The sequence below is a fragment of the Halichondria panicea genome, chromosome 13 (assembly GCF_963675165.1).
Source record: "Halichondria panicea chromosome 13, odHalPani1.1, whole genome shotgun sequence".
NCBI classification, from domain to species: Eukaryota; Metazoa; Porifera; class Demospongiae; order Suberitida; family Halichondriidae; genus Halichondria; species Halichondria panicea.
The window spans coordinates 5,506,101-5,569,920 of NC_087389.1; the positions used below are offsets into that span (position 1 = coordinate 5,506,101).

General features: G+C 42.1%; 4 protein-coding genes and 1 long non-coding RNA gene across 7 annotated transcripts in view; all 5 read right to left on the bottom strand.

Annotated features, from left to right (window-relative positions):
• Positions 1-314: 314 nt before the first annotated feature.
• Positions 315-34,568, bottom strand: LOC135347007 (dynein axonemal heavy chain 12-like). 3 transcript variants are annotated; one of them, XM_064544817.1, is made up of 14 exons: positions 34,550-34,568; positions 34,358-34,466; positions 34,035-34,145; positions 15,824-15,958; positions 15,343-15,512; positions 14,712-14,924; positions 5,112-5,181; positions 4,405-4,489; positions 4,103-4,237; positions 3,685-3,854; positions 3,049-3,261; positions 2,181-2,385; positions 1,470-1,560; positions 315-1,309 (listed from the first exon to the last, which is right to left on the bottom strand). In XM_064544817.1, the coding sequence occupies exons 3-9, from the start codon at positions 34,134-34,136 to the stop codon at positions 4,224-4,226; spliced, it is 789 nt and encodes a 262-aa protein (XP_064400887.1). In that variant the 5' UTR covers positions 34,137-34,145; positions 34,358-34,466; positions 34,550-34,568; the 3' UTR covers positions 315-1,309; positions 1,470-1,560; positions 2,181-2,385; positions 3,049-3,261; positions 3,685-3,854; positions 4,103-4,223. The 3 variants fall into 3 exon arrangements, with proteins under 3 accessions (XP_064400887.1, XP_064400888.1, XP_064400889.1); XM_064544819.1 differs by lacking the exons at positions 315-1,309; positions 1,470-1,560; positions 2,181-2,385; ... (6 more) ...; positions 34,358-34,466; positions 34,550-34,568 and adding exons at positions 26,816-26,950; positions 27,250-27,425; positions 27,787-27,902; positions 27,958-28,123; positions 28,172-28,303 and having other exon boundaries at positions 15,375-15,512; positions 34,035-34,350; XM_064544818.1 differs by lacking the exons at positions 315-1,309; positions 1,470-1,560; positions 2,181-2,385; ... (5 more) ...; positions 34,358-34,466; positions 34,550-34,568 and adding an exon at positions 13,868-14,071 and having other exon boundaries at positions 34,035-34,350.
• LOC135347037 (uncharacterized) lies at positions 16,475-18,805 on the bottom strand. The gene is made up of 4 exons (XR_010398220.1): positions 17,935-18,805; positions 17,176-17,851; positions 16,956-17,119; positions 16,475-16,900 (listed from the first exon to the last, which is right to left on the bottom strand). It is a non-coding gene; the product is annotated as an uncharacterized LOC135347037 (long non-coding RNA).
• LOC135347018 (uncharacterized) lies at positions 23,253-24,578 on the bottom strand. The gene is made up of 3 exons (XM_064544837.1): positions 24,455-24,578; positions 24,068-24,114; positions 23,253-23,898 (listed from the first exon to the last, which is right to left on the bottom strand). Exons 1-3 carry the CDS (start codon positions 24,575-24,577, stop codon positions 23,697-23,699), a joined length of 372 nt encoding a protein of 123 aa, XP_064400907.1. The 5' UTR covers position 24,578; the 3' UTR covers positions 23,253-23,696.
• Positions 34,569-39,932: 5,364 nt separating the features above from the next.
• Positions 39,933-63,820, bottom strand: part of LOC135346990 (uncharacterized) — a 128,195-nt gene continuing 104,307 nt past the window's right edge. Inside the window, exons 21-25 of the mRNA XM_064544766.1 lie at positions 41,465-41,533; positions 41,352-41,414; positions 40,934-41,052; positions 40,382-40,643; positions 39,933-40,263 (exon numbers count right to left, since the gene is read on the bottom strand). Coding sequence (XP_064400836.1) covers positions 40,013-40,263; positions 40,382-40,643; positions 40,934-41,052; positions 41,352-41,414; positions 41,465-41,533 — 764 coding nt within the window. The 3' untranslated portion in view covers positions 39,933-40,012. The remainder of the gene's footprint in view (positions 40,264-40,381; positions 40,644-40,933; positions 41,053-41,351; positions 41,415-41,464; positions 41,534-63,820) is intronic.
• LOC135347023 (dynein axonemal heavy chain 12-like) lies at positions 50,693-59,271 on the bottom strand (the record flags this gene model as incomplete). The annotated part of the gene is given in 4 exon segments (XM_064544841.1): positions 50,693-52,419; positions 57,664-57,856; positions 58,156-58,348; positions 58,685-59,271. Coding segments are annotated over 3 exon segments (342 nt in total). The 3' UTR covers positions 50,693-52,395.

A 63,820-nucleotide genomic window follows, 5' to 3' on the forward strand; every position in this document is an offset into this window, starting at 1 on the left:
CCACCTCGCTATTCCGGCCAAGCTGCATGAGTGACCGAGAGTCTACTGTACACTGTTATAGGAATGCTATGAACTTTACTTCCAACTTTAGGTATTGAAGAGTCTCACACTAGGCCCTCATAACATTATTTTTACCATTATTCTATTAATTCTCGGATCGAAAAATGTACTTATTATTAAAAATCCAAAAATTAATGCGACATAATAATTATAACATAAACACAGCACACATGCAAAGCTAACTGACACATGTACACAACATTTTTAATATAATCATGATTCTCATAATAATTATTGGTGATAATCCTTCAAGCCATGAAAAAATTGTTATGCAAAACTTAATGTAATGATCTTTACCAAAAATGGACATTGACGCTATTAATTTATCTACACCTATAATGCTAAAAATTATTCCGAGCATAATTTATCAGGGCCTACATACATTACACACTGTGCATATGGCAAATGATACTATCATTAGTAACATACAAATCTTGAGTATAAGCAATAAAAATAATGAACAGTTTGTATGCTAATAATAATTTTTTTTTCTGATGTGTTCCGAGCTTTCACCTTTGACCCTCAGCGAGTCCCCATCCAACTTGCCATGGTGACTATGGGACGGACTTTGACCTGGGCTTGATACTGATTTGATCTCTGTCGGGTTGTCATAGCGACTGTAGTCTGGAAACTCGGTAATAGTTTTAGAGAACTTGACTTTCGGAGCCGATCTCCTAGCGTCTCTACAGTGTGTGGGCGTGTGTGGGTGGGGGGTAATTTATAAAGAACAGAAATAATGCTGCAACTAAAGTGACTGCTATAGTGTACACACACGATTGGTAATACACAGTGACACTAGCAAGTGTATGCAATGGCCGAGTGGTCTCCCAGTAAAGTGTAGGATAACTCACTCTGTGTGTCTCTGGCTCCTGGAGGACCTCTCACTCTTGCTATCAGCCTGGGCACAGAAATCAAACAATGTAGGTAGCTACTAAAGTCTATACTGTTGGCTACATTGAAACCTGTCTATACCCTACAAGTAGCGTCTATAATACAGCCAGGTTAATGGACCTCCAAACCTCTGCCCGGTGCATGGCCACTACCAAACAGGTATGATACAGTGCGTACGTAACTCTACTGTATTGCACACAAGCTACACACATGTACAGTGTCTCTCACCTCATGTGACTTGCTGTAGAGGCGCTGTATGATAGGAGTGAGGGGGGAGAAGGTTCAGGTCATACCACCACCACGTTTACGAGCCTCTCCATTAGCATTCATACGCTGAGCTACTGACGTCATATGCTTCCTGTGTGTGGTGGGAGGGTGTGTATGTGTGTGGGGGGGTGTATGCGTGTGTGGTGGGAGGGTGTGTGTGTGTGTGAGTGTGTGTTGGTGTGTGGATGGGGGGGTATGCGTGTGAGTGTGTGGTGGGGGGGGGGGTGCAGTCATAGTGTGTGTATAGGTACCTAGTTATATTTCAAGCACAGACATGTTGCAGAAGTTGAACATCTTTCAGCAGCCATAACTTTAGTACTGTGACCCCAATTTGATGATTTTCTGAAAGCTTAGAAAGAGACCTTTCAAATGATGTATTTCAATCCAATATTTAGATGTTGCCATAATTCAACTTTGAACCATGGGCTATTATTACATGCAGGGTTTCATATAGTGGGGGGGGGGGGGCGGGAAGCTTCCCCCCCAAAAGAAAGGGGAGAGTTTGAGTACTAGACCCAACACACGTCTTTTGCTAGAGGATGATTGTCTGTCTTACCACAAATCTATTCATTGCTTTTGGTACATGTGGTTTCTAGTGTTGTATACTGTGCACAATCACAACCAGCATACCAAGTTACATGGAGTTGCTAATAGGCACCAACAACAGGGGTGTGGTAACCAGAAGTTGGCGTGGCCTCCAAACTTTCACGCTGGCGTGCGCGGTTTTCCCCCCCAAACTTAAAATCCTAGATGAAACTCTGACATGGTATCGTGCTAAATCTGACATCTCCCAAATATCTGGTACTATTTGAAAGGTCTTTTTCTAAGCTTTCAGAAAATCATAAAATTGGATCCACGGAATTCAAGTTATGGCGACTGAACGAGTCCACTAACCAATTGATTAAACGGGGGACATGTACATGTAGTACATACCTGCACATTAATTTATACTATTCACTCACTCTAACACTTCTTGGGGGGTGGCTGTTCGATAGTCAATGGTATTATGGTCCTCCCCTTTATCTGCCACCTCATGACCTCTGTCCTTTGACCCTCGTGACCTCTTCTTAGCAGCAGGATCCGGGGGTACAGGGGGACGATTGGAGGATCGTTTAGGGCCGGGTAGTGGGTGGTTCAGGGGGCGTCTTCCGCACAGGTACTTGACCCCTGCTGGGGGGAGGGGTTGATAATTCACTTTTGGCATCATTTGATACGATATAAAGAGAGCTACAGAAAACTCTATTTATGACAATTACCGTATATGCTTGATCAGGAGCCGCGGCTACTAAATGTTTCATTTTGCTGGAAGAGGAGGCTACAATTCAAGAGAGGACACGTACTGTTCAAGAGAGGACACGTACTGTTCAAGAGCGGCGTTTATTAGCTCCAAAATATTTAGTTCGCCATTAAATTGTTGTTTATAAACTTGAACTCTGTCATGAGAAAGTCTTTGTGAAGCACTAACAAGCTGCTACTTGTAGCTACGTACATGTAGCTAGCTGCTAGTAATAATTGTTTTGGCTGCCACGTGCAGAAATGCTAGAGTCAAAGTTCACTGAGGCTACTATTTGAGAGCGGCTACTAAATGTTTCATTTTGCTAGCAAGGGAGGCTACTATTTGAGTGCGGTCTTTATACAAGAGCGGCCTCTGATCGAGCATATACGGTAATACAAGAGTGCTCTTGTTTGATAAAATTGGGTCAAATGGACCACGGATAATTACTAACTTTGGGCACAAAATAATTTCTGAGATACACCCACGGTTATATATACGAACACAAGGAAATAATTACGTGTGTAGAATAATCATTACAGAGTGATTGCACTTACTTCTTATTGGCTGATGGTGCAGTAGCCCCTCCCCCTCCAGTGGGCGGAGTGTCCTGGTTCATGTGCAGTATTAATGCCATGAGGTCGACGTGATGTTCCCTCATCTTAGTCAGTCTCTCCTCGTGACTAGTCAGCAGTTTAGTAATGGCAGATTCATGCTCTTTCTCTAGACTGGAGAATGCATCTCGTAACTGTCCATTCTCCTTCTGTACACTGAGGGGGTGGGGTGGGTGTGGCAAGGGGGAGGGGCTTATTACAGTAACAGTGCAGACAATTGAGTGGTGTAGTTAGGTTATCAACAATTAAATATCGAATACTATATAGCGGGTAATTTTCGTGGGGGCAAAATATTCGTGGTTTTCGTGATTGAACACTAGCTGGACCACGAATATTTTACCGACAAATGAAGCGACCTTGACCATCTTTACCTGCAGTGAAAGCAGCAACTACGAACATACTATCCACAAAGTGACTAAATATTGCTCAACCACGAATATTTTGCTCCCCGAAAATTACCGGCTATACGGTAGACACTAGCAGTAGCAATTCTCCCAGTGACACACTCTCATACAGACTTGCACACACACCACCATACACACACACTACACAATCCCTAATTAAAGGCCCTCCACTTACATAGCGAGCTGCTCGGCCATGTGTGTCAGTTCTCCGGAGAGTGCTCAACAAGTCTCGTACATCATAAGATAGCGGACACAGATATTCTGATCCATAGCATCGGCCCAATCCACCGGCTTCTTGTTCTCCCTGTCCGTGTGGACCATGCTGTAGCCAAAGTCCATGAGCAGCTGTGTGTGGGTGGTGTGTGTGTGTGTGTGTGTGTGGTGTGTGTGTGTGTGGTGTGTGTGGGGTAGGGGAGTGATACAGCTAGACTTAGAACCTAAATATCTACGTTTAAAAACCAAAAATATGATAACATTTTTTTCAGTTATCGTTGCTACAGTAGCTATGTGATACACACGTTTCAGACTTGAGCAAGCACTTATTACACTAACAGCACACATCCACCCACCCACTCACACATCCGCCCACTCACCTGTAGATAGTCGAGGTGTCCTCCCTGTGCTGCTAAGTGGGCGGGGGTCACACCAGACTCATCCAGTATATCCGTCACTTCCGACTGTTCGTTCCTCTTCTTGACCGTCTTGAGAAGCCACTCAAGGCACTTGGCCTGTCATGTGACGAGTACGTATACCATATGAATATCATGTGACAACTATTAAATGCCGTCAGTACCGTATACAAGAACAGTGGATTTTACTTAATATTAATTTTTGCGTTCTATTAGAGAAACATGGTCGAATAAGCACACGCCCACACACTCACACGCCCACTCACCCACGCAGATGTTCTCCTCCATCCTGTAGCCACTCTTACACTCATCACAGCCCTCGCTCCAGAGCAGCTCAGCTGACAAGAGACGCTGGGGTGTGTGTGTGTGTGTGTGTGTGGGTGTCCTAAAATCCTTATCATTACCACAAAATCACCATAGAATGTTGCTATTCTAACAACATCCTGAGCAATGATGGCTTCCAGAACTTGTATGGTACTTTTTGAGGGCTGATATTTTCTCGCTAATCTGCGAGATAAAATTAGACCCTCGACAATTCCCCGCTATAAGGTGGTATCAATGGTAGATGCTCTTATCTACTCTTGGTGGTATGGAAACTCACATACAAATTATGGTAAGGATTTGAAGTAGAGAATGGGCTGGGACTAGCTTGCATATACAAGCAGGTATACCTGTATAGCTACTAATCTGTCCACTGCATGTATGGAAAGCAGTGTGAAGGCTGAACAGCATGCAAGTCTCAGCATAAAGCGTTAATTGGTAGATCCCCAGTGTTCTATGAGTTCCCATAGTCTAGTTCTAGAAGCCATCATTGCTCTTCTTATTTATAACTATACTACATGCATGTACATGTATTTATACTATTTGCATAGCAACATTGTATGGTGGTTTGTGGTAATGCAGTGAATGATTTAGTATTTAGCAAGGTCTGTGCAAACAGCTGATAGTGAACATCTAGTAGCACTCACTGTACCTGTAGTCCTGCCTGCAGCTGTTGGGTCTGTCCTGCCAGACAAGAGCTCTCTCCGGTCGTCCTCACTATCCTGTGGGGTGTGTGTGAGGTGTGTGGAGTGTGTGTGTGGGGGTGTGAAGGTTACCAATTATGTGACAGATTTTCATCAACGATTCATGGACTAATACCGTATAGTTGGTTATTTTCGAAGCACAGAAACAGGCAGGCTGGTAAAAAATTAAATGAAAAGGGACATCGAGTTTTTAGATAGTTTCTGCACATAGAGAATTTGTTAGGCTTCCCCGAACTATGTTGTGGTAACTAACAAGCCTTATAAGGGAGTAATAGTAGTTGTTGGGTCACAAAAGGGACCCATGAAACGTGTAGCTTCCATCAATACCATATAGCTATTTCAAAGGGATACAAAATGAATCTTTTAATCGTGAAAATGCATAATTCAAGTTACGAGCACTCAAAGTTAGCTATCAAAACAGACCCAGTTTGGATAATCACCAAGGTTGGATAACAACTCTTTGAGGGACAATAACTTGCGTACCATTCGTCTAATCTTTGTATTCTTGTTGTCATCCAGTACAGTGTTCATGGACTCCATCCACAGAGTGTCTATAGGACCATCAAACACCACCCACTTACGGTCATCATTTTGTGCAAGTGCAAACTCCCTACACACACAGATATAAGCACTGATCAACCACGCAATGATACGTACGTAGCTATCAAAATGGCTGTAAAAAGCGCAAGGCTATTATATACTTTGCTTTTGCTAAAATTGCCAGATTTCTACTAATCACAAAACTTACATCTACATGTAAGCACACCATTGGAAAGGTTGTTCTCAGAGCTAGCAATTAGATTTGAAATTAGAGAATTTAAACAAAAATTACAGGCTACCAAAAACAGCTGAATTGTTGAAAAGCTATAGCCTTGTGCTTTTGTTACAATAGAGCGCAACTATATATGCACAGGCTTAGGCTCACCTGAATGTGTTGGCTACCACGCCATCAGTCCACTCGTGTGACACAGGGTCAAACTGACCAAACAGTTGACCACTAGTGACAGCCTTGGGGTTGATGACTCTATAACCTGTCTTGTTCTCTTCCATCTGTCCCCTCTCATTGAGTAGTGTGAGTGTGTCCGCTAGTACATGTACCTCTAGGACATTGGTCTTGCCTGGTGTGTGTGTGTGTGTGTGTGTGTGTGTGTGTGTGGGGGGGGGGGTTACTACGGTAGATGAATAGCAATGGTATTGTATATAGGAGGGAGGTTGTTAAACACTTTAAATTCCACTACAACATGACCTTAGAAAGTACAAGTGGTACTGGGGATCTTTAAACGGCCATAACTTTAGGTGCAATTTCAAATTTTGGGGGATTTGCTTAATCCAAAATTTGGTAGGGGAATAGTTAGATCGCAAAGATTTTTACCGGCAAAATATTCTAGTAATACGGTAGGCCTCTCCTAGCTTATAGTACCATACCTTGGGTAGGTTGACGTCCATGATGGATCTGAGCAGTAACACGTCTTCATGTTTGTTAGGGTACTTTAGTTTCAGATGACCGGCTGCCACCAACACTGACTGGACTGCACGCATGCCTACAGCGTACAATAGTGAGTAGGTCGAGTATACAGTACAGTGGGTTGTACCTACCATAGTCAGAATGGAGTTGGCTGGAGAGTTGCTCTGAACACAGTCGATAGGTCATGACAATCTTGATGGCCAGATTACGAGCATCCACAAAACCATAAGAGTAGAGAGAGATCTCTCCAATCATGGCATAGTCTGGCACCATCACGGCCACTGTACGAAACAACACCTACAGAGAGAAATATTGAAATGCATAGAGGCTAAATAGAAAGTACCGATAGTTACCTTTAGATTGTCTGGTGTTCAGAGCAGCCAGCATAACCTGGGTTCATGGTTCATGGTGATGCAGACAAAGCACGATGGCCGCAGGTTCAGAGTAGTGCCCTCAAATACAAATGTCTTTAGATGAGTTTTTTCACTGCTCTCAAGATGGACAAAATGTATAGAGTAATTATAGGGATTGTTGAACGGCCATAATAATTATAATTTTTTTTTTATATAGATAATAAAATTATACTACCGTAAGACCTTGATTTAAGGCGACCCTCCAAATATGCGACGCCCAGGAGCTTCAGTAATTTTCTGACCTCTAAAAGTAGCGACAGCTACGTTGATAATTATTTTATAATGTCGCGTTCTAAATAGAGGTATAAATGTAGCCACTCCCTAGGCTCGATTGTAGCCTACTGGAAAATCAGTTTTTTTAAGCGGCCTGAAATCGAGGCAAGTAGACTCTGTAAAGTTACCTCCAATTAGATGCGACCCTCTAAATATGCGACACCAGGGCTTCAATATAATTTTGCAACCTCCAAAAGATGCGACCTCTGGCTTCGTAATTATTAAAAAGTGTCGCTTTAAATCGAGATCTTACGGTATGAACCTACAGCATTCTCTAGGATGCTCCTCTCCTGGTCCTCCACTGACTTGTGATAGAGCTACTCACCACACAGCATCATCTGACAACACACCTGAAACAAGGGACAACAATTTGTTATAATTATGTTGGTGCTGCTCACAAGCATCACTTACAGGAAGAGATAGACTCTTTAAGCCTGCACTCAGTCATTCTTGCTTTTCTGTGGCACCAGCAAAACTCAAAAGTCAAAAGTAGTGAGGGAGGGGGCGGGGCTGGTGTTTAATTCATTTCTTTTTAGCCTAAAAAGGGAAATGAATAAAACACCAGCCCCGCCCCCTCCCACTAATTAATTGTCTCTCTGATAAATGACAATAGAGTTGCAACATAGATATGGTGAGCCTTTTGTTTCAAAATGGCGATACAAAATACCATGTGTTGGGTGTCCCAAAAATCAACTCGATTTGTTTTATCAACTCGATTTTATCGACTTTATCTGGTAGGGATCGACTCAATGTGTTTTATCAACTCGATTTTATCCAGGTAAGGATCGACTCGATGTGTTTTATCAAGGATCGACTCGATGTCAACTCGATTTTATCTAGTCTCGCGGACCCAATAATTTATATTGGCTGGTCCACGAGACTAATTTATCCAGGTAAGGATCGACTCGATGTGTTTTATCAACTCGATTTCGAGAGGATCGACTCGATTCAAGGCCGCTGGGGGAAAAGGCGAGTTTCGAGGGCGGATTGATATCGAGGCTATACTCTTGCAACAAAGGCGCTAGGCTCAGACAAAGCACTGAGACTCTTGAGTCCACAGGCAGGCCTACAGCAGGTCAGAGTAGCTGACCTTCCAGGTACGCTTGCAGAAGGTCACAGCAGCTTACTTGTGCTAGATCACAGTAAATTAAATCACTAAATGCTTGTCTACTTGACTCTTGAGTTCATGAAACATAGCAAGTAGCTGCTGTGTGATCTCAGGCTCAGAAGGTCCCCATCTGAGCTACTCTGAGCTGCTGTGTAGGCGTGCATGTGGCCTCAAGAGTCTCAGTGCCCCTTGTCTGAGCCTAGCGCCGCGCCTTTGTGAGTACAGCCATAGATAGCCTAGATATCAAGCCGCCCTCGAAACTCGAGTTGATCCTTACCTGAAAAAAATTGAGTTGATAAAACACATCGAGTCGATCCTTACCTGGATAAAATCGAGTTGATTAAACACATCGAGTCGATCCTTACCTGGATAAAATCAAGTTGATATAACACATCGAGTCGATCCCTACCAGATAAAGTCGATAAAATTGAGTTGATAAAACAAATTGAGTTGATTTTTGGGACACCAACATATTTTGTATCGCCATTTTGAAACAAAAGGCTCACCATACATAGATACTATAAATTACTGTGGTTGCAAGGTAGCCTCGATTCCAGGCCGCTCTCAATTGAGAAAGACTGCCTGGTATACATTGTCTGCGCATGTGTCAGTTGCCCCAAGATTCTTAGGGATCGAGATATCTTAGTAAATTAGTCAGTATAATTATTGTATATTTTACAATGATATCATTGCACAAATCACAGCAGTTTTAATAAAATAACACAGCTACTTACAACATTTACGACCTAGACTAGTGACTAGTTTTGTTGTGATGGCTTCTACTTCTGTTCTACTCTTGCTCAAGCTCTCTCCAGTGTTGAAAAGTCAGATTTTGTCTTCTTTTGTACTGTGGTAGAGTGGTAGGCGTTTTTCTGTCAGTACCGACCGGCTCTGGCAAATCTACTTGCTTCCAGACACTTGTTTGATGCCATCTCAGTAAGATCAGTGCTCCTCGTATGAGCCTAGAGTTGTGATGGCGATTTCTCTCTCTTGACACTAAATAGTTTTATCAACCACGGGTGACCATAGTACAAAAGGTTACCGTATATGCTCGATCAGAGGCCGCTCTTGTATAAAGGCCGCACTCAAATAGTAGCCTCCCTTGCTAGCAAAATGAAACATTTAGTAGCCGCTCTCAAATAGTAGCCTCAGTGAACTTTGACTCTAGCATTTCTGCACGTGGCAGCCAAAAAAATTATTAGCAGCTAGCTACATGTACGTAGCTACAAGTAGCAGCTTGTTAGTGCTTCACAAAGACTTTCTCATGGCAGAGTTCAAGTTTATGCAGGTGAAAACAACTTTTGATGACAAACTAAATTATCTGGAGCTAATAAACGCCGCTCTTGAACAGTGGCCTCTCTTGAATTGTAGCCTCCTCTTCCAGCAAAATGAAACATTTAGTAGCCGCGGCTCCTGATCAAGCATATACGGTAATTGTTAATTACAAAGAGTTTTACTAACAAATTTACTATTGAATCCACCCACGCGCAAACAGTGGTTACCAGGCCCTCTGGTGAGAGGGGCTGGGAATGAGGCTAGTTGCAAGGCTCTGCTTAGTTGGGCGGAGTCCAACCAAAGCTGCGCTCCCTCATGAGCGAAGCGTTGGTTGGACTCCGCCCAACTAGGCTCTGCTAATGCAGACTTGAAACAACAATGATGGTCATTCATTACCCACTCCCTGAGTTTTTGCATGCAGCAAAATTAACATGTGTATAAAACTTTATGTTATGTAGCTTTGACATATCAACCGAGGCATCAGCACCTTTTCATTTTTAATAACTTGTATTTGGGCTTTGTTCAACAAAGAAAGGCGTTGTTTGTTTTCTAAAGTAAGGGAATTCCCCAAACTGTACGGATAGGTGGGGCTCATCCATAATTATGCACACCGTATTTCTTGTGGCTGTGCACCTCTTAATCACCCACACCATCCTTTCTCCTTTCAACAACATTTGTAGGTCACTGTCACCAGGTAAAAGCAAAGAACTGATCAGCTCTAAATGTATGCAGTCTAAGTCCAGACATTAGCAATGTCAGTGAGTGCATATAATCACAGGCTACTGCATAGATCTAATTATAATTATACAAAGCTATAACTGAAGTGGATGTGTATGAGCATGACCTCCTATAAACTACTGCATAATTATAGTCTTCTTAAGTTACAGCTCTCCCTCCCCATGTAGGGCAAGCGTCCGATAGCTCAGAGCAAGGTTGTCTTTATCTCACTCCTAGTGGTGGACATGCTCAACACCATCCTGCAAGAGACCATCACACTCTCCAAGGGTGATCGAGTAGCAAGTGCCCGAGCTGCCATCGTTGTCTTTGTTCTCTGTATGATTATATTATTTGGCCCGTTAACGATTGGCCATTATGTCTATCTCTGCATAGCAAGAAAAATCCAGTCAATTTTATTACATCTCTCCTTGAAATTATGGGAGTGCTTTTCTTTTTCTATGGCAACAATATCACAAGTATTATCAACAGCTGGAGAATTGAGTTAGGTTGTGACTCTCAATGCGTCCTCGATAATCAAATAGCAGCTGCTTTCTCTTTGGGGATGTCTCTAATCATTGTTCAGATAGTTCCGTCAGTTCTGAAAAAGTTGTTAAAGTTGCTGAAGAGAAAACAACAACATGTGAAGAAAACAAGATCGCCTGATTGGTACACTGCACTTGATTGGTACACTGCGCTTTATTTGATCACGATGTTTATCAAGAATCAACACCATCTACTCGGCTACTATTGTTGGGATGACACAATCCACTGATTTCTGCAGCAGCTGAAGTTGCTGCAAGTTCAGTTTTCCTGTCCGTTTGTGTTCTACTGGGAATTGCTAGCGATTTAATCGATTATTTCTATGCTTTGGACACAAATTTAAAGAGCAACAAAGAATACATCGACAAGTCATTCAATCAATTGGTAACTATCGGCATGATTCTTATTGTCACTATTTGCCTTCCCTTTTATTTACTGGCCGATAATTTCCAGCCTCTCGATTGTGCGTTCAGTTGTGACACTATTGTTGCTAATGCGACCATCAGCACAACCACATGCAACCGGACGGCCAACAGTGGAGTTAGACTGGGGTTTACCCTAACCACGCTTATTATCATCCTCATCTTCTCCAGTGTTTATTTCTATCATGTTCGATTAGCTGAAATAAATCGAAAGAAGCTGAAGAGTAACATTGTTATAGCTAATTACTGGGAAAGAAACAGTGGTGTAGAATTTTAAATTTTCCACAAGTTGTATTGTCATAATTATATGCTTTTTCTCAGAATTAACTATAATCAGGAGTAGCTATACATAAAGCTAATCAAAATTAATGATTCAATAATTATGTATAGGTCTGCAGTGCGAGTGATATAGGTCTGAAGTGGTGGGGTCCATATTAATTGTGCCCATTATATATCACTCCTAAAAGGGGTGGGGCTGGTCTTGCAGGTACACCGTTATAGGAATGCTATGAACTTTATACTTCCAACTTTAAATTATTAGGTATATATTGAAGAGTCTCACACTAGGCCCTGATAACATTATTTTTACCCATTAATTCTCAGATCGAAAAATGTGCCTATTATTAAAAATCCAAAAATGCGACATAATAATTATAGACAAAATTAAAACGTATACATAAACACAGCACACATGCAAAGCTAATTTTATAACTGACACATGTACACGACATAATTAATATAATCATGATTCTCATAATATTGGTGATAATCCACCTTCAAGCTATGAAAATGTCGTTATGCAAAACTTAATGTAATGATCTTTACCAAAAATGGACATTGATGCTATTTATCTTTAGACACCTATTATGCTAAAATTATTCCGAGCATAATTTATCAGGGCCTACATTACACACTGTGCATATGGCAAATGACACTATCATTAGTAACATACAAATCTTGAGTATAAGCAATAAAAATAATGAACAGTTTGTGCTATGCTAATAATTATTTATTTATTTCTGATGTGTTCCGAGTTTCACCTTTGACCCTCAGCGAGTCCCCATCCAACTTGCCATGGTGACTATGGGACGGACTTTGACCTGGGCTTGATACTGATTTGATCTCTGTCGGGTTGTCATAACGACTGTATTCTGGAAACTCGGTAATAGTTTTAGAGAACTTGACTTTCGGAGCCGATCTCCTAGCGTCTCTACAGTGTGTGGGCGTGTGTGGGTGGGGGGTAATTTATAAAGAACAGAAATAATGCTGCAACTAAAGTGACTGCTATAGTGTACACACACGATTGGTAATACACAGTGACACTAGCAAGTGTATGCAATGGCCGAGTGGTCTCCCAGTAAAGTGTAGGGATAACTCACTCTGTGTGTCTCTGGCTCCTGGAGGACGTCTCACTCTTGCTATCAGCCTGGGCACAGAAATCAAACAATGTAGGTGGCTACTAAATAAGTGTATGCTGTTTGTTACATTGAAACCTGTCTATACCCTACAACTAGCCTCTATAATACAGCCAGGTTAATGGCTCCATAGCATGTGTTTGGACCTGTGTTAGCAGGCCACCCTCTATAATACAGCCAGGTTAATGGGCCCCAAAGTTTCCATAGCATGTGTTTGGACCTGTGTTAGCAGGCCACCCTCTATAATACAGCCAGGTTAATGGGCCCCAAAGTTTCCATAGCATGTGTTTGGATCTGTGTTAGCAGGCCACCCTCTATAATACAGCCGGGCCCCAAACCTCTGCCTGGTGCATGGCCACTACCAAACAGGTATGCTACAGTGCGTACGTAACTCTACTGTATTGCACACAAGCTACACACATGTACAGTGTCTCTCACCTCATCTGACTTGCTGTAGAGGCGCTGTATGATAGGAGTGAGGGGGGAGAAGGTTCGGGTCATACTACCACCACGTTTACGAGCCTCTCCATTAGCATTCATACGCTGAGCTACTGACGTCATCTGCTTCCTGTGTGTGGTGGGAGAGGTGTGTGTGTGTGTGTGGTGTGGTGTGTGTGTGTGTGTGTGTGTGTGTGTGTGTGTGGGGGGGGGGGGGTGCAGTCATAGTGTGTGTATAGGAACACTAGTTATAATTCAAGCATGGACATGTTGCTGTATTTGAACATCTTTCAGCAGCCATAACTTTAGTACCGTGACCCCAATTTCAAAAATTTGATGATTTTCTGAAAGCTAAGAAAGAGACCTTTCAAATGATGTATTTCAATCCAATATTTAGATGTGGTCATAATTCAACTTTGAACTATGGGCTATTATTACATGGTATCGTGCTAAAATTGTCATCTCCCAAAATATCTGGTACCATTTGAAAGGCCTTTTTCTAAGCTTTCGGAAAATCATAAAATTGGATCCACGGAATTCAAGTTATGACGACTGAACGAGTCCACTAACCAATTGATTAAACGGGGGACATGTACATGTAGTACATACCTGCACATTAATTTATACTATTCACTCACTCTAACACTTCTTGGGGGGTGGCTGTTCGATAGTCAATGGTATTATGGTCCTCCCCTTTATCTGCCGCCTCATGACCTCTGTCCTTTGACCCTCACGACCTCTTCTTAGCAGCAGGATCCGGGGGTACAGGGGGACGATTGGAGGATCGTTTAGGGGTAGTGGGTGGTCCAGGGGGCGCCTTCCACACAGGTACTTGACCCATGCTGGGGGGAGGGGGTTGATAATTCACTTTTGGCATCATTTGATAGGTTATAAAGAGAGCTACAGAAAACTCTATTTATGACAATTACCGTATACGCTTGATCAGGAGCAGCGGCTACTAAATGTTTCATTTTGCTGGAAGAGGAGGCTACAATTCAAGAGAGGCCACGTACTGTTCAAGAGCGGCGTTTATTAGCTCCAAAATATTTAGTTTGTCATTAAATTGTTGTTTATAAACTTAAACTCTGTCATGAGAAAGACTTTGTGAAGCACTAACAAGCTGCTACTTGTAGCTACGTACACGTAGCTAGCTGCTGGTAATAATTGTTTTTGGCTGCCACGTGCAGAAATGCTAGAGTCAAAGTTCACTGAGGCTAGTATTTGAGAGCGGCTACTAAATGTTCATTTTGCTAGCAAGGGAGGCTACTATTTGGGTGCGGTCTTTATACAAGAGTGGCTTCTGATCGAGCATATACGGTAATACAAGAGTGCTCTTGTTTGATAAAATTGGGTCAAATGGACCACGGATAATTACTAACTTTGGGCACAAAGTAATTTCTGAGATATACCCACGGTTATATATACGAACACAAGGAAATAATTACGTGTGTAGAATAATCATTACAGAGTGATTGCACTTACTTCTTATTGGCTGATGGTGCAGTAGCCCCTCCCCCTCCAGTGGGCGGAGTGTCCTGGTTCATGTGCAGTATTGATGCCATGAGGTCGACGTGATGTTCCCTCATCTTAGTCAGTCTCTCCTCGTGACTAGTCAGCAGTTTAGTAATGGCAGACTCATGCTCTTTCTCTAGACTGGAGAATGCATCTCGTAACTGTCCATTCTCCTTCTGTACACTGAGGGGGTGGGGTGGGTGTGGTAAGGGGGAGGGGCTTATTACAGTAACAGTGCAGACAATTGAGTGGTGTAGTTAGGTTATCAACAATTAAATATCTAATACCGTATAGCGGGTAATTTTTGTGGGGCAAAATATTCGTGGTTTTCATGGTTGAACACTAGCTGAACCACCAATATTTTACCCACGAATGAAGCGACCTTGACCACCTTTACCTGCAGTGAAAGCAGCAACTACGAACATACTATCCACAAAGTGACTAAATATTGCTCAACCACGAATATTTTGCCCCTACTGAAAATTACGGGCTATACGGTAGACACTAGCAATTCTCCCAGTGACACACTCTCATACAGACTTGCACACACACCACCATACACACACACTACACAATCCCTAATTAAAGGCCCTCCACTTACATAGCGAGCTGCTCGGCATTGTGTGTCAGTTCTCCGGAGAGTGCCCAACAAGTCTCGTACATCATGAGATAGCGGACACAGATATTCTGACCCATAGCATCGGCCCAGTCCACTGGCTTCTGGTTCTCCCTGTCCGTGTGGACCATGCTGTAGCCAAAGTCCATAAGCAGCTGTGTGTGGGTGTGTGTGTGTGTGGTGTGTGTGTGGTGTGTGTGTGTGGTGTGTGTGTGAGCGGTGTGGGTGTGTGTGTGTGTCTGTGTGTGTACGTGTGTGGTGTGTGTGTGGTGTGTGTGAGCGGTGTGTACGTGTGTGTGTGGGGTAGGGGAGAGATACAGCTAGACTTAGAACTCTAAAACCAAAAACATGATTGGAGTTATCGTTGCTACAGTAGCTATGTGATACACACGTTTCAGACTTGAGCAAGCACTTATTACACTAACAGCACACATCCACCCACCCACTCATACATCCGCCCACTCACCTGTAGATAGTCGAGGTGTCCTCCCTGTGCTGCAAAGTGGGCGGGGGTCACACCGGACTCATCCAGTATCTCCGTCACTTCCGACTGTTCGTTCCTCTTCTTCACCGTCTTGAGAAGCCACTCAAGGCACTTGGCCTGTCATGTGACGAGCACGTACACCATATAAATGTCATGTGACAAATAGAATAAGTTATGGATAGTCTAAGTTAGCAAATAATTATTTCGAAAGTATAGTGGCTATTTTTATTTCTAAATCTCCCCTAAAATGTAGAGGCCGGTGGTTAGTACCAACGACCACCACCGACCAGTGTGGGCACATCAATAGCAACCTATAACTAGGTATACACACACGCATGAACAGCTAGTCGGACAATACGCACAATTAGCGTGTGCTACAACAATACACAAACAAACAAACTAACAACAACACATTGCTACCAATCAGCACACACTCATCAATACCATAATATTTATAGCTATTTCAAAGAGATACAAAATGAATCTTTTGATCGTGAAAATGCATAATTCAAGTTATGAGCACTCAAAGTTAACTATCAAACAGAACCAGTTTGGATAATGACCAAGGTTGGATAACAACTCTTTGAACGACAATAACTTGCGTACCTAGGACCTTGGTCTTGCCTGGTGTGTGTGTGTGTGTGTGTGTGTGGGTGTGTGTGTGTGTGTGTGTGTGTGTGTGTGGGGGGGGGTTACTACGGTAGATGAATAGCAATGGTATTGTATATAGGAGGGAGGTTGTTAAACACTTTAAATTCCACTACAACATGACCTTAGAAAGTACAAGTGGTACTGGGGCTCTTTAAACGGCCATAACTTTAGTTGCAATTTCAAATTTTGGGGGATTTTCTGAAAGCTAGGAATCAAATGATATGTTTAAATTCAAAATTTGGTAGGGGAATAGAACGGAATAGTTAGATCGCAAAGATTTTTTACCGACAAAATATTCTAGTAATACGGTAGGCCTGGATCTGAGCAGTAACACATCTTCATGTTTGTTAGGGTACTTCAGTTTCAGATGACCGGCTGCCACCAACACTGACTCGACTGCACGCATGCCTACAGTGTACAATAGTGAGTAGGTCGAGTATACAGTACAGTGGGTTGTACCCACCATAGTCAGAATGGAGTTGGCTGGAGAGTTGCTCTGAACACAGTCCATAGGTCATGACAATCTTGATGGCCAGATTACGAGCATCCACAAAACCATAAGAGTAGAGAGATCTCTCCAATCATGGCATAGTCTGGCACCATCATGGCCACTGTACGAAACAACACCTACAGAGAGAAATATTGAAATGCATAGAGGCTAAATAGAAAGTACCGATAGTTACCTTTAGATTGTCTGGTAGTTCAGAGCAGCCAGCATAACCTGGGTTCATAGTTCATGGTGATGCAGACAAAGCACGATGGCCGCAGGTTTAGAGTAGTGCCCTCAAATACAAATGTCTTTAGACGAGTTTTCACTGCTCTCAAGATGGACAAAATGTATAGAGTAATTATAGGGATTGTTGAACGGCCATAATAATTATAATTATATAGATAATAAAATTATACTACCGTAAGACCTCGATTTAAGGCGACCCTCCAAATATGCGACACCCAGGAGCTTCAGCAATTTTCTGACCTCTAAAAGTAGCGACAGCTACGTTGATAATTATTTTTTAATGTCGCGTTCTAAATAGAGGTAGATGTAGCCACTCCCTAGCCTCGATTGTAGCCCACTGGAAAATCAGTGTTTTTAAGCGGCCTGAAATCGAGGCAAGTAGACTCTGTAAAGTTACCTCCAATTAGATGCAACCCTCTAAACATGCGACACCAGGGCTTCAATATAATTTTTTAACCTCCAAAAGATGCGACCTCTGGCTTCGTAATTATTTTTTAAAAAGTGTCGCTTTAAATCGAGATCTTACGGTATGAACCTACAGCATTCTCTAGGATGCTCCTCTCCTGGTTCTCCACTGACTTGTGATACAGCTACTCACCACACAGCCTCATCTGACAACACACCTGAAACAAGGGACAACAATTTGTTATAATTATGTTGGAGAACAATAAATACTGTAATAGTGCTGCTCACAAGCATCACTTACAGGAAGATAGACTCTTTAAGCCTGCAATCAGTATCCTGTAGTCTCTTCATTCTTGCTTTATTTTCGTTTCTGATCCACGTGGCATGATGTTAGCCTCTACACAGGCTCTCCTTTTTCTGTTCTTTATCACAATCGTTCAATAAGATAAAATACTGTATTAATCGTTCAATGAGATAAAATACGATATTAATTGGAGGAATAAAGAAAGAAATAGACGTAGAGTTAGGAAAAAGGAGAGCCTGTATCGGGAAGTCGCGTGAGGGTAGAAGGGTGGTAGAAGGGTGAAAATGAGCGTGGGCATACTGAGCTAGAGATGTTGGACTGCCCACGCAGAGATCTATGACTAACTAAAACTTTGCCTGCAGCAAGCTGGACATGGACTTGGAACTGGAAGTTTGCAAGCACTATAGCTAGCTATACCTTAGGCTTAGCTAGATGATCTACTAGTAATATGTGTTCAGATTCTATCAGACTATCACCTTTTCTTGTGTCTTTCTACATGCTATTATATAGTCTACTGATAGTATAGATCAAGAATAGCTTAGTCATCATTATCATATAGCAGGTAGCTACTGCCACCAGAGCTGGCCACGCTGGTTCTCTGATCTGACTTGCAGCACAGCTAGCTTGGTGGTTGTCTCATGCTCAGTACAGTCTTATTAACTCTGAATGCGTGGGAGAATATCTTACGTCATGATTGTGGGCTACATATCGCCCACGTTCATAAAAATCCTTGTGGATCACGCGATTTCCCAAACCAGGCCTTACTTTTTCTTAACTGTACGCCCATTTCTTTCTTTGCTGCCTCACTATGTCTTTTATGCATGGATGAACAGTGACAACAGCAAGAAAAAGTAAGGCCTGGGATCGAGGCTAGCATGATGTCTAGCTAGCTAGTACGAGGGGGAGTGGGAGAGGGAGGGGCTGGTGGTTCATTTCCAAATAAACACCAGCCCCTCCCCCTCCCACTAGAAAAGGGGCGGGTGGACAGGGTCAAAAGGTCACTAATGAATTATCACGTGAGCTTATGTTTTGTGCAGTAAATTTGCAAGTTTGACTGCACATCGCGCCCTGATTCTTGTGATAAAGTAGCCCCTTCATGTTACTGCTGCTGCAAATTAGTTAACTTTTAGCTACTGCGCCCCTCCAGAGAAATCGTGCAGTGCCTAAAAGGGGTGACCTCTCACAAAGGTCGTAGTTCTGTATGTCAAACTGACCTCTGACCTTTATAAAGTAGAAGCTATCGTGCTGTAGAGCAGAGGAGTAGGAAGATGTTTTTGTAAGGGGGTGCTTTACAAATCTGGGGGTTCGGGGGCTTGCCCCAGGAAAATTTTAGCACTCTACATTCCCGGAGATTAATTCTGAGCAAATTTGGTATAAAATTATCAGTATCAAAATTTTTATGCTATATACTTTAAATCTATTAAGTGGGTATGAATAAAGATTGCATTGCATGTGTCATTGTACTTCGGAGGAACGTTTCAATCTTCGCAGTGAATGTTTTAACTACAGCATGTCTATTTTAGGATCCAATTACACTTGATCTATAGTCTAGCTACCCTCTCTTTAGTAGCTGTTCATGGCTAGCTGGGCGGAGCCCGGCACCCGTTCCCAACGGGCTCCGCCCAACTAGTTCATGGCTACCATTGATGTCAAAAATGAGAGGAGACTTGCTTGTTGCAGATTCGCAATGCGCTTGCTCGAGATATCTACGATGCAATGTGGTTCATCTAGCTGACCTTTGTACTGTGTACGTAACTATGCTAGTATAGCTAGCTTAGTAACTAATATATAGCTAGCTAGCTAGCTACTAGCTAGCTAGCTACTAGCTGGACTTCTAGCTAGCTGCTTCATGGAGCAAGTAGGTAAGGTAGCTTGAGATAAGGGGGTGCTCCAGCACCCTGAGCACCCGTGCTTCCTACGCCACTGTAGAGTGAATGTATAGCTCAGCTATATCATCATCTAAGTATACTCTTGTTTCCAGAATGAAAAGGTGGCCTGCTGGCTAGAAAAGAGCTTGTTAAAGTAGGTTCAAGGTTCAAGTATTTTAATAAAGATTACGTCATTATTAACTTTTTGGCTGTGTCCAACCTCCCTCGCGAAGGGGACTGGGCGTTTAATCCCGAACGGCTAGTTTTCATTAGAATCTCTCCCGGCCTCAAATCGAGGTATACACTTTGCTCTATAATTATGATCATAGTATGAACATTTCATTGATAACAATGTTATAAACTAATGCATGAGTATGATTAAAGCATGACAAGAGAATGAACAAGAAGAAGTGGACTCTTGACTGTATTCGTTGCTTGTCACTTGTGTCGATGTCAAATGTAGCAGAAACTTCCCAAGGATGGTAGGTCATACTCCTACAGAGCAGCTATCAGGTACTTTGTTTCAGAAAACCAAGGCAAGATAACCTGCAAAATTGGCCTGTGTGATAACTTTCTTGGACTTTGTGTTTTCTTTTCTCTGCATATAGGACTACTTGTTCCCTGCATATACATCTTCAAGGGCAAACAGATCCATACAGAGAAAGTTATATGTCTGATCTTGGTCCAGCAAGGAGTATAGTCGTACTAGCTACTACCTAAAACTTCCTTTCTTCACTAGTCAACATTAAGGCATTAAGCTACTGCGCATGCTCAAACTCTTCATTCTGGCTGGGCTATAATCAAGTGAAAATACCCTTGTGCAAGAACTTTGAAGCAAAGAGGGGATGGGCATTTATTCAAGATGGGCTTATTTTCGCGAGGGTACGGTATAGTCTCTGGATCTATTTAGGCCTTTCTGTGATCTACAATTGCTCAACATTTTTAAATTGTCTCTCAAAAGTAATAGCTGCACTGTCGCCTTTATGCAACTTACTGCCTTTATGCAACCTGTTGCCTTATTTGCAACCTACTGCCTTTATGCAACCTACTGCCTTTATGCAACCTACTGCCTTTATGCAGTCTGTTTTATGCAGCCGGGCAGACTAGCCATCCACTTTGTTTTTACTTAATACGTATAATCATCTCTTTTCTTTTTTTTTAAAGGCGCCAGACATGAATATAGAAGCTAATTATATTCATATAAATTTTATTTTAAGCAACCTGCCGCCTTGATGCAGTCTGTTGCCTTTATGTTTTTTACTTACGAATAGGATCTCTTTTTTTTTAGCAGAATAGAAGCTAATACAAATCTGTTCCCTGTATAATTAACTCAATAACTTACAAAACAGAAAATGTACTACACTTAATTAACCTTCAGTATATAGCTGACTTTTAGTGATACACCATTAGACTCTATATCAGGAGCACATTCTGTAATGTGCTCCTGTTTATATCTATGTAAAAACTTAATTGTTTCAAGTTTCTGGAACACTTGAAAGTGTTTGACATCGAAAACAAGACCTAAAACTGAGTAGTTTTCAGGTGTCTTAACTGATAATGCTGATCTCTGTGAGTGTGTGTATACTTGCAAGCATTTAATCAGCGGATTCGTCAACTAATAATGCACTGTAAAAAATGATGTGAGGTTTTCACGCTATAATTATACACATTTATCACAATAGTCACGCTTATTTTTTTATAAACAAATTAATTTTATGCAATGCAAAGGTCTAAGAAAGTAGCTATTATATGGAGCTGTTAATAATTATTAATCTGAGACCTGTAACAATACACAAATAATTACCATGCACTTAAACTACATTAATTTGTTGAAGAAACTGTGTCACAGAGTTCAAAGCGTTCGTATCGAATTTTAGTGAGTTCCATTCTCTAATTGTTCTTGGGAAAAATTAAAGTAATAGTAGGTCTTAATAATTCATATCTGTGATGGTATTGGGCTCTCTGTATATAATTATAAAACCAGTTTGTCTTCTTGCTTTCTTCGCAATTTCCCTTATGTGCAGTGACCAAGATAGATCTCAGTGCCCAAAAATTGATACCATGCAATTGCAAGGTACCTACTAACCAGTGCAGTAGCTATATTCGGTTGTTATATATTATCGTGGAGTGGAATAGCTGATTGCAAAACATTCAAAAAAACCATGCCATGCACTTAACAGCATTATTTAGCATTTTCAATCGCATAAAGATAATAATACAGTAGATCTATTATAGCACACAATTTTGGAGGAAATGTTCTTAACAATAATCATGGTCATGCAATCATTACCCATGCACACTTTGATGCCTGGCATGGCATGCAGCAATGCAATTATGATATATAATGTGTAAAACTATACCAGCTATAGTATAGCTTTATTTTATGTATCTATTTTGCTTTGACATATCCACCGAGGCATCAGCAACCACGGTGTTTTCATTATAAGTGATTGTATCCTATTATATATACAACATTTCAATATTAAACAAACAGCTGCTTCCTCTTTGGGGATGTCTCTAATCATTGTTCAGATAGTTCCGTCAGTTCTGAAAAAGTTGTTAAAGTTGCTGAAGATAAAACAACAACATGTGAAGAAAACAAGATCGCCTGATTGGTACACTGCACTGCGCTTGATTTGATCACGATGTTTATCAAGATCAACACTATCTACTCGGCTATTGTTGGGATGACACAATCCACTGATTTCTGCAGCAGCACTAAAGTTGCTGCAAGCTCAGTTTTCCTGTCCTTCTGTGTTCTACTGGGAATTGCTAGCGAGTTAATCAATTGCTTTGGACACGAATTTAAATAGCAACAAAGAATACATCGACAAGTCATTCAATCAATTGGTAACTATCGGCATGATTCTTATTGTCACTATTTGCCTTCCCTTTTATTTACTGGCCGATAATTTCCAGCCTCTCGATTGTGCGTTCAGTTGTGACACTATTGTTGCTAGTGCGACCATCAGCACAACCACATGCAACCGGACGGCCAACAGTGGAGTTAGACTGGGGTTTACCCTAACCACGCTTATTATCGTCCTCATCTTCTCCAGTGTTTATTTCTATCATGTTCAATTAGCTGAAATAAATCGAAAGAAGCTGAAGAGTAACATTGTTATAATTACTGGGAAAGAAACAGTGGTGGAGAATTTTAAATTTTCCATTATGTTGCATGTCATAATAATTATGCTTTTTCTCAGAATTAACTATAATCAGGAGTTGCTATACATAAAGCTTAATGATTCAATAATTATGTATAGGTCTGCAGTGCGAGTGATATAGGTCTGAAGTGGTGTGGTCCATATTAATTGTGCCCATTATATATCACTCCTAAAAGGGGTGGGGCTGGTCTTGCAGGTACACTGTTATAGGAATGCTATGAACTTTACTTCCAACTTTAAATTATTAGGTATTGAAGAGTCTCACACTAGGCCCTGATAACATTATTTTTACCCATTAGTCTATTAATTCTCGGATCGAAAAATGTGCTTATTATTAAAAATCCAAAAATGCGACATAATAATTATAGACAAAATTAAGACGTATACATAAACACAGCACACATGCATGCAAAGCTAATTATAACTGACACATGTACACGACATAATTAATATAATCATGATTCTCATAATATTGGTGATAATCCTTCAAGCCATGAAAATGTCGTTATGCAAAACTTAATGTAATGATCTTTACCAAAAATGGACATTGATGCTATTTATCTTTAGACACCTAATTATGCTAAAAATTATTCCTAGCATAATTTATCAGGGCCTACATACATTACACACTGTGCATATGGCAAATGACACTATCATTAGTAACATACAAATCTTGAGTATAAGCAATAAAAATAATGAACAGTTTGTGCTATGCTAATAATAATTAATTTTTTCTGATGTGTTTCGAGCTTTCACCTTTGACCCTCAGCGAGTCCCCATCCAACTTGCCATGGTGACTATGGGACGGACTTTGACCTGGGCTTGATACTGATTTCATCTCTGTCGGGTTGTCATAGCGACTGTAGTATGGAAACTCGGTAATAGTTTTAGAGAACTTGACTTTCGGAGCCGATCTCCTAGCATCTCTACAGTGTGTGGGCGTGTGTGGGTGGGGGGTAATTTATAAAGAACAGAAATAATGCTGCAACTAAAGTGACTGCTATAGTGTACACACACGATTGGTAATACACAGTGACACTAGCAAGTGTATGCAATGGCCGAGTGGTCTCCCAGTAAAGTGTAGGGATAACTCACTCTGTGTGTCTCTGGCTCCTGGAGGACCTCTCACTCTTGCTATCAGCCTGGGCACAGAAATCAAACAATGTAGGTGGCTACTAAAGTCTATACTGTTGGCTACATTGAAACCTGTCTATACCCTACAAGTACATGCAGCCTCTATAATACAGCCAGGTTAATGGGCCCCAAAGTCTCCCAAGTGTTAGCAGGCCACCCTCTATAATACAGCCAGGTTAATGAGCCCCAAAACATCTTTTATAGCATGTGTCCCTCTATACTACAGCCAGGTTAATGGGCCCCCAAACCTCTGCCTGGTGCATGGCCACTACCAAACAGGTATGATACAGTGCGTACGTAACTCTACTGTATTGCACACAAGCTACACACATGTACAGTGTCTCTCACCTCATCTGACTTGCTGTAGAGGCGCTGTATGATAGGAGTGAGGGGGGAGAAGGTTCGGGTCATACCACCACCACATTTACGAGCCTCTCGATTAGCATTCATACGCTGAGCTACTGACGTCATCTGCTTCCTGTGTGTGATGGGAGGGTGTGTGTGTGTGTGAGTGAGGGGGAGGGTATGTGTGTGTGTGTGGGGGGGGGGCGCAGTCATAGTGTGTGTGTGTGGTGTGTGTGTGGGAGGTGCAGTCATAGTGTGTGTGTGTGTGGTGTGTGTGTGGTGGGAGGGTGTGTGTGGGGGGGGCGCAGTCATAGTGTGTGTGTGTGTGCGTGTGTGTGTGGGGGAACACAGTCATAGTGTGTGTGTGTGTGTGGGGGGGGGTGCAGTCATAGTGTGTGTGTGTGTGTGTGTGTGTGTGTGTGTGTGTGTGTGGGGGGGGGGGGGGTGCAGTCGTAGTGTGTGTGTGTGTGTGTGTGTATAGGTACCTAGTTATAATTCAAGCACGGACATGTTGCAGTAGTTGAACATCTTTCAGCAGCCATAACTTTAGTACCGTGACCCCATTTACCATGGCATGACCCCAATTTCAAAAATTTGATGAAGCTTAGAAAGATACCATTCAAATGATGTATTTCAATCGATGTGGCCTAATTAATAATTCAACTTTGAACCCTGGGCTATTATTACATGGTATTGTGCTAAAATTGTCATCACCCAAATATCTGGTACCATTTGAAAGGTCTTTTTCTAAGCTTTCGGAAAATCATAAAATTGGATCCACGAAATTCAAGTTATGGTGACTGAACGAGTCCACTAACCAATTGATTAAACGAGGGACATGTACATGTAGTACATACCTGCACATTAATTTATACTATTCACTCACTCTAACACTTCTTGGGGGGTGGCTGTTCGATAGTCAATGATATTATGGTCCTCCCCTTTATCTGCCGCCTCATGACCTCTGTCCTTTGACCCTCGCGATCTCTTCAGCAGGATCTGGGGGTACAGGGGGACGATTGGAGGATCGTTTAGGGGTAGTGGGTGGTTCAGGGGGCGCCTTCCACACAGGTACTTGACCCCTGCTGGGGGGAAGGGGTTGATAATTAGCACAAGAATAATAAGAAGCACTAACAAGCTGCTACTTGTAGCTACGTACATGTAGCTAGCTGCTGGTAATAATTGTTTTTGGCTGACACGTGCAGAAATGCTAGAGTCAAAGTTCACTGAGGCCACTATTTGAGACTGAATATTGCTCAACCACGAATATTTAACCCCCCGAAAATTACCGGCTATACGGTAGACACTAGCAGTAGCAATTTTCCCAGTGACACACTCTCATACAGACTTGCACACACACCACCATACACACACACTACACAATCCCTAATTAAAGGCCCTCCACTTACATAGCGAGCTGCTCGGCCATGTGTGTCAGTTCTCCGGAGAGTGCCCAAAAAGTCTTGTACATCATGAGATAGCGGACACAGATATTCTGACCCATAGCATCGGCCCAATCCACCGGCTTCTGGTTCTCCCTGTCCGTGTGGGTGTGTGTGTGTGTGTGTGTGGTGTGAGCGGTGTGGGTGTGTGTGGGTAGGGGAGTGATACAGCTAGACTTAGAACCTAAAACACGATTGCAGTTATCGTTGCTACAGTAGCTATGCGATACACACGTTTCAGACTTGAGCAAGCACTTATTACACTAACAGCACACATCCACCCTCCCACTCATACATCCGCTCACTCACCTGTAGACAGTCGAGGTGTCCTCCCTGTGCGGAAAAGTGGGCGGGGGTAAGCAGCAGTATCTATGTCACTTCCGACTGTTCGTTCCTCTTCTTCACCGTCTTGAGAAGCCACTCAAGGCACTTGGCCTGTCATGTGACGAGCACGTATACCATATGAATATCATGTGACAAATAGAATAAGTTATGGATAGTCTAAGTTAGCAAATAATTATTTCGAAAAGTATAATGGCTATTTTTATTTCTAAATCTCCCCTAAAATGTAGAGGCCAGTGGTTAGTACCAACCACCACCACCGACCAGTGTGGGCACATTAATAGCAACCTATAACTAGGTATACACACACGCATGAACAGCTAGTCGGACAATACGCACAATTAGCGTGTGCTACAACAATACACAAACAAACAAACTAACAACAACACATTGCTACCAATCAGCACACACTCATCAATACCATATAGCTATTTCAAAGGGATACAAAATGAATCTTTTAATCGTGAAAATGCATAATTCAAGTTATGAGCACTCAAAGTTAGCTATCAAACAGAACCATGCAGTTTGGATAATGACCAAGGTTGGATAACAACTATTTGAGCGACAATAACTTGCGTACCATTCGTCCAATCTCATAATTTTTGTATTCTTGTTGTTATCCAGTACAGTGTTCATGGACTCCATCCACAGAGTGTCTATAGGACCATCAAACACCACCCACTTACGGTCATCATTTTGTGCAGGTGCAAACTCCCTACACACACAGATATAAGCACTGATCAACCACGCAATGATACGTACGTAGCTATCAAAATGACTGTAAAAAGCGCAAGGCTATTATATACTTTGCTTTTGCTAAAATTGTCGGATTTCTACTAATCACAAAACTTACATCTACATGTAAGCACACCATTGGAAAGGTTGTTCTCAGAGCTAGCAATTAGATTTGAAAGTAGAACAAAAATTACAGGCTACCTAAGACAGCTGAAAAGCTATAGCCTTGTGCTTTTGTTACAATGGAGCGCAACTATATATGCACAGGCTTAGGCTCACTTGAATGTGTTGGCTACCACACCATCAGTCAACTCGTGTGACACAGGGTCAAACTGACCAAACAGTTGACCCTTAGTGACAGCCTTGGGGTTGATGACTCTATAGCCTGTCTTGTTCTCTTCCATCTGTCCCCTCTCATTGATTAGTGTGAGTGTGTCAGCTAGTACATGTCTTGCCTGGTGTGTGTGTGTGTGTATGTGTGTGTGTGTGTGTGTGTGTGTGTGTGTGTGTGTGTGTGTGTGTGTGTGTGTAGGGGGGGTTACTACGGTAGATGAATAGCAATGGTATTGTATATAGGAGGGAGGTTGTTAAAACACTTTAAATTCCACTACAACATGACCTTAGAAAGTACAAGTGATACTGGGGCTCTTTAAACGGTCATAACTTTAGTTGCAATTTCAAATTTTGGGGGATTTTCTGAAAGCTATGATTTGTTTAAATCCAAAATTTGGTGGGGGAATAGTTAGATCGCAAAGATTTTTACCGGCAAAATATTCTAGTAATACGGTAGGCCTCTCCTAGCTTATAGTACCATACCTTGGGTAGGGTGACGTCCATGATGGATCTGAGCAGTAACACGTCTTCATGTTCGTTAGGGTACTTCAGTTTCAGATGACCGGCTGCCACCAACACTGACTGGACTGCACGCATGCCTACAGTGTACAATAGTGAGTAGGTCGAGTATACAGTACAGTGGGTTGTACCCACCATAGTCAGAATGGAGTTGGCTGGAGAGTTGCTCTGAACACAGTCCATAGGTCATGACAATCTTGACGGCCAGATTACGAGCATCCACAAAACCATAAGAGTAGAGAGAGATCTCTCCAATCATGGCATAGTCTGGCACCATCATGGCCACTGTACGAAACAACACCTACAGAGAAAAAAATTTAAATGCTAAATAGAAAGTACCGATAGTTACCTTTAGATTGTCTGGTAGTTCAGAGCAGCCAGCATAACCTGGGTTCATGGTTCATGGTGATGCAGACAAAGCACGATGGCCGCAGGTTCAGAGTAGTGCCCTCAAATACAAATGTCTTTAGATGAGTTTTCACTGCTCTCAAGATGGACAAAATGTACAGAGTAATTATAGGGAATTGTTGAACGGCCATAATAATTATAATTTTTTTTATATAGATAATAAAATTATACTACCGTAAGACCTTGATTTAAGGTGACCCTCCAAATATGCGACACCCAGGAGCTTCAGCAATTTTCTGACCTCTAAAAGTAGCGACAGCTACATTGATAATTATTTTTTAATGTCGCATTCTAAATGTAGCCACTCCCTAGCCTCGATTGTAGCCCACTGGAAAATCAGTGTTTTTAAGCGGCCTGAAATCGAGGCAAATAGACTCTGTAAAGTTACCTCCAATTAGATGCGACCCTCTAAATATGCGACACCAGGGCTTCAATATAATTTTTCAACCTCCAAAAGATGCGACCTCTGGCTTCGTAATTATTAAAAAGTGTCGCTTTAAATCGAGATCTTATGGTATGAGCCTACAGCATTCTCTAGGATGCTCCTCTCCTGGTCCTCCACTGACTTGTGATAGAGCTACTCACCACACAGCCTCATCTGACAACACACCTGAAACAAGGGACAACAATTTGTTATAATTATGTTGGAGAACAATAAATACTGTAATAGTGCTGCTCACAAGCATCACTTACAGGAAGATAGGCTCCTTAAGCCTGCACTCAGTCATTCTTGCTTTTCTCTTTTGTTTCTGATCCTCGTGGCACCATCAAAGCAGAACTCAAAGGCTCTGCTAATGCACACTTGAAACAACAATGATGGACATTTATTACCCACTCCTTGAGTTTTTGCATGCAGCAAAATTAAATTGTTTATCATGTGTATAAAACTTTATGTTATGTAGCTTGGACATCTCAACCGAGGCATCAGCACCTTTTAATTTTTAATAACTTGTACTTGGGCTTTGTTCAACAAAGAAAGGCGTTGTTTGTTTTCTAAAGTAAGGGAATTCCCCAAACTGCATTATGCATTCCGTATTTCTTGCGGCTGTGCACCCACACCATCCTTTCTCCTTTCAACAACATAGACTGGCGGTGACAGCCGCCCGAGCGTGTAGCGCGAGCGACTGGCAAACTGCCTATCAGTCACTCGTCTCAGCGGAAGTGTAATAGATCGTATGACACTACTAAACATGAATATCGTTATAGATAATGTGGTTAAATTTTGCTATGAGATTCAGCTACTATGGAATGCACTGAATCCCCTGAAGTGTAAGTGCGGTTACAATTACAGGGCTAATATGACGTTGAGCAATCTGATAGGCTGCAATGCTCGTTGCAGCTGAGACGAGTGACTGATAGACAGTTTGCCAGTCCCTCGCGGTACACGAGGGGCTGTCGCCGCCAGTCTATCAACAACATTTGTAGGTCACTGTCACCAGGCAAAAGCAAAGAACTGATCAGCTCTAAATCTATGCAGTCTAAGTCCAGACATTAGCAATGCTAGTGAGTGCATATAATTACAGGCTGCTGCATAGATCTATATATAAGCTATAAAGTGGATGTGCATATGAGCATGACCTCCTATAAACTACTGCATAATTATAGTCTTCTTAAGTTACAGCTCTCCCTCCCCATGTATGTAGGGCAAGCGTCCGATAGCTCAGAGCAAGGTTGTCTTTATCTCACTCCTAGTGGTGGACATGCTCAACACCATCCTGCAAGAGACCATCACACTCTCCAAGGGTGATCGAGTAGCAAGTGCCCGAGCTGCCATTATTGTCTTTGTTATCTGTATCATTATATTATTTGGCCCGTTAACGATTGGCCATTATGTCTATCTCTGCATAGCAAGAAAAAATCCAGTCAGTTTTATTACATCTCTCCTTGAAATTATGGGAGTGCTTTTCTTTTTCTATGGCAACAATATCACCAGTATTATCAACAACTGGAGAATTGAGTTAGGTTGTGACTCTCAATGCGTCCTCGATAATCAAATAGCAGCTGCTTTCTCTTTGGGGATGTCTCTAATCATTATTCAGATAGTTCCGTCAGTTCTGAAAAAGTTGTTATTAAAAGTTGCTGAAGAGAAAACAACAAAATGTGAAGAAAACAAGATCGCCTGATTGGTACACTGCGCTTGGTTTGATCACGATGTTTATCAAGATCAACACCATCTACTTGGCTATTGTTGGGATGACACAATCCACTGATTTCTGCAGCAGCACTGAAGTTGCTGCAAGTTCAGTTTTCCTGTCCGTTTGTGTTCTACTGGGAGTTGCTAGCGAGTTAATCGATTATTTCTATGCTTTGGACACGAATTTAAAGAGCAACAAAGAATACATCGACAAGTCATTCAATCAATTGGTGACTATCGGCATGATTCTTATTGTCACTATTTGCCTTCCCTTTTATTTACTGGCCGATAATTTCCAGCCTCTCGATTGTGCGTTCAGTTGTGACACCATTGTTGCTAATGCGACCATCAGCACAACCACATGCAACCGGACGGCCAACAGTGGAGTTAGACTGGGGTTTACCCTAACCACGCTTATTATCGTCCTCATCTTCTCCGGTGTTTATTTCTATCATGTTCGATTAGCTGAAATAAATCGAAAGAAGCTAAAGAGTAACATTGTTATAATTACTGGGAAAGAAACAGTGGTGGAGAATTTTTAATTTTCCATTATAATTATCAAGTTGTATTGTCATAATTATATGCTTTGTCTCAGAATTAACTATAATCGTAGTAGAGTAGCTATACATAAAGCTAATTAAATTAATGATTCAATAATTATGTATAGGTCTGCAGTGTGAGTGATATAGGTCTGAAGTGGTGGGGTCCATATTAATTGTGCCCATTATATATCACTCCTAAAAGGGGTGGGGCTGGTCTTGCAGGTACACTGTTATAGGAATGCTATGAACTTTACTTCCAACTTTAAATTATTAGGTATTGAAGAGTCTCACACTAGGCCCTGATAACATTATTTTTACCCATTATTCTATTAATTCTCGGATGGAAAAATGTGCCTATTATTAAAAATCCAAAAATGCGACATAATAATTATAGACAAAATTAAGACGTATACATAAACACAGCACACATGCAAAGCTAACTGACACATGTACACGATATAATTAATATAATCATGATTCTCATAATATTGGTGATAATCCTTCAAGCCATGAAAATGTCGTTATGCAAAACTTAATGTAATGATCTTTACCAAAAATGGACATTGATGCTATTATGCTAAAATTATTCCGAGCATAATTTATCAGGGCCTACATTACACACTGTGCATATGGCAAATGACACTATCATTAGTAACATACAAATCTTGAGTATAAGCAATAAAAATAATGAACAGTTTGTGCTATGAATTAATTTTTTTCTGATGTGTTCCGAGCTTTCACCTTTGACCCTCAGCGAGTCCCCATCCAACTTGCCATGGTGATTATGGGACGGACTTTGACCTGGGCTTGATACTGATTTGATCTCTGTTGGGTTAGCATAGCGACTGTAGTCTGGAAACTCTGTAATAGTTTTAGAGAACTTGACTTTCGGAGCCGATCTCCTAGCGTCTCTACAGTGTGTGGGCATATGTGTGGGTGGGGGGTAATTTATAAAGAACAGAAATAATGCTGCAACTAAAGTGACTGCTACAGTGTACACACACGATTGGTAATACACAGTGACACTAGCAAGTGTATGCAATGGCCGAGTGGTCTCCCAGTAAAGTGTAGGGATAACTCACTCTGTGTGTCTCTGGCTCCTGGAGGACCTCTCACTCTTGCTATCAGCCTGGGCACAGAAATCAAACAATGTAGGTAGCTACTAAAGTCTATACTGTTGGCTACATTGAAACCTGTCTATACCCTACAAGTACATGCACCGCTAATACAGCCAGGTTAATAGGCCTGTGTTTGGACCTGTGTTAGCCAAAACCCTCTAGCATGTGTCCCTCTATAATACAGCCAGGTTAATGGGCCCCAAAACCTCTGCCCGGTGCATGGCCACTACCAAACAGGTATGATACAGTGCGTACGTAACTCTACTGTATTGCACACAAGCTACACACATGTACAGTGTCTCTCACCTCATCTGACTTGCTGTAGAGGCGCTGTATGATAGGAGTGAGGGGGGAGAAGGTTCGGGTCATACCACCACCACGTTTACGAGCCTCTCCATTAGCATTCATACGCTGAGCTACTGACGTCATCTGCTTCCTGTGTGTGTGTGGGGGGGTGTGTGGTGGGAGGGTGGGTGTGTGTGTGTGTGTGTGTGTGTGTGGTGGGAGGGTGTGTGCGTGTGTGTGGTGGGAGGGTGTGTGTGTGGGGGGGAGGGTGTGTGTGTGCGAGGGTGTGCGTGTGAGTGTGTGTGTGGGGGGGGGGGGTGCAGTCATAGTGTGTGTGTGTGTTGGGGGGGGGGGGTGCAGTCATAGTGTGTGTGTGTGAGTGTGTGTGTGGGGGGGGGTGCAGTCATAGTGTGTGTGTGTGTGGGGGGGTGCAGTCATAGTGTGTGTGTGTGGGGGGGGGGTGCAGTCATAGTGTGTGTATAGGTACCTAGTTATAATTCAAGCACGGACATGTTACAGTAGTTGAACATCTTTCAGCAGCCATAACTTTAGTACCGTGACCCCAATTTCAAAAATTTGATGATTTTCTGAAAGCTTAGAAAGTTACCAAATGATGTATTTCAATCCAATATTTAGGTATGGCCATAATTTGACTTTGAACCCTGGGCTATTATTACATGGTATTGTGCTAAAATTGTCATCTCCCAAATATCTGGTACCATTTGAAAGGTCCACGGAATTCAAGTTATGGCGACTGAACGAGTCCACTAACCAATTGATTAAACGGGGGACATGTACATGTAGTACATACCTGCACATTAATTTATACTATTCACTCACTCTAACACTTCTTGGTGGGTGGCTGTTCGATAGTCAATGGTATTATGGTCCTCCCCTTTATCTGCCGCCTCATGACCTCTGTCCTTTGACCCTTGCGACCTCTTCTTAGCAGCAGGATCTGGGGGTACAGGGGGACGATTGGAGGATCGTTTAGGGGTAGTGGGTGGTTCAGGGGGCGCCTTCCGCACAGGTACTTAACCCCTGCTGAGGGGAGGGGGTTGATAATTAACTTTTCGCTTCATTTGATAGGATATAAAGAGAGCTACAGAAAACTCTATTTACCATATTATGCTTGATCAGGAGCCGCGGCTACTAAATGTTTCATTTTGCTGGAAGAGGAGGCTACAATTCAAGAGAGGACACGTACTGTTCAAGAGCGGCGTTTATTAGCTCCAAAATATTTAGTTTGTCATTAAATTGTTGTTTATAAACTTGAACTCTGCCATGAGAAAGTCTTTGTGAAGCACTAACAAGCTGCTACTTGTAGCTACGTACATGTAGCTAGCTAGCTGCTAGTAATAATTGTTTTTGGCTGCCACATGCAGAAATGCTAGAGTCAAAGTTCACTGAGGCTACTATTTGAGAGCGGCTACTAAATGTTTCATTTTGCTAGCAAGGGAGGCTACTATTTGAGTGCGGCCTTTATACAAGAGCGGCCTCTGATCGAGCATATACGGTTACCAGAAAATCATTACACAGTTGAAATTGGACAAATTATGGCCGTTCAAAGACACAAGCAATGCAATTACAATAGTTTCCAACATCTACAACAGTACAGTGATCACTGATCTAAACACACCAGCAGATAGAAAACTGTTAATTGTGAAAATACACAATCCTATCCAAGTTATGAGCACACTCAAAGTTAGTGGATCATGTGCCTACCTTTACAGTCATGTGACCCGGCAGTATTCTCACAGTAGGTACCACTAGAGCACAACGACTCCACCTCACACTCGTCCACATCTGGGGAGATGGTCTGATCATCTGCACACACTGCATGGGGAGAATACACGGATAACTGCAAACACGCTATAGTGGAAATTATAATAATACGGACACTTTAACTATGGAAAGTGAACTGTTTATTGTAGTGTGTCTGCTAATTTCATGTGCTTCTATTGAGTTGGGACTTCCCCTGATTATAATGCCTGATTATAAGAGGTGTCTTTATTTCAAGGGTAGTCAGTGTAGCCACACCCCCTCACCCGTAATGGCGTGCTGTATCTTCCTCTTCCTCTCTAGGATGCTCCTCTCCTGGTCGTCCACTGACTTGTGATAGAGCTACTCACCACACAGCCTCATCTGACAACACACCTGAAACAAGGGACAACAATTTGTTATAATTATGTTGGAGAACAATAAATACTGTAATAGTGCTGCTCACAAGCATCACTTACAGGAAGATAGACTCTTTAAGCCTGCACTCAGTATATTGCATTTGTTCGAGGCAAGTAGACTCTGTAAAGTTACCTCCAATTAGATGCGACCCTCTAAATATGCGACACCAGGGCTTCAATATAATTTTTCAACCTCCAAAAGATGCGACCTCTGGCTTCGTAATTATTAAAAAGTGTCGCTTTAAATCGAGATCTTACGGTATGAACCTACAGCATTCTCTAGGATGCTCCTCTCCTGGTCCTCCACTGACTTGTGATAGAGCTACTCACCACACAGCATCATCTGACAACACACCTGAAACAAGGGACAACAATTTGTTATAATTATGTTGGAGAACAATAAATACTGTAATAGTGCTGCTCACAAGCATCACTTACAGGAAGATAGACTCTTTAAGCCTGCACTCAGTATTGTATTCATTCTTGCTTTGAATCTCTTTAGTTTCTGATCCACGTGGCACCATCAGCAAAACTCAAAAGTAGGGAGGGAGCTGAGGGGGAGGGGCTGGTGTTTTATTCATTTCCCTTTAGCCTAAGAAGGGAAATGAATAAAACACCAGCCCCGCCCCCTCCCACTAATTAATTGTCTCTCAAGAACTTATGACAATGACAATTTATAGCACCAATAGAACAACAGACAAATAGTAATAATTAATGTTCAAAATTGTAGACCACAGTCAATAATTGTATCAAATGATCACTTGAGGACAACACAATGAATGAGGTATAATTATACAAAAACAAAGTGTGTAAATTATGTTCAGTTCAAGTCCAGGAAGCAGCTGTCACAGACTCTGACTAACTTCTTTGAGGAGGGCAGCTGGGTGCTTTGTGAAGTGCACTGTTGGCAGAATATTATCCTGTGTGTGTGTGTGGGGGGGGGGGATGTGGGTGTGTGTGTGTGTGTGTGTGTGTGGGGGTGTGTGTGTGTGTGTGTGTGTGTGTGTGTGTGTGTGTGTGGTGTGTGTGTGTGTGTGTGTGTGTGTGGGGGGGGTGTGGGTGTGTGTGTGTGTGTGGGTGTGTGTGTGGGTGTGTGTGGGTGTGTGTGTGTGTGTGGGGGGATCCATTAATTAATGAATGTCTGAACATACGTAACAGTACATACATGTGTAGCTCTTAGTTCAATATTTCACAAACTTCCTTTATTTAGAATAATAGCGCATGCATTGCAGAATGCAGAGGCTGCAAAAATGCATTGATTTTACAATGACTTCAATGTAAAAGGGTGTGCCAGCTCAGCACAATTAGGACTATTTATAAGGCCTAGGAACAGGCCTGTATTGTCTGGGCCAGGTTTTGTGGTGGTAGTATCTGATAATGGGGATGGGTCTATGTGGTTCTTCTATAGGTGGCAAGCACAATTAACCTCTAATTTTGGTTCTTAGAAATTAGCACAAGGCATTAGTCAAGATAGTAGTGTGTGTGTGTGTGTGTGTGTGTGTGTGTGTGTGTGTGGGTGTGTGTGTGGGGTGTCCTAAAATCCTTATCATTACACAAAATCACCATAGAATGTTGCTATTCTAACAACATCCTGAGCAATGATGGCTTCTAGAACTTGTATGGTAATTTTTAGGGCTAATATTTTCTGGCTAATCTGCGAGATAAAATTAGACCCTCGACAATTCCCCGCTATAAGGTGGTATCAATGGTAGATGCTCTTATCTGCTCTTGGTGGTATGGAAACTCACATACAAATTATGGTGAGGATTTGAAGTGGAGAATGGGCTGGGACTAGCTTGGATATACCAGCAGATGTGGTGGGAGGGTGTGTGTGTGTGAAGGGGGGCGCAGTCATAGTGTGTGTGTGTGTGTGTGTGGTGTGTGGTGTGTGTGTGGGGGGGGGCGCAGTCATAGTGTGTGTGTGTGTGTGTGTGTGGGGGGGGGGTGGGTGCAGTCATAGTGTGTGTATAGGTACCTAGTTATAATTCAAGCACGGACATGTTGCAGTAGTTGAACATCTTTCAGCAGCCATAACTTTAGTACCGTGACCCCAATATCAAAAATTTGATGATTTTCTGAAAGCTTAGAAAGTGACCTTTCAAATGATGTATTTCAATCCAATATTTAGATGTGGCCATAATTCAACTTTGAACCATGGGCTATTATTACATGGTATCGTGCTAAATCTGTCATCTCCCAAATATCTGGTACCATTTGAAAGGTCTTTTTCTAAGCTTTCGGAAAATCATAAAATTGGATCCACGGAATTCAAGTTATGGCGACTGAACGAGTCCACTAACCAATTGATTAAACGGGGGACATGTACATGTAGTACATACCTGCACATTAATTTATACTATTTACTCACTCTAACACTTCTTGGGGGGTGGCTGTTCGATAGTCAATGGTATTATGGTCCTCCCCTTTATCTGCCGCCTCATGACCTCTGTCCTTTGACCCTCGCTACCTCTTATTAGCAGCAGGATCCGGGGGTACAGAGAGACGATTGGAGGATCGTTTAGGGGTAGTGGGTGGTTCAGGGGGCGCCTTCCGCACAGGTACTTGACCCCTGCTGGGGGGAGGGGGTTGATAATTAGCACAAGAATAATAAGAAGCACTAACAAGCTGCTACTTGTAGCTACGTACATGTAGCTAGCTGCTGGTAATAATTGTTTTTGGCTGACACGTGCAGAAATGCTAGAGTCAAAGTTCACTGAATCTACTATTTGAGACTGAATATTGCTCAACCACGAATATTTTGCCCCCTGAAAATTACGGGCTATACGGTAGACACTAGCAGTAGCAATTCTCCCAGTGACACACTCTCATACAGACTTGCACACACACCACCATACACACACACCACCATACACACACACTACACAATCCCTAATTAAAGGCCCTCCACTTACATAGCGAGCTGCTCGGCCATGTGTGTCAGTTCTCCAGAGAGTGCCCAACAAGTCTCGTACATCATGAGATAGCGGACATAGATATTCTGACCCATAGCATCGGCCCAATCCACCGGCTTCTGGTTCTCCCTGTCCGTGTGGACCATGCTGTAGCCAAAGTCCATGAGCAGCTGTGTGTGGGTGGTGTGTGTGTGTGTGTGAGCGGTGTGTGTGTGTGGTGTGTGTGGGCATAGATTGAAAAGGAAGGGGATTGGAAACGAAAATGTTTGCGTGAAACACTCCGCGTTATAGGGTGTGGCTAAAACTACAAAGAATTAAATTTATAGTCAGCATGCTCATTACCTGTCTTGCTGCCATACAATGTGTTGTACATAGAAATGGTGACTTTTAATGTTGATTATTCTAAAAAGTAAAGAGAATATAGCTCTAAAAGGTCGAATAAAGCAACGCAGCCACTATCACTAAAATGCTATACAAGAAGGAATAGCTCTTACTATGAAGTCGTGGGAGGTCAAGGGCTCTAAAAGTATACTAAAGCAGTTTAAAGGACTATACTGCAAACGTTTATGAACAGTACAGCTTATCCATAGCATGAAGCCATTCTATATAGCACTTAGATACATAATAACCAAGTCAAGCAATGTCCTTTGCTGTTTCGGCTTCACAGCAGGGAAAGAGAAAAGTTGACATGGAGTATTTCAAGCTAAACTCAACAAAAAGTAAAAACAAAGTAAAGACAAGGGACTTAGAGCTTGTCAGTGGTGTAAACTTACTTCTCTAGAGTACCTCCCAGCCCCTGAGTGATTGCTAGTGGATAGGAGAGCTAGAAACAGTTGAAATACAATTAACCTGAGTACGGTAAATATTCGCGAGCGTGAAATCATAACGCGGAGTGTTTCACCAGTTTACACAGGGTGGCCTGGTCGTTTCCAATCCCCTTCCTTTTCAATCTATGGTGTGGGGTAGGGGAGTAATACAGCTAGACTTAGAAACTAAATATCTAAAAACCAAAAATATGACAGTATTATTTTCAGTTATCGTTGCTACAGTAGCTATGCGATACACATGTTTCAGACTTGAGCAAGCACTTATTACACTAACAGCACACATCCACCCACCCACTGACACATCCGCCCACCCCTATAACGCAGGCATTAATTTTTCACAGATTGCCCAAACTAAACATTTCGAGATTTTCGACGATATACAGAAATGTCAGTGTCAAACGGACAACCAGTAACTGCCTATTAGTAAGTGTTCCCTGTACCTGTATAGCGAGCATGGCGGGTGTGGTGAATGAGTCATCTGGTATCTGCAGTGCGGAGGAGGGCAGTCCACTCTCCACTAGGAACTGTATGATGGGCAGGCGGCCATGGAGGGCAGTCTTGTGGGCCAGACTGAAGTGGTGCTCGTTACTACCGTACGTGTCCACCTCGTGACTGCTCAACATGTGATGCTATGTGGGGGGTAGGACCATTTCCAGTCCAACAAAACACTAGAGAATAGTGAAATCCTCGAGCTCTTTGAGAGGACAGGCATCCAGTTTAGCCCTCATACCTGCAGTGGGAAAACAAGAGTCTCAATTAAAGTGGATTAATCAATACATGTATAGGTACAGTGTAGGCAGGCCTTCATACTTGTGTACTAAGCAAAGCAATTAGTGAAGGAGCTTGTACATAACTTGTTACAAATGATCTAATTTCAACCACTTTTGGAAAGCTATATAAAAGGATCGAGCACTGCATGTTTAACGTTACACACACATGTACATTAATAAAGAGCCCTAAACTGAGCTACTACAATTAAAACAACTATCATCACCTGACAGCAACTCCCTGGTGGTGTAGAGGGAGCGAAATGGTTCCTCTGATGGATCTCTCTTACTCTCCTCCATCCTGAGTTGAGTGACAGTCGTCCATTCGGCTGCTAGATGGTGGTCACTGTGAAGGTCACTCTAGGTCAAATGAACACGACTGTCTTTATATAATTAAGATGTGACTGATTAGTGGGCTCACTCTCGAGTAGTGGTTCTCTCCACGTCTCCTCAATCTGATGGAGGCTCAGGTTGTCTTGGTGAAGTTTCTCCTCACCCACACCCTCTGGTAATGGCAGCTCGTATGTAGGTACCTCAATGTCCACCACTGGAAGCCTGCACACGAGGATCACATGATCATTACTATACATACAGACATTGAACAAACGTACACACAACATAGAATGTTTAGGGTACGTGTGATTGTGCTATAATGAAGGAGCTGCTTTCACCTGTCTTTTCTCCAGGCCTTGTCCACAACTCTCTCTCCAGGAGCCCAGAATTACGGTGTGCATAAGACAACTTGCTGGCCATGTGTTCAGTCCTGTATTAGATTTGAAGGTGTCTTTGACTAAAAAGTAATATTGAAACATCCTTTCAACTCCTAATCAGAGTTGATTGTGTGGGTGTTAACGTTGCTAAGTACGTGTACATACTGCGCATGCTCAGTTCAACTTTTCACATTCTACCACAACAATGTATTGTAAAAAGCACAGTATCAATAATAAGCTCACACATTATAATTACAGAGACACAAACAACATCAAAGTAAAGAACAGTTAATTATCAGTTTCAGTTTCAGTTTCGGTCTGTATTGTCTACAATGAATCTACAAATGTCTGTAGCAGTGTCTCCTCTTCTCAGTCCTATGGTAATTTCCACCAAGGCCCTAAAGGTAGCTCTGGAAGGATTCACTCTTTGCCACACTCTCAATGCATGAGCCACTCCAGCTTGATTGCTACAACGACGTGTGACATCAGTTACACCATCACGGTCGGCTGAGTTGAGGTTGAGTCGATCGAGCAGGTTTGGAGTTGTGGATTGATTCACTGCATGAAGAAATAAAGACATCACTAAAATGACAATTTAATGTAAATACAATTTTCGTGGTAGTCTATATCAATCACTATAAAAATGGCGAATAAAAAAAAAAGCACAAACAGTTACCTGTGATGCTGTCAGCCAAATTGATGAGCTCCACTGTGGGCTTTTTGAGACCATCTGACAGGAGACTCCATGTTACATGTTGTGTACTCAGGAGCTTGGCCAACATTTCACGCAAGGACGACACAATATCGCCACGATGCTTGCTATCGATGTTGGTGAGATCAGGATAACTGAGACCTAGAGCCAATCCCAGATCGAACCAATGAGGGCTGGCACTTTTAAGTTTCTCGTAAACATGTTGTAGATCGTAAATTGTCAAAGCCTGTACAAAACAACAATCTCAACAGGTTTCATTTGGTGGGGATTTCATTATAGTGATGGTTCATTGCCACTCGGAAATACCTTCTAGAGGAAACTCAATGGGAATACAATTGAGGGGTTTTGGTGAACAATATTCTTAACAGGGCAGATATAGTAATGAATTCCTGGGGTCACGAACCCTCTAGATATATACATGTCATCAACACCCTAATATCATGCACGTGCACCATTTGCTCCCCTTGCCAAAATGTCAGGAGGATAAGTAGATACAAGATTTAGAGTACTGCCTACCTTGTGCACGTTCAGTAGGTGAGGAAATTTCTCCGCGATTAGAATGATGTCACTCTCAAGGATTTCTTGATCTAGTTGTTGGTCCCTCACTCCAGTCTTCTTACACACATCTTCCATTACTGTAACAGAGGACAATTTACCGGAAGTGAAGAAAGAAAAATATAACAAAGAAACAAGTAAAAATAAATATTGGGCCAAAAGTAAAAGTATTCTTTATAAGCGACATAAAAAACTTAATTACAGCAACCATTGGAGATATTTTAGGACACAATAAACTGTTAAGTCTGAGTTGGTGCTACAATTACATCAACTACACAGTATCAACTACACAGGCACTGAATTATACACGAGGATTAACATGATCAGGCAGAGGACAAATTAATGATCATAACCTGTCGACCAAACGGCACTTTCTTACTGGTATGTTGATGTGGATCACTCATTGTATTGACCACATGTTCCATTGCAGGAGACAATTTGTCTGAGGAGGGAATATTTATAATACAAAAGTGATTACAAAACAAAGCTTACCAGAAGTAATGTGCTGATCGTGATCATGTACTTCCGTCTTCAAGCACACATCTTCCATTACAGAATTACCTGAGGAAAAGCAGACACAGCTCATGTAGTACGTTTGTCAATTAACATTCTCACTCAAACAAGGCTGTTGATCACTCATTCCAGAAGCAGTGGTACTAACAACATTGGCCAGAGTCCCACATTGATTGACTGAAAACAACAAGAATTACTATAAATTGACATCATGCACATTGAACCCTGAACCCTCATACATATACAGGTATATTATACACGTACGCTGTATGTACTTACTAGAGTATTGCTGCTGATCACTCTTTCTCTCAGTCTTCCTACAAGTACCTGTAGCAGACAATGGTTTTCCTAGTAGAAGGAAACAAAAGGTAAATTTCAATTACAACAATCTCTGTACTCACCAGAACCTTCACTATTGTCCAGCCAGATTCTATGTTGGTCACTTAGCTCTCCCCACTCACGTGCATGAAGGGAGCACATCCAATAACCATCCACACTCACATCGGCAACGTGCAACTTGTTTCCACTCTTCTTACATGGGCAAACAATCGCTGCTTTAGGTGTATCATTGTTGTAATTCAAAACAACACAAGCAGCTTTGATGGATTCCATTAGTTGAGAACAAACTATGGGACACAACTCTTTGCGTAATGGAGGGGGGGCTTCGACATACACTTCAATACGGGAGAAGGAATCAACCAATGAGATGACACAAGGACGACTCGGAATTCGAAATTGAATACAATTCTTAGCGAAAAGTATTGGACCACCTGAGGGGAGAACAGCTTCCCAACCAAGCCTCCGCATTACATCAACAACCGTACAGCAGAAGACACCAGAACGAATACACCCACTAGGGAAGTGAATAGCGAGGGGGACAGATGAGGAACGGACTTTGTCCAGTTCAGCAATGGGAGCAGATTTGAGTAGAGATGGCATGAAGAACTCAGCTTGGTGGAGAGTGGACTCCACTAGTGGAATGGGAGCAATCACGAGAAGCTCTTTCATGATCAACAGCATATCTTCTGGAGAAAAGATGCCTTCAACATAATGCTTCTCGAAGAATTGTAGGAACTCTACAGTGACTATGCCTTCATCTCGAAATCTCTTCCACTTGGCCTCGATCATTCCAGGGCTTAGAGTAGAACGTGATTTGACTTCAGCATTCCTCAGGAAAATGGCGTGCTGTGAGAGCTCGGTGATCTTGTCTAGAGGAATCTGGGCATCCACAAACACTGTGTTGGGGAGAATGGAGGGATAGTAGTGCGCTATACACACGTTGTCAAAGAAGACCAGAGCAGCTTCAAGATCTTGGAGCACATAACGAAATCGAGTGGCTAATTGGAGACATTCTTCAATGCTTAGTACACCTCGCTCGAGACTGGCAGATAAACTCTGGAGAAGTGAATCCAAGAAGGACCACCAGATGGGCATTTTGACTTGTAGCGGAATAGAACGCTCAATAGCTATTCTAATCCTATTGGCAGTGGCCAGTGAATCGTCATTTCGGCTGATTGTGTTGAGACCAAAAATCAGATTGTTCAATCCAGGATCGTTGTACACCAATAGCTTCTTGATATCGGGTGGCAGCATGTCGAGAATCTCTTGATTCCTCTTGATAAGAGTATCCAAGCTCTTGAGCTGATCTAAGAATGTGCCCACAAAGATCATCTTCGGCTTCTTGTCTTGTGAGGTATGGGACTCAATGGATCGAATGAGACTCTGAAGTGTCTCCCCGAGGGTCATGTGAGATGCATGAGGACTACCAACAAGCTGCCCATCCTTGTAGTACTCGTCAGAAGGGAAACTGGAGAGTTCGTCAATCAAACGTAGGACTATCAACGCCACAGAAATGTGCTTGATGAAGAGAGGGCTGATGTCGTGGAATTGGGGTTGTCCGCCACAGTCGGTAACGTACACCCAGTTGGAATCAAACAGTTCTCCTTCTTGCTGGTCACTGCTCGACAGTTGGTCAGTTCCCTGTGAGGCTGGCTTCAGCTCTTCTGCCACACCACTCACTACACTCGCTATCACTTCATCAATGGCTTTGTCCAACTTTGTAGAGCCAGAAAGTTCATCAGAATCGCTGCTCGAACTGGAATGAGACAATAGCTCATCGGAACCATAAATCGTGTCATTGGAACCGTAATTGGAACCATCAATTGCATCATTAGAACCATATATGGACATGGTTGTGGTCATCTTCTTCAAGCTCTCGGCAACCCTTGATGCCAAGGATGGATCGGTGCTTTCTTTTGGTAGCTTGGCGATGATTTGAGCTAGTAGCTTACGAAGCTTTGGCTGAGACATCTCTTCCCAGCCTCTTCCAGTTGACCTGAATTTTGCATTGGACACGGGTCGAATGCGTACTGGCTTTTCCATACAAGGAGTACTGTCTCGCTGTAGTGGAGGGGGCTTGTCAGTTAGCAGGTGCTTGAGGTTGGTCTTCCCTGTTCCCGCCGGTCCAAACACGAGCATGTTGACAATGTTGACCAAGACGTGTCCGTGCTTCATCCCCTCATCAAACAACCGCTTCGATTCTAAACAGGATGTGTGAATGTAACTAACTATATGCAATACTTCAGAGCTAGGTGACAAGATGGACTATCGTAGAAACTGGATTATTAGCGCATGCGCTCATGCATGAGGTCAATAGCAGAGCTCTATATGCTTATATTCGAGACTGCGCCTATAATGCAGTCATATTCTAGCCCCACCCAGTAACCGGATGTCTCTGTGACGAGTGATGTTTCGAGGCAAGCTAACTCGATCTATATCATAATTATATGTTACAGTTCATTTTACACTTCATTTTAAATTCATATCGTTTATAAAAACAATCATATTGGCCAAGAACTTGGAACAAAATGACGTCTCACATTCTCTCAGCATGATCAGACAAGGTAACAGCATGCCCAGAGAGTCCTTCCAGATGGATATCACCAGCTATAATTATAGCGACCATGCATGCACTGTACAAGCTAGCTTATAGGAATCAATTCAAAATGTTCACTAATAATTATTATTATCTTTCGCATGCCATGTAAACGTAGCGGGTAATTTTCGTGGGGGAAAAATTCGTTCAACTCGAATATGGTCAAAATGTTCATTGCCTGCACTGCATGCGTTCCAGTAAACCACGCCTAGGTCAGCTTGCCCACGAATTAATTACGCCACAACAATTATGGACCGCTATAGTATGAGTAAATTGGCTTGGCATAATCAACCCTAAAGGTTAGGTAGTCCATTGGTTTGGATATAGCCTCAACAAAACAAGTTATTAGTGTTTCAGATTTTGATGTTAAAGTCCCCCACACGCCTCAGGGTTAATTGTATTGACATTCTGCGCAACCAAGACAGTGTGAAAACACAATACAATAACAGTACTTGTGATCACACATACATGTTGTATTGTAAACAAAATTACATCAAATCATACGTAACTTGGTGCATGTACAATAGAGTACATTGAGTGTGGAAGGCAACTAGGTAGCTCTAGTTATACAATAGAAAAGCATTTAATGGAAGGACCGGCATCGATCTGCTACAAACAATGGATACAGCAGCTGTACATACATAAACCTTTAAAGCTTGCTAAGTGAGTGACCCACCAATGACAGGGAATGTGGCTGATCATTACAGGAATGTGCTATGAATGAATTAACATGATGATGTCACTAAGTACACAGTACAACGTTACCAACCCAATCACTCAATCACAGTGACTGTACATGTATGTGCGCATATATTGATGCAATGTCCGATAAACAGTATCCATAATTAATTATAACACATGTACCACAGTGTGTGGAATATAGTCAAAGGAACAATGCTCTAGCTTGATCAAACCAGGACCACATGGAAGGGAGTAAGCAACTAATACACACCATATAAATACATGTCAGGTATGTCAAACACACTTGTAGTAATGTAATTTGTGTGTGTTGACCAAGGCTAGGCGGGCTAATCATAGATTAAGTCTACGCATGTGCTTGTGCAATTAATCCATGATTTGAGTGGTTGCATACAAACCTTATTAAGGTAATGAAAGAGGTGAAGCTAACAGTTTAATAAGAGCGGGATTACCAACATTGAAACATTGAGACAGCGAACAACAGCTGTACGTACACACTACATGTATACAGTAGAGGACAACTTAAAGTTTATGATGCGTTTGTTAACCCGAGGCACTCCACAGGCTATAGTAGTCAATCTGTGTGTCTGTGGATATGAGTCTATACTCACCCGGATGTGATAGCACTGTATTGGTACCATGGATAGCCTCAACACAACAAGGTTTTATAATATTAAAGGTTAAAGCTTTGTTGTCGAGCAAAAGCTAAAAAGCATGAACTGCACTGCAAGTTGGCCTAGATGTACACGTGACTTTGACTCGAGGCTGTAAACGTATAGACCTCAAACTAACACCGAGGGTTTGCACTTCAGTTTGATTCTGTTGCACAAACAAAATAATTGTTTTTGTGCATGTGCGCTCAAGCTTGCAATATATAGGTACTGAGAGCAAAAACATTTTAACTTTCCTCGTAAATAATTGGAAAATGCAGAGCGGGATTACAAACATTGTACAATGGATTTTGTACGTACAGTCTACTAATAACTATAGTCACGGTAGAGGACAAATTAACGTTTCTGTTCTGTTTGCATATAATTATAGTCTCTGCATTTGTGCTGATTCTGTTGCACAAGCCAGTGGGAAATGCAGTAGCTAGGAAGGTACTGAGAGCGAGCGGAAAACATTTGAACGCCCAAGCACAGGAAGCCACACCCACTTTCCTGCGCATGACAGGTGTGGTCACTAAACGTACAAAAGCTCAATCTGAATACCTAGTGCTGCTCACTGCTTATGAATAGCTCCACTTTAGCTTATACTATAAGGCCTAGAGGGGTGCTGATCTCATAGCTGGATAAGCAAAACAATTGTTTTTGTGCATGTGCAATCAAGCTTGCAATATCAAACCACTAATCATATTCATAGTAATTAAGGCTGATAATGTAAACACAGTAATCACTAAACCATGCACAGGTGGTACAGTCAAATTCCTCAGTCACCAAATGTGACAGGCTCTAGGAAAACCAGACTATTGGAGCAGACTAAAATTTTGGTGATTAATGTACCAAGTGATAGAGCAGAGCATTGCCTACACAATGATATGCTTAGTTTTCACATACCTAGTTTCATACCCGAGTTATGCGCGTTGGAAACTCGAAGCCGTAAAATGTAGTATCGAGAAAAACGGCTCTCAAAGATTGCTTAATTAGGAAAAATAAGGTAATAGCGAAAGTTTGGACGAAGCGTTTCGATGGAAAGAGTTGGATTTAGAGCATCAGATTTTACAGAGAGGTAGTAGAAGGGCTGTAGATACTTATACATCAATAACATTTTATTTGAGATTTTATACTGTAGGCATAAATTTAGCTGTAGCTCAATACTAAATTCTGCTCCAATAGTCTGGTTTTCCCAGAGCCTGTCACAAATATTCCAGTTATATGGTACGATATGCGAACGAAACAGAAACTTTAATTTGGCAAGTTGCTACAGGTACGAGTGATTGCAACTATGAGCATCAACACTCACTGTACTATAAAGTTCCTTGCTCCCCTCACCTTTCTTTCTCTGCCTCTCCTCTGGTCTTCCTCGTATCTCAGTAATCCTATTCTCAAAGTCATGTATCCACCCCTCACGGTATTGTATCACTGAGACACACTTCTTGATCTCCCCCTCCATCTCCTCCAGCTCTCCCTGCAGTTGTCTCCGGTCCTGGTCAGTGATATCACCAGACAGTCTCTGTTGAAGGGCAGCTCTTCTCTGGGGGAGTAAAGAATATATATACGACTGAATGAACATTCCACCAAATAGAACATGCAGCTGATACAAATCACTACTGCACGTTATAAGGTTAACAAATTGCGTACAATCCACATAACAAAATATAAAGGTCAGCAACCACCAACCTATTCAATCAGTAAAAGTGGACTTACAAAACATACACAAAGGTAGACAAAAAGCAACCATTCATCATACAATGGACAGTACATGTACACACATTGTCGTTCTGCTAGACTACGTGTACCACTCTTACCACGAGAGTAGTAAGTGCAACTGTCAACACTCACCGTCTCACAACTCTTCAGTTCACTCTCCTTCTCAGCCTTCCACTGGACAAGGTGAACAAGACAAGAGTGATTAGACTGTGTGTTTGTGGTCACACATTATGAGTTGTCTATAGGTGTAGCTACGAGGGTCAGGTAAGGATATGAGACTATTACAAACTGAATGCACATGAGGTGTAGGGTATGTTTGCCAACATTATTTGACTCACTCTCTATTGTTCCAGATATTCAGTAACCATGGAAATGTAGGGAGAGAAAAGAATATAATCACAAACCTGTACACTATGATGTCAATAATTTATATTACACGGCATGTTCTCATACGTACAACTCAAACATTACTGACACAAGTACAGTCACAAGTCAGTGCAGTGTCCCGCTCACCTTCTGTTTAGTCCAATGAGACACCAGCGTAAGACACACATGGAACAGAGATAGGGGGATGATGGTAGGAGCAGTGAGTGCATTCATACATGTCTGTATACTGTAACTTACATGCTGTTGTTCCAGTAATCATTAGCAGTAGTCACATTAACAAGCAGTAGGACACGGACATGTAGAGAAATGAACATGTTCAAATACACGAATGCATTCACACATGTATACATCAATTATTGCAAGTACACGTCTGTACAGCATGAAACTATCAAGAGCAGTACCAATCCTAAATAAAGCCACACAATTTCTGCCTTCATGCAGTAGTACATGTACACAAGTCAGTCTAGTTTGCCATTAAATATACAATGCTCAGCTAGCGCACACTGACAATAATAAACTCACGCGCTGTTGTTGAGTAACAGTCCACAGAGGGTACATGTGAGGAGAGAGGGATATGAACACACTGGTAGTAACTCAGTACACACACTGGCTAGTACACACACAGGTACTTAGTACTAGCAAGGGCGTATACAGAGAAGAGGGCATGCAACTCACCCAATTCTCAGAATCATCCGACTTCGTATTGAGCTATTTTTAGAACTGCCCACAAAACGCCCACGCGTAATCTTTGACCGCATAAGGTAAATCAAAGTCTTTTTTATATCTGTGCTAGCTAGCTAGCTCGATGGCAGCATAGTAAAACTAGTTCTCAGCAGCAGTATGGCTCGTACTAGCAGTGTCAAAGGCAAACCATCCAACAGTTGCAACTCTAAGAAGATGAAACCTAGGTACAATAAACCTGTCTTCCTGAGTCTCTGGTACTTCTTAACAATGCGCCCAGCACTTAACTTCCCGCTCGAAGGGGTTGTCTTGGACCTGGCTGGACTAGGACTGGTCATGACACTTCTCTAAAATAATACTCCACTGTTAGCTAGCTAGCTAGCAAAGGCTAGGCAGCTCTGATGTACACGCCCATAATTATAACTCCGTAAACAACACCGCCCACTTGTTCACGTCCGTATACTGGATTCTATTTTTAGCATATCCGGTCTCTGATACGAAGTCCGACGAGTACGTAGGGTACATAGTGAGTTGCATGCCCTCTTCTCTGTATACGCCCTTGGTACTAGCAATGGCAGATAATGGAAGGGTCAGTAGGTGGGTCAGTGGAAGTGACGGTAAACGGTACAACAAGCATCTTACATGTACAACTTTGATACGTATGATTTTGTTTGTCGTACAATACAACACATGGACTCCATGAGACATACACACAATCACAACATACCTTAATGTCACGCTGAGACACATCAAATGGTACATGTGAGGGAGAGATTTAATCTTAACATACATACAAGACATCAGATCAGTTGAACGCTGTTGTGTATGGGACTGACTACACATAGCAACAAGTGGAATACATCTAGACCTAAGAAGCTCACCTCCTACAGTAGTCCAAATCAGTGTGAGGTCCAACATAGAAATGAGTGTGTGCATAGGAAGAGACAAACACGATAATGTACCAACTTAGATGCATATTCTATGAACCAACAAAAGTATTAAAAGTACAACCTAATAAGTTTTGTGGGCCTCGCCTAATACCAAGTTGGCAATATGCAAATTGAGAGATAAAGACATTTTACGATTTCCTACAATTAGTGTAGGAGTTCCTATAGTAACCATTAAAATAAGTGTACACGTGCAAACACAACTTACATGCTGTTGATCCAGAGAGGGAGAGTCCACAGGGCAAACACGTGGGAAGATAGTAAATGAATGATTACGAGGTTGAATGTGATCATACTAAATATTTCCCTATATAACACTATGGCACTGCACACACACAAGAGTAATAATGGGGAAGTAGAAACATCACAGAATATGCAACAGACACTAAATACTCTGACAACACACACCAACTTACACGCTGTTGTTTCAGAGGGTCAGTCAAAGGTGAGGTGGAGATGCATGAAATGGAAGGAAGAGAACATTAGTGCAGTGATAGAGTACACTAGTGATTGCATGACACAGGGGAGGGGAAACAATTGTGGACAGCCAAACATGCAGACTGAAACACTTGATTAACCATGCATACTTTCAGGTACTACTACGAGTAGATCTACTGGTCTCAATTAAGGAATAGTATCACATTCAGTTATCCGTATGTGCTCTTCTTTACACTGTCTACCTCCTAACAACAAGTGCTCAGAGTACAAGCATGTCAGCTTGGTAGAATGTGATTGCACACAACGTACCTCAATGTTGCTCTGTTGTCCATCCAGAGAGAGTGGTACATGTGGAGAGAACAACAACATGAGATAAAACACCTCACACTGACAGGGTAGAGTGTAGGCACTATACTGTGATGAATGAATGATGCCAAGTGTGTTTATGGGTGGTCAACAAGTACATCTAGGCACTAAGAGAATGCACTGATCATTGAGTATCTATCTATCATGTGAATATCATACCCTTTCCCGACGAGTGAGTCCCTCCATCAACTGTGGGGAACTAGCAGCATTCAGTGTTGTAGATTCAGCCATTTTCACTCTCAAATTAGTTCTTTGTTTTTTTTCAAGGGCTGTTCAAAGAGGGGCGTTGCTTGTAGGTTAAATGAGGGAATTCCCCACAGCAGACAATTATGTAAGGGAATTTCCCAGCAATTAAATTTGATTTGCAAAAACATTTCATACAACATTAAAATTGTAGACCACAGTCAATAATTGTATCAAATGATCACTTGAGGACAACACAATGAATGAGGTATAATTATACAAAAACAAAGTGTGTAAATTATGTTCAGTTCAAGTCCAGGAAGCAGCTGTCACAGACTCTGACCAACTTCTTTGAGGAGGGCAGCTGGGTGCTTTGTGAAGTGCACTGTTGGCAGAATACCATCCTGTGTGTGTGTGGGTGTGTGTGTGTGTGTGTGTGTGTGTGTGTGTGTGTGTGTGGGGATCCATTAATTAATGAACGTCTGAACATACGTAACAGTACATACATGACTGTACATGTAGACACGGCTTATAATAATCATCTGTTGGAATCTACAGGTAGGCAGTGGTATCCATTAGTATCTGTTACTGAGGTATGCACTAGAATAGCCTAGCGTATATAGACTAACAGGGAGCCGGTGTGTGTGTGGGCGTGTACTACAGTACACTAGAATATTTGGGCCCAAAAGCAATCACTGATCTCTAAACACATCATTAGATGGTATTTCAAAGGACAGTTCATAGTACTACAGCTGTTTGCATAGCCTGTGTATACAAATCCTAAAATCTTATCATTACCACAAAATCACCATACAATGTTGCTATTCTAACAACATCCTGAGCAATGATGGCTTCCAGAACTTGTATGGTACTTTTTAGGGCTAATATTTTCTGTGAGATAAAATTAGACCCTCGACAATTCCCCGCTATAAGGTGGTATCAATGGTAGATGCTCTTATCTACTCTTGGTGGTATGGAAACTCACATACAAATTATGGTAAGGATTTGAAGTAGAGAATGGGCTGGGACTAGCTTGCACATACCAGCAGATATACCTGTATAGCTACTAATCTGTCCACTGCATGTATGGAAAGCAGTGTGAAGGCTGAACAGCATGCAAGTCTCAGCATAAAGCGTTAATTGGTAGATCCCCAGTGTTCTATGAGTTCCCATAGTCTAGTTCTAGAAGCCATCATTGCTCTTCTTATTTATAACTATACTACATACATGTACATGTATTTATACTATTTGCATAGCAACATTGTATGGTGGTTTGTGGTAATGCAGTGAATGATTTAGCAAGGTCTGTGCAAACACAGGGATTGGAAACGGAAGTAGCGTCACGTGACATTTTAGATTGAATTTGCAGCATGGCACCAGAGAGCCTTTGATGTCAATCCGTGTTACGGTTGCTCAACACACGGGAAACAATGTTTCATGAATTATGATCACTACAAGATATTCAGAGCCTCCCTAAAACGTCATTCTCATGCCCACTAATGATGAGCATCAGTTGGAAAAGAAAAATACATTTTTGACTTTTGTGAAGATAGCTAGAGGTACAAAATGTTCTTTGTCACGCTATGAAATCTTTATGTACCTAGAATGCTTCTAAGACTGTGCAACTCATCGGTGTACGTGTCCCACCCCATATGGTCTCAAGTGTCAGTTGGAAGTGCAAGTTTTAGTACAAATGTAGTAGCAGACAGTCGAAGGTACTATCTAGCTTAGATTTTACTAACGTTAGATACACAGCCTCGATTATACCCCGGCGTAATGCGGATATAATTCAAGGAACTTCCGTTTCCAATCCCTCTCCCTATTCAATCTATGGTAGCACTCACTGTACCTGTAGTCCTGCCTGCAGCTGTTGGGTCTGTCCTGCCAGACAAGAGCTCTCTTGTATCAGCTCCGGTCCTCCTCACTATCCTGTGAGGGTGTGTGAGGTATGTGTTGAGTGTGAGGGTGTGTGGAGTGTGTGTGGGGGTGTAGGGTGTGTGGAGTGTGTGTGGGGGTGTAGGGTGTGTGGAGTGTGTGTGGGGTGTGTGAAGGTTACCAATTATATGACAGATTTTCATAAAAAATTCATGGACCAGTAAAAAATAAAAATTAAGAGGGAGGTTTTAGATGGTATAGCTGGTTATTTTAGAGGCACGAAATTTTCTATAGGACCATCAAACACCACCCACTTACGGTCATCATTTTGTGCAGGTGCAAACTCCCTACACACACAGATATAAGCACTGATCAACCACACAATGATACGTACGTAGCTATCAAAATGGCTGTAAAAAAAGCGCAAGGCTATTATATACTTTGCTTTTGCTAAAATTGCCGGATTTCTAAAAAACTTACATCTACATGTAAGCACACCATTGGAAAGGTTGTTCTGAGAGCTAGCAATTAGATTTGAAATTAGAACAAAAATTACAGGCTACCAAAAACAGCTGAAAAGCTATAGCCTTGTGCTTTTGTTACAATAGAGCGCAACTATATATGCACAGGCTTAGGCTCACCTGAATGTGTTGGCTACCACACCGTCAGTCCACTCGTGTGACACAGGGTCAAACTGACCAAACAGTTGACCTTTAGTGACACCCTTGGGGTTGATGACTCTATAGCCTGTCTTGTTCTCTTCCATCTGTCCCCTCTCATTGATTAGTGTGAGTGTGTCAGCTAGTACATGTACCTCTAGGACCTTGGTCTTGCCTGGTGTGTGTGTGTGTGTGTGTGTGTGCGTGCGTGTGTGCGCGTGCGTGCGTGTGCGTGTGTGTGCGCGTGCGTGCGTGCGTGTGTGTGTGTAGGGGGGGGGGGGGTACTACGGTAGATGAATAGCAATGGTATTGTATATAGGAGGGAGGTTGTTAAATTCCACTACAACATGACCTTAGAAAGTACAAGTGGTACTGGGGCTCTTTAAACGGCCTTAACTTTAGTTGCAATTTCAAATTTTGGGGAATTTTCTGAAAGCTATGATTTGTTTAAATCCAAAATTTGGTAGGGGAATAGTTAGATCGCAAAGATTTTTTACCGGCAAAACATTCTAGCCATACGGCAGGCCTCTCCTAGCTTATAGTACCATACCTTGGGTAGGTTGACGTCCATGATGGATCTGAGCAGTAACACGTCTTCATGTTCGTTAGGGTACTTCAGTTTCAGATGACCGGCTGCCACCAACACTGACTCGACTGCACGCATGCCTACAGTGTACAATAGTGAGTAGGTCGAGTATACAGTACAGTGGGTTGTACCCACCATAGTCAGAATGGAGTTGGCTGGAGAGTTGCTCTGAACACAGTCCATAGGTCATGACAATCTTGACGGCCAGATTACGAGCATCCACAAAACCATAAGAGTAGAGAGAGATCTCTCCAATCATGGCATAGTCTGGCACCATTATGGCCACTGTACGAAACAACACCTACAGAGAGAAATATTGAAATGCATAGAGGCTAAATAGAAAGTACCGATAGTTACCTTTAGATTGTCTGGTAGTTCAGAGCAGCCAGCATAACCTGGGTTCATGGTTCATGGTGATGCAGACAAAGCACGATGGCCGCAGGTTCAGAGTAGTGCCCTCAAATACAAATGTCTTTAGATGAGTTTTCACTGCTCTCAAGATGGACAAAATGTATAGAGTAATTATAGGGATTGTTAAACGGCCATAATAATAATAATTTTTTTTTATATAGATAATAAAATTATACTACCGTAAGACCTCGATTTAAGGCGACCCTCCAAATATGCGACACCTGGGAGCTTCAGCAATTTTCTGACCTCTAAAAGTAGCGACAGCTACGTTGATAATTATTTTTTAATGTTGCGTTCTAAATAGAGGTAAATGTAGCCACTCCCTAGCCTCGATTGTAGCCCACTGGAAAATCAGTGTTTTTAAGTAGACTCTGTAAAGTTACCTCCAATTAGATGCGACCCTCTAAATATGCGACACCAGGGCTTCAATATAATTTTTCAACCTCCAAAAGAAGCGACCTCTGGCTTTGTAATTATTAAAAAGTGTCGCTTTAAATCGAGATCTTACGGTATGAACCTACAGCATTCTCTAGGATGCTCCTCTCCTGGTCCTCCACTGACTTGTGATAGAGCTACTCACCACACAGCCTCATCTGACAACACACCTGAAACAAGGGAAAACAATTTGTTATAATTATGTTGGAGAACAATAAATACTGTAATAGTGCTGCTCACAAGCATCACTTACAGGAAGATAGACTCTTTAAGCCTGCACTCAGTATTGTATTCATTCTTGCTTTGAATCTCTTTAGTTTCTGATCCACGTGGCATCAAAGCAAAACTCAAAAGTAGGGAGGGAGGGGGCGGGGCTGGTGTTTTATTCATTTCCCTTTAGCCTAAGAGGGAAATGAATAAAACACCAGCCCCGCCCCCTCCTACTAATTAATTGTCTCTCTCAAGAACTTATGACAATGACAATTTATAGCACCAATAGAACAACAGACAAATAGTTATAATTAATGTCCAAAATTGTAGACCACAGTCAATAATTGTATCAAATGATCACTTGAGGACAACACAAAATGAATGAGGTATAATTATTCAAAAACAAAGTGTGTAAATTATGTTCAGTTCAAGTCCAGGAAGCAGCTGTCACAGACTCTGACCAACTTCTTTGAGGAGGGCAGCTGGGTGCTTTGTAAAGTGCACTGTTGGCAGAATATTATCCTGTGTGTGTGTGTGTGTGTGTGTGTGTGTGTGTGTGGGGGTGTGGGTGTGTGTGTGTGTGTGGGTGTGTGTGTGGGGGTGTGGGTGTGTGTGTGGGTGTGGGGAGATCCATTAATTAATGAATGTCTGAACATACGTAACAGTACATACATGTGTAGCTCTTAGTTCAATATTTCACAAACTTCCTTTATTTAGAATAATAGCGCATGCATTGCAGAATGCAGAGGCTGCAAAAACGCATTGATTTTATAATGACTTCAATGTAAAAGGGTGTGCCAGCTCAGCACAATTTTACTGTGGAGCTATACAGGAAGTAGTTAGTGGGTGTTCAAATAGCAATCAAAATTCCAGGCTCTTAACCGAATAGGACTATTTATAAGGCCTAGGAACAGGCCTGTATTGTCTGGGCCAGGTTTTGTGGTGGTAGTATCTGATAATGGGGATGGGTCTATGTGGTTCTTCTATAGGTGGCAAGCACAATTAACCTCTAATTTTGGTTCTTAGAAATTAGCACAAGGCATTAGTCAAGATAGTAGTGTGTGTGTGTGTGTGTGTGTGTGTGTGTGTGTGTGGGGTGTGTGTGTGTGTGTGTGTGTGTGTGGGTGTGGGTGTCCTAAAATCCTTATCATTACCACAAAACCACCATACAATGCAAACAACATGTAGCAATGATGGCTTCTAGAACTTGTATGATACTTTTTAGGGCTAATATTTTCTGGCTAATGTGAGAGACAAAATTAGACCCTCAACAATTCCCTGCTATAAGGTGGTATCAATGGTAGATGCTCTTATCTACTCTTGGTGGTATGGAAACTCACATACAAATTATGGTGAGGATTTGAAGTGGAGAATGGGCTGGGACTAGCTTGCATACATGTATACCAGCAGATGTGGTGGGAGGGGGGGGGCGCAGTCATAGTGTGTGTGTGTGTGTGTGGTGTGTGTGTGTGGTGGGAAGGTGTGTGTGTGGTGTGTGTGTGTGGGGGTGCAGTCATAGTGTGTGTATAGGTACACTAGTTATAATTCAAGCACGGACATGTTGCAGTAGTTGAACATCTTTCAGCAGCCATAACTTTAGTACCGTGACCCTAGTTTCAAAAATTTGATGATTTTCTGAAAGCTTAGAAATTAAGAGACCTTTCAAATGATGTATTTCAATCCAATATTTAGATGTGGCCATAATTCAACTTTGAACCCTGGGCTATTATTACATGGTATCGTGCTAAATCTGTCATCTCCCAAATATCTGGTACCATTAATTTTGAAAGGTCTTTTTCTAAGCTTTCGGAAAATCATAAAATTGGATCCACGGAATTCAAGTTATGGCGACTGAACGAGTCCACTAACCAATTGATTAAACGGGGGACATGTACATGTAGTACATACCTGCACATTAATTTATACTATTCACTCACTCTAACACTTCTTGGTGGGTGGCTGTTCCATAGTCAATGGTATTATGGTCCTCTCCTTTATCTGCCGCCTCATGACCTCTGTCCTTTGACCCTCGTGACCTTTTCTTAGCAGCAGGACCCGGGGTACAGGGAGACGATTGGAGGATCATTTAGGGGTAGTGGGTGGTTCAGGGGGCACCTTCCGCACAGGTACTTGACCCCTGCTGGGGGGAGGGGGTTGATAATTAGCACAAGAATAATAAGAAGCACTAACAAGCTGCTACTTGTAGCTACGTACATGTAGCTAGCTGCTGGTAATAATTGTTTTTGGCTGCCACGTGCAGAAATGCTAGAGTCAAAGTTCACTGTGGGGTTGTGAGGGTGCGAAGGTTACCAAGTATAACAAAATTAATTATGACAGATTTTCATCAACAATTCATGGACTAGTAAAAATAAAAATTAAGAGAGGGAGTTTTTAGATACCGTATAGTTGGTTATTTTAGAGGCACGAACTTATCGAGGTTTCGAGGATTGACCCAGAAACAGGCAGGCTGGTAAAAAATTAAATTAAAAGGGACATCGAGTTTTTAGATAGTTTCTGCACATAGAGAATGTGTTAGGCTTTCCCGAACATGTTGTGGTAACTAATAAGCCTTATAAGGAAGTAACAGTAGTTGTTGGGTTCACAAACGAACCCATGAAACCTGTAGCTTGTAAAACAGCTGCAGGTACAATAGTACAGCACTCACTGATCTAAGCACATCATTAGATAGACCAATCAATTCAAGCCCAAGCGGGGCCCAAGCGGGGCCCAAGCGCAAGCCAAGCACAATTCAAGCCCAAGCGGGGCCCAAGTCAGGCCAAGCGCAAGCCAAGCGCAATTCAAGCCCAAGTGGGCCCAAGCCAGGCCAAGCGCAAGCCAAGCATAATTCAAGCCCAAGCGGGGCCCAAGCCAGGCCAAGCGCAAACCAAGCACAATTCAAGCCCAAGCGGGGCCCAAGCCAGGCCAAGCGCAAGCCAAGCGCAATTCAAGCCCAAGCCAAACCAAGCGCAATTCAAGAGTGGTGTTATGTAGACTCACCGAGGCTTGTGACAGATCATCTGCTTCAAAGATGAGGTTCATACAGTTGCTCATTTGAATGATCTCCCCCGACATGAGACACAGCTTCTTGTTGTTATCCAGTACAGTGTTCATGGACTCCATCCACAGAGTGTCTATAGGACCATCAAACACCACCCACTTACGGTCATCATTTTGTGCAGGTGCAAACTCCCTACACACACAGATATAAGCACTGATCAACCACGCAATGATACGTATGTAGCTATCAAAATGGCTGTAAAAAGCGCAAGGCTATTATATACTTTGCTTTTGCTAAAATTGCCGGATTTCTACTAATCACAAAACTTACATCTACATGTAAGCACACCATTGGAAAGGTTGTTCTCAGAGCTAGCAATTAGATTTGACAAAAATTACAGGCTACCAAAAACAGCTGAATTGTTGAAAAGCTATAGCCTTGTGCTTTTGTTACAATAGAGCGCAACTATATATGCACAGGCTTAGGCTCACCTGAATGTGTTGGCTACCACACCGTCAGTCCACTCGTGTGACACAGGGTCAAACTGACCAAACAGTTGACCCTTAGTGACAGCCTTGGGGTTGATGACTCTATAGCCTGTCTTGTTCTCTTCCATATGTCCCCTCTCATTGATTAGTGTGAGTGTGTCAGCTAGTACATGTACCTCTAGGACCTTGGTCTTGCCTGGTGTGTGTGTGTGTGTGTGTGTGTGTGTGTGTGTGCGTGTGTGTGTGTGTGTGTGGGGGGGGGGTTACTATGGTAGATGAATAGCAATGGTATTGTATATAGGAGGGAGGTTGTTAAACACTTTAAATTCCACTACAACATGACCTTAGAAAGTACAAGTGGTACTGGGGCTCCTTAAACGGCCATAACTTTAGTTGCCATTTCAAATTTTGGGGGATTTTCTGAAAGCTATGAATCCAAAATTTGGTAGGGGAATAGTTAGATCGCAAAGATTTTTTACCGGCAAAATATTCTAGCCATACGGCAGGCCTCTCCTAGCTTATAGTACCATACCTTGGGTAGGTTGACGTCCATGATGGATCTGAGCAGTAACACGTCTTCATGTTCGTTAGGGTACTTCAGTTTCAGATGACCGGCTGCCACCAACACTGACTGGACTGCACGCATGCCTACAGTGTACAATAGTGAGTAGGTCGAGTATACAGTACAGTGGGTTGTACCCACCATAGTCAGAATGGAGTTGGCTGGAGAGTTGCTCTGAAAACAGTCCATAGGTCATGACAATCTTGACGGCCAGATTACGAGCATCCACAAAACCATAAGAGTAGAGAGAGATCTCTCCAATCATGGCATAGTCTGGCACCATCATGGCCACTGTACGAAACAACACCTACAGAGAGAAATATTGAAATGCATAGAGGCTAAATAGAAAGTACCAATAGTTACCTTTAGATTGTCTGGTAGTTCAGAGCAGCCAGCATAACCTGGGTTTATGGTTCATGGTGATGCAGACAAAGCACGATGGACGCAGGTTCAGAGTAGTGCCCTCAAATACAAATGTCTTTAGATGAGTTTTCACTGCTCTCAAGATGGACAAAATCTATAGAGTAATTATAGGGATTGTTGAACGGCCATAATAATTATATATAGATAATAAAATTATACTACCGTAAGACCTTGATTTAAGGCGACCCTCCAAATATGTGACACCCAGGAGCTTCAGCAATTTTCTGACCTCTAAAAGTAGCGACAGCTACGTTGATAATTATTTTTTAGTGTCGCGTTCTAAATAGAGGTAAATGTAGCCACTCCCTAGCCTCGATTGTAGCCCACTGGAAAATCAGTGTTTTTAAGCGGCCTGAAATCGAGGCAAGTAGACTCTGTAAAGTTACCTCCAATTAGATGCGACCCTCTAAATATGCGACACCAGGGCTTCAATATAATTTTTCAACCTCCAAAAGATGCGACCTCTGGCTTCGTAATTATTAAAAAGTGTCGCTTTAAATCGAGATCTTACGGTATGAACCTACAGCATTCTCTAGGATGCTCCTCTCCTGGTCCTCCACTGACTTGTGATAGAGCTACTCACCACACAGCCTCATCTGACAACACACCTGAAACAGGGGACAACAATTTGTTATAATTATGTTGGAGAACAATAAATACTGTAATAGTGCTGCTCACAAGCATCACTTACAGGAAGATAGACTCTTTAAGCCTGCACTCAGTATTGTATTCATTCTTGCTTTGAATACTTTTCTCTTTCATTTCTGATCCAGGCACCAGCAAAACTCAAAAGTCAAAAGTCAGAAGTAGTGAGGGAGGGGGCGGGGCTGGTGTTTAATTCATTTCCCTTTAGCCTAAGAGGGAAATGAATAAAACACCAGCCCCGCCCCCTCCCACTAATTAATTGTCTCTCAAAAGTCAATGACAATGACAATAATTATAAGAGAGTTGCAACATGGATACTATAGGTGGTTGCAAGGCTCTGCTAATGCAGACTTGAACTTTTGGTATAGATCGTTTTTAACAACAATGATGGACATTTATTACCCACTCCTTGAGTTTTTGCATGCAGCAAAATTAAATTGTTTATCATGTGTATAAAACTTTATGTTATTTAGCTTGGACATCTCAACCGAAGCATCAGCACCTTTTCATTTTTAATAACTTGTATTTGGGCTTTGTTCAACAAAGAAAGGCGTTGTTTGTTTTCTAAAGTAAGGGAATTCCCCAAACTGCACGGATAGGTGGGGCTCACCCATAATTATGCACACCCTATTTCTTAGCCCTTATTCTGGCTTATTCCTGTAGAGTGCTGATTAATCACCCACACCATCTTTTCTCTTTTCACAACAACAATTTTAGGTCACTAGGCAAAAGCAAAGAACTGATCAGCTCTAAATCTATGCAGTCTAAGTCCAGACATTATAGCAATGCCAGTGAGTGCATATAATTACAGGCTACTGCATAAATTATATACAAGCTATAAAGTGGATGTGCATATGAGCATGACCTCCTATAAACTACTGCATAATTATTATAGTCTTCTTAAGTTACAGCTCTCCCTCCTCATGTACGTAGGGCAAGCGTCCGATAGCTCAGAGCAAGGTTGTCACTCCTAGTGGTGGACATGCTCAACACCATCCTGCAAGAGACCATCACACTCTCCAAGGGTGATCGAGTAGCAAGTGCCCGAGCTGCCATTATTGTCTTTGTTCTCTGTATGATTATATTATTTGGCCCGTTACAGTGGCGGATCCAGAGGTAGTTCGTTGGGTTCGTACGAACTACCCTTCCACTAAGTTGATACTTTATATTTAATACACCCGGCTTGCTAGCTAGCTAGTAGCTTACTGTCATGACAATAGGGTACAAAGTTCTCTCTGCATAATGTGAGGGTGGGGCTGGTACTCTCTGCATAATATGAGGGTGGGGCTGGCTATATTGACTCATCCAGCCACGTGGTCGCAGTGATAAGCCTGGCCATGAATCCTAACAAAAGGTCTAGATTGCAACCCTCCATTGACTCCTGGTTTAAGAAGAGTAAAGTTTCAGGTAAGGGAGAGTTCATGGCACTGCATACTGAATGATAGACACTGTATAGATTAATTATAATTGCTATAATAATTATATTGACTAATATAATAATCTAGATGATGCGTCAAGTCTACAGCCAGTCTCCTCTTCAAGAGAACCACCAGCCACCATCGTCTCTCCTCCAGTCATCAACGTCTCTCCTCCAGTCACAACCATCTCTCCTCCAGTCACAACTATCTCTCTACTGAAACCACCAGCCACCTCCATCACCCCTCCGTGTTCATCGAAGCAAGCAACGAGATCTTCCGCTGAGGATCAGCCAATGGACATTGGTGCTCTCCTGAAAGAGAAGAAAGTGCAATCACTATCCCAGAGCATGAGAATGGCTTTGCCTTGTGTTCTTTCAGATATTATAATAATTGTTTTTGTTGAAGGGGAATGTGGTTAATTAATGGGCGTGGCATGTAAAAGGGGGCGTGGTCAGCCAAAAATTTCGGCGCTACGCGCCGAGTGACACTTCTGGTCCGTGGGAAAAGAACCCCCCTTCCCTAAATCCTGGATCCGCCCCTGCGTTAACGATTGGCCATTATGTCTATCTCTGCATAATAAGAAAAAATCTAGCCTCGAATCCACGCCGATTAAAATACGGCCTGCAGGGGTGTTAGTGCACATGCGCTGCACGATTACCCAGAATCTGGGTAATCGTGCATGCCAGTAAAACTTTTAGTAAATGCTACAGGGATTTGAGGAGTTCTTAGCAACTATAATGTCGAGAGCGGAAGTACCTGTCACGTGAACAGTTACGTAAATATGGTTCATTTCAAACCAATTTTTCTCCAATAAAGCCTTTAGGCCTGTTTATTTTGGGAAAAAATCGACCTATACAGGAGGCTTTGCTCATATAATTATCTGCAAGCCTTTGCACCACAGCTAAAGCTATCCTTGAGCCCAATCGTGAGCTACTACTATTAGTCTGTCACACAAACTGTGTATCCAGCTGGAGCTAGCCTAAGAGAGATTTTACTAAGACTAGTGAAAAAAAAAAAAAAAAAAAAAAACTAAGACTAGTGATACACTTTCAACAGCTTACGGGCAGGCTGGGGCAAGTAGTAGCTCACAAAACGATTAGAATCTCAAGGATAGCTTCAGCTGACAACCTGCTGTGGTGCAAAGCCTTTATATTTACCAAAGGCTGATGTAAGTCGATGTTTTCCCAGTTTAACAAAAATGAATAGGCTCTATTGGAGAAAAATTGGTTTGGAATGAGCCAAAATTCAATCTTGTTACCAAGGTTCACGTGACAGGTACTTCCGCTCTCGACATAGCCTCGACTCCAGCCCCTTGAATAGTAGGGCCTGGTATTTACTGTTGGCGCGTGGGTGGACAATTAATTTATTATTTACCGTATTTTATCTCATTGAACATTAAAACAGTATTAATTTTTATCTTGTGATAAAGAACAGAAAAAAGAAAAAGAAGAGGCTACCTCTCTCTGTATATACTGTAGACAGAGACAGCTAAGTAAAACATCAGCTCTGTAGATTTATTCATTAACTTGAGTCTCGGATCGGATACACACTCAGGCGACAGTTAATCTCATAAGAAATTAGTTAAACCTGTGGGTAAAAAATAAATGAATGTGGATAAGTACAGTGGCTGTGACGTAACATAATGTGAGGACTACTTATTGACTTACACAATAGATTTACCATTGAAAGCACTATCCATTAATACACACTCAAGCAACAAGTCCGGATACACACTCAAGCAACAAGTCCCTCGGATCGGATACACACAAGTCCCTCGGATTGTAAACACATTCAGGCCACACAGTTCTCGGATCAGATACCACGTACTTACTCTGTGACCAATTTTCGGCAAATGTCACAACAATACTTCCTTCCAGAGAGAATGGCACTGAACGTCGAACAGACACACCAACATATTGAAGATGGCTTCACTCAGAGAAATAAGAGGAGAAATCACCATCACAACACTTCTTTCAGAGAGAGGTGCACTGGTCCTGTCAAGCTTCACATCAATCAAGAAAGGGAGTGTCTGGAAAGCAGATGGACTTGCTCTGGGACTTGCCATAGCCGGTCGGTACGGTACCCACATAAACACCAGCGTACGGACACTTCAACGCCTCCAGCTGCTTGTCTTTCAAGACTAGACCTGGTTTTCCAACACAGGATAACGCGTACGCGAGAGCAGAAGAGAAGGTAGCAGCCATTACACAACTTGGACTAGATTTCTTTTTTCAATGACATCATTATAAATGAAACGGATATCAATGTTTTACAAACTAATGCGGAATAAGAATACTGATAAATATAGAGTAAGTAACCCATCTTCGCCAGGCACCTATAATCGGCGGCTATTGCACGAAGCACAAGACAATTTTGCACAAAACTAACTACATGGATCTACAGATGGGTAAGAAAGTAACAGCTCCCCAAAATTTGGAAAGAATAACTTGCTTGCGGACGGAATGGTGGTCATGAGAAGTGAGCTGCCGAATGTATCGATAATCGTCAGTGAGACACTTATCTCCGTCTTTGCACGCTTACCAAGCACTGAAACTACCAACACTAAACAATGCTTCTTGGCACAACTCTAACTAGTGAGCACTACTTGCAGGCAAAGCAG

Excerpts from the sequence above, each read along its gene's own strand:
- LOC135347007 (XM_064544817.1), bottom strand. The coding sequence starts at position 34,136 with ATGATCAGACCATCTCCCCAGATGTGGACGAGTGTGAGGTGGAGTCGT. Across the intron at positions 14,925-15,342 it reads AATGCCGAGCAGCTCGCTAT|TGTACAGAAGGAGAATGGAC; the intron begins GTAAGTGGAGGG and ends CCACCCCCTCAG. Across the intron at positions 4,490-5,111 it reads AGCTGCAGGCAGGACTACAG|CGTCTCTTGTCAGCTGAGCT; the intron begins GTACAGTGAGTG and ends CACACACCCCAG.
- LOC135347018 (XM_064544837.1), bottom strand. The coding sequence starts at position 24,577 with ATGACGTCAGTAGCTCAGCGTATGAATGCTAATCGAGAGGCTCGTAAA. Across the intron at positions 24,115-24,454 it reads TCTACAGCAAGTCAGATGAG|GCTGATAGCAAGAGTGAGAG; the intron begins GTGAGAGACACT and ends TTCTGTGCCCAG. Across the intron at positions 23,899-24,067 it reads AGGAGCCAGAGACACACAGA|AGATGCTAGGAGATCGGCTC; the intron begins GTGAGTTATCCC and ends CACACACTGTAG.